This window comes from Vitis riparia, chromosome 10 (genome assembly GCF_004353265.1).
Source record: "Vitis riparia cultivar Riparia Gloire de Montpellier isolate 1030 chromosome 10, EGFV_Vit.rip_1.0, whole genome shotgun sequence".
NCBI classification, from domain to species: domain Eukaryota; kingdom Viridiplantae; phylum Streptophyta; class Magnoliopsida; order Vitales; family Vitaceae; genus Vitis; species Vitis riparia.
The window spans coordinates 8,513,285-8,580,475 of NC_048440.1; the positions used below are offsets into that span (position 1 = coordinate 8,513,285).

The window sequence follows — 67,191 nt, forward strand, 5'->3', positions numbered from 1 at the left end:
GTTAGACAAGATCATTATATTTTATAATAGTTGATATTTCCTCATAATGGTTTTATACCACCAAGAAACATGGGTAAGATTTATTGGTTTACCTTGAGTAACCTTATAATATTTAGGCCTAAAACTAGCTATTGTATTGCTTCTCCATGTCTATGTTATCAATTGAAGCTTGGATTTAGCCTTGATTAATCTCCTCCAAATCTTGTGTAAATAAACATTGTTGACATGTGATATTGAATATTTATCTTTGTGATCATGAAGGTCAATAAGTGTATTCCCTAGGAAGAAAATCTTTTAATATTGTTATTTTGTTGCTTGTTTTTTTATTAATGTTATGTTTATCTTACTAGGTACCAAGTAAGAAACGTAGGAAGAAAAAGACAATGAAGAAACAAAGACCACTTCTTATAAAGATAATTTTGTACTTTTCAATTTATATTACCTTAATTGAATGTTTGCAATTAGGTTTTATTTATATATAGAAAATTGAGAGTAACTCGAAAAAGATTTATGGAATTGTGTTTTTAAGATTCAAATGTATATATAATATTTTTTTTTCCTTGAATAGTAGTTTACTTACATTGTTCTTGGACTTTACTGTTATTATCATACTTAAACAAGTATTGAATTTAATTTGGAAACAAGTTTCAATGGTAACAAGTTAATTTTTCATTAAAAACTAAAAATTATAGTAACATAATATTAATTTTTTCAAAGGCAACCTTGACAAATGGCCTATGCTCAACATTGACATATGCAATAGCAAGTATGACATATGTGATCTAAACATTAACAAATGTAAGACAACCATGATATATGAAGAATGTAACCTTGACATATGTGAGAGTAACATAAAATATATGATGCATAAGCTTAACATTTGTCAGAGCAACCTTGAAATAATATTAAATGACCTTGACATTTATTTCACTCAACCTTGACTAACAAATAAATTAACCTTGACATAAGATCAAGAAACCTTGAAAATGGAGACAACCTTGACATATGTATATATCAAATTAGCTTTAAACTTTTCTTAACATTGACATAGATGACATATATGAACACCAACCTACCTTGCCAGATATGTTTTACCTTGACAATGAAAAATCATTAACAAATGTCTTTTTTCTTAGTGTCAAGAGATTTCTCCGTCAACTATTGAAGATGAGGAAATTAGAGCCATGGAAGGTGGCGAGATGCCTCAAACTTATGAGATTGAGACCATAGAGATAGAGGTGTTCCCTCTATGTACTAAGTATCTTGACGTGCCTTTCCAACCTTCATAGACTAAGCTTACCACTCCCACCAGGGAGACTTAATTTATTGAGACTACATGCACTAAGGATCCACTAATTGATGAGTTCATCATTCCTCATGAGGTCTCTAATATAGAGTATCAACCATGGATGGACACTCAAATCAACTCCCTTGGTACCTAAATGGAGGACTTTGCTCTGATCAGTGATCCAATTCTACACAATAGAGGATAAAATGGTGAACAAACTGTTTTTTTTTTTTTAATGAATCGATACCTTTTTTCTTTTTTTTCTTCTCTAAAAAATCTTTTTTTTTAGTATATACTTAATATTTTCCTAAAATATAAAATTATCTTAATTAGATAAAATAAAACTAAGATCTCTTTTGTTACTATGTTGAAAATCTTTTTTTATATTTGAAACTATTATTAATTTTTTTATTTATAATAAATCTAGATATAATGTCTTGACGTATTGTTGTATAGAGGAGAGCTATGTGGCGTGGCAGTAGGAAATATTCTTTTATTTTTGGCTGGCTCTATAAAGGAAAAGGCCCTGTAATCGACATCCATTGACTCACTTATAGCGCTTTAAATGGCCAATGAAATAAAATTGTGAAAATATTTTTTTTTCAAAATAAAAGATAAATAAAATTTTGTTTCTTGATAAACTTGTAAAAAATTCCCTTCAAAGTAAAAATTCTTTTTTTAATTAAAGTTGTAAATAAAAGTCTCTATGTAGTAAAAGTTAAGAAAAATTCTTTTTTTTTTCATATAAGGTTTTTTTTATAAAAAAAAATAAAAATTAAAGCAAAATTCATTTTATTTCAAAATTGTAAAGACTTTTTTTTTTATATAAAAATAAATAAATAACAAAAGTAAGATTGGAATTTTTTTTTTGAATGAAATAGGAAAATCATTTAAAAAAAAAAAATTGGATAAATTTTTTTAATGTTTTTTTTATTATAAATTCCAAATCTTTGAAAATAAGTAACATATTCGAAATCTCTTTTAATAAAATCAAGGAAATTTTTTTTAAAAAAAAATCTAATAAAATTAAATAAACCTTTTTTTAAATCAAACAAACATTAAAAAAAAAAATCAATAGTTTTTTAATAAAATCAAACAATAAATAAATTTTGGTAAATGAAAAAATGATTGAAACATTTTCGTAAATAATTTTGTAAAAATTCATTTTCCTATTAATAATCTTTTTTTTGTATTAATAAAATTAAATTGAATTTTGATATTTTTATAAATAAAATGAGAAAGTTCTTGTTTTACTATTAAGCTAGTTTTACTGCTCAATGTGAGAGCCTAACTACTCACCTTCATCAATTTAATGTTGTATCCATGACACAAAATGATGAATTGATGGCATATCTTCAATCTATTTTCCCACCTCCTCCTCCCCAATCTTGAGAAGTATTGTTTTTTCCTCTTATTTTGATGTTGCAAAGGGGAAAACATATTCATATTGGCATATCTAGGAGCTAGGAGACTTTTAGTCATTTCAAACATCTCTTTTTGGATCTTTTTGGACATATCTATGCATCCTACTTATTTTGTCTTGATAATTGATTCATCTTACACTTATTTTTAAACACGCTATACGTTGTGATCATGATGTCTTTTGGATATTCTCACTTGATCTTTTGATATATTATATCAAGATCTTGCTTTTGGATATGTTGGATATATGTGTATGTTGGACATATGCTTAACCTACTTATTGGTTGATATCTTGATAATAAATCTTAAAAGGATATCATGTTTTAATTTTAAGTGCCTCATATTTAAATTGTGATAGATGAATTTAAATACCTATTTTTTAATGTATTGGTTTCATTTATCAAAATTTATTGAGCTTTATTTAGTTGATTTAGTTTATGCATTGATTGAAAAAAAGATCTTATTTTCTCCTTCCTAGATAGCCTAATTTTTTCATCATAAAAATTGGGGAAATTGTTAGCTCCTAATTACATTTTGATGATATTAAAACAAGGTTAAGTACGCTAACTCATTTAAATCAAGGAAAATTTTTAGGTTTTATTGTTAAATTTAAAAGAAAGTTCAAGTATGCTTATAAGAGATTCAAATATCATGAACAAATAGATCCTTAAAGACTCAAGTTGTCTAAGAACCTTGTAAAATGAATCTCATGAACGCACTTAGGATAAAATATTTTTATGTACTGCCAACATCTTTTCATTCATCCTTACCTAAGCTTAAAAGTGGCTTGTTTACATTAAAATGGATAAATAAGCAAAATTCTTTCAAAAATATTGTATAAGGGTTTATAAATGAAATGTTAAAGTTACTGGAAGAATAAAAACTAAAAAAAAAAAAGCTTTGATTTTTGTGTAATTGGTCAAAGGTATCTTGAACTAGTCAAATGGTTAGGCTTTTTCGATTGAAGACTGGTCAAGATTGTAAAAAAAAAAATCTTCTAATACCTAGTTTCTGGTTGGTTGAGGTTTGATCAAGCATTAAAAATACCAACAATCACCTATAAAATATTAATTGCACCAATGGTTACCTAATCGGTTAAATTGGAGCTTGATCAATTGAGGCTTTTTGTGCTATTTTGAGTGCCCAAGCTAGTTTTCTATAAATTATAAAGGTCCCTTGCATTTATTGGCAAAAGAACATTCGCATTGAATTTTTTTCCAACTATTTTCCCTTATTCTTAATTTAAATACTTTGAATCCTTTACTTGTAGATCCTCAATGCACCCATTGAAATAATCTTAGTTTATTTCTTTGTATTGGGCTACACTTTTACTAGGATTGAGAGCATTAAATCCTCACATTATTATTCAAGTTTGAGTATTGAGATTTCAAGTTGGTTGAGAAATTGAAAGTTGTATAGTGCCCATTAGAGTCGCAAATCCAAGTGTAAAAGATTAAAACCTTGAGTTAAAGCCTTAGTAGAACTTTGTAGAGAATTCCAAATCTCTATGTTCCCTATCCTAAGCTCAGGTTAGGTGTATGAAAACTCCGTAGACCATCTAGATCCTATGCAACATAAGCAAACATAGAATTTTTAACATTAAAAGATCCAGATTAAATTCTTTAAAAAACTTTAATTTTGATTTGGATGTTCTCAAATCAAATATTTTTAGAAAATAAGCAAATCAAAGTTGTCAAATGTCTCGTAAACCCAAGATCTTCTACCTGATGACTATAACTCGATCTTTGGCACTCAAACAGTGGGATATTTGGGAGGGTGGTTGTAAAAACTCTTTCTAATCTCTGGATGGTGGAAGACAACTAACTAGAAACCTTAACCCCTAATGAGGTATTTATAAGGTCTATGACTTGAGCCTATTCTAAAGGCTTGAATCACTCAATCTAACTTAAAAAAGAGTCCTAATTGATTAATTAACCTAAAAAGGTTATTCAATTAATCAATTAGCCTAATCTAGAGATACTGCTTACTAACACATATGCACCTTTCTATAGTTACCAAAATGTCTTTATTCACATAAGTGAACCTTAAGCTTGTCCAACCCTCATAAACTATGCCATCAAAGTATCTAAGCTCGAACGAGGACCACTCAAACCTATAGGATAGTACTGGCTCCCTTAAAATCCAATTCTAAAGTTGATTTAACATCCCACTACAAAGAATCAACTGCACTCCAGTACATAATGTAAATAATAACAAGACAAAGCTCGAGTTTATGACCTACTACCTACTGCATGCAAACTCCCTATGAACTGGAGTTCATAATCTAATGAGATAGTGTTATCACTTATCAAGATTACCTTTTCAATCCTTGAGTAACAAACCTCACTTATTATGTGATCAATTGGCATACTCTAGCTCTAAGGATCATATGCCAAATTCCACTCAAGAGGACACATTGGCTTAATACCATGAGATATAATAGTGTCTCTATTGAGAATATCTTTTGCCACTAGCCTCCATCAATAGTCACCCAATCCGTAGGGATATATGACAACTTTAAGTTCTCAACCATATGTCAAAACCTCATGTTGATTTTGGCACAGACTCAATACCCTTTCAAGGTTGAGAGTCCATGTAGTATAATACATTGGTAAATCATGACAATTGATAATCTTATGTCATGATTCACCATAGGTCCTATCCAATGTGTAACCATACACACTAATATACTCACCATGGGAAACTCATCCCAATGGCCAAGACAAGTCATCCTTCCAATTAGGAGGTTATACATTACAGTCTTTACTGGATTGTCTAAATCCATGAACCGACTATGAACAACTTGTCACCTTGCAAGGATCCCATGATTTGTATCCTCTGTGCAATCTCCAATTTACCTAAGTCATTTACAATACAAGTGATATAGGTATGTATGCTTAGATGACCAATTAATGCATCTGGAATAGTAAAGTGAACAAGAAACATAAATAAATAAATTTATTGATGAATGTAAAACTATCACATCATGTCATGCTTTCTAGGGTTTTATCTCAACAAACTCCCAGTAGCCCTAAAGCATGTTATGAACACATCTAACACCTAAGTTATCCCTATAACCTTAAAAGACTTTAGTAGAAAAACATATTCGAACCTGGAGTAATCATTCGTTAATGTGATGAAATACTCATATGCTCCACATGCATGGATATTAAAAGGCCCACACATATCAATAAGCACCAACTCCAAACACTTCTTCACTCCATATCCTTTACCAGTAAAGAAACTCTTGGATCAAGAATGGTAAAATTCTAGACTTCACTAGTTTTTGGATCCTGTTTAGATTAATATGACTTAGGTATTATTCTCAAAGTTGTGTTTGATTAGTGCTAAGTTTTTTCCTCTTATATGAAACATTATAGTTCTCATTACTAGGCAAAATAGATAATAGTGATACATGATAAAGATTATCTATCAACGATCTTGAGTATATAAACGAATCATGTAATTTAATAAAAACTCTTTTATTTTAAAAAAACACTAAATAATTCAATTTACATAAACTAGAAACCACAATCAAATCCTTTGAAGACTTAGGAACATAAAGATAGTCTTTATGTTCTAAAACATAATTATTATCTAAAATGAGGGACATGTCTCCAACTGCCTGAACAAAACCCTTGCTTCAAAAGCTAAGTTTTCAGGTACATGTCCCCATAATTCAGGCTTCTCCTTAGATGAAACCCTTCTAAAGAATTACAAACATGATCAATGGCCCCATAATCTATCCACACAAAAATTAGTGGAATCCACAACCAAACATGATTCAATTAAAAGTGAATGATGCATACTTGGTTGTCTCTTCAAGAAAATTAGGCACACTTCTGTTCAATGGCCTTTCTTTCTATAAAGGAAACATTTGCCCTATCTCTTGCTCTTCTTCTTCCCCTTACCCTTAAACTTTCCCTTCTACTTAGTAGTCTTAGAAATTTTCTTCTTTTTTCCGACTAGAAAAAGATGAAGAACCCTTGACCACCATATGAGTGCCCCTTTAGTCCTTAAGAATCCCCCAAACTGTCTATAATTCTCTCATCAATTGAGTTAAGCTCATTATCAACTTATTCATAGAATAGTTGAGCTTAAACTATTTGAAAAAAATCTAACAAGATCTTTAAAACCATGTCAACTTGGGTTTCCTCATCGATCTCAACTCCAAGGATCTTCATCTCATTAAAAAGTTTGATCATACAAATCATATTATTTATAACAGGAGTTCCTTCTGACATCTTAGCATTTGTAATAGTCTTAAGGAACTTGTCTAATTGACCTACCCTTATCACCAAACATCTCATGGAGATTGGTAAAACATCATAAGCTCTTAGCATAGACACGTGATGATGTTGCAACACATTATCTAAAAGCCCAAGTATCATACACTTGGTCTTCTGATCCATCTTCTACCAACTATGATATGTATCAGTCTATTCTTGAGTGAAAGGTTTATTAAGGGGGAATGGAGTTAATTCCTAAGTTACCCACTTTAGCCCCTCTAAAGTGGATACTATGTCCAAATTCCTTTTCCAATCCACATAGTTTGGTTCGATCAATTTATTAGTAGTGAAAATCATATTAATTAAATTATAAGACTAATATCCATAACAAAAAAAAAAAAAAAACTATGCATTAATAAAATAAGCATATGGAGAAAGAATGAATTTAGAAAAAATGTAGAGCTTTCAAGACTCCATATCCATTTACAAGGTATCCTAGTATCATAAGAATCAAGCTTACTTGGGATAGGTCATGACCTTATTACTAGTTGGTGACCTTTTTAAATAGATCTTCTTGCCTTAACCATGAAAGATACCTAAGGTAAGATCAATATACTTTCTCTTTGGCCCATGGACTATGCAAATGGGACCACATTGGGCAATTTGACCACCTCATATCCAATTTTAAGTGTATAACCATTGTCCTTGAACTATCAATGTCACTAAGTAAGGAAATCCATTGTAAAGGTGACTACTCCCACTATAGACATGACTAGTCTTGTCCATAAGGAGAGTCCATGTTCTTGATTCCAGAAGCCAAACCCACCATACGGTGGTGATGAACCCAAATCAGGATAGGCTTGACAATGGAGTACATGGACTTTGCTAATGCTTCCTCCTACTTAATCTATTGAAAAAATAGAGACTTGGAGTAATTTTTGTAACTTTTCTTCAAATAAATTCTTTATCATGAGATTTTCTAAATTTGTTATCTACTTATTAAACTGAGATCCTATGCTAAAACGATTGATATCTTATTCCTTTATGCTTAGACTATCCATATCCACAAAAGTTCTCTTTTTCTCAGAGAGAAAATGTTAAAGGATTGAGTGATTTCTTCCTTCTTTCATTGGAGAGCCCAAAAAACCACGTATTCCGTATCAAGTGGATTGTCCCAAAAGGAATAGCAATACATTTTTAGCAACAACCAATTCAAGAAAATAATAATGGAAAATAACTTCCATGAAAATTTAATTTCTTAAGAAAAATCCAAAATTAATTTTTTCAATATTTTAATATTCTTTAACACATGCTAACAACAAGCATTCATAAAAAGGAATAATAAAATAAAAGTTCCCATGGCCTTAGGTATCTTATTGCATAAATTTGCTAATATTATTTGGATATCATCCAAATTTACCAAAAATTAACCTATAACCAAAAACTAGGGTTAGTAAGCAATTTACATCTAAACCCAACACTATTAAATAAGTCCCCAAGTTGGCATGAACCATTTCCTTACTTTCTACACTCTGCTAGGAGCGCTTGACCGCTCAAAAATTTGAGAACAGCATTGAAAGCAACTTGTATCCTTGAAAGGGGTTGCTTGAGTGCTTGAGCTACTTAACCACTAATCTAGCTGCTCATACACTAATCTAGACGATCAAGTGCTAATTTAAGTGCTCAAGCACTAAGTCCTGTAGTTGTGCATCCAAGGCTTCTTGTGCACTGATTTTTTATCACTTTTTTTTCTAAACAACTTACTTTGGCCAATTCAAACCTCCATATTAAACATGATGACACCTTTGAAATGTTTTCTCCTTCTCTTTGAGTTACAAAACTAATTAAAAACTCAAAATTTTTACATAAATTCCTATACTCCTCAAAAACGAACTATATAGTCAATTTAAGAAAATAAAAAGTGGATTTTACAATCAAGGAAAAAAAAAATCCTATTTTCCTAAACATGGAGCTTACAACTCAATAGAAGAGAAAAAAAACATATAATCACAAGCATAACCATCATGTTAAAAATTAACTATAAACATTCATCCTTAAGGCCATAAAATGAAACAAACAACCTTGCAAAAACAAAGTTAGCATACCCTAGAGTAGATCTAACATGCAAAAACCTATCCTAAGGCTCTAATACTAGTTGTAGGAAATCTCATATCTCTTCGTTCCCTATCCCAAGCTTAGATTAGGTGCATGAAAACATATAGTCTTATGTCATGATTCACCATAGGTTTTATCCAATGTGTAACCATACACACTAGTGCACTCACCATGGGAAACCTATCCCGACTGTTAAGATAAGTTATCCCGACAATTAGGAGGTAATGCACTACAATCTCTACTAGATTGCCCAAATCCATGAACCAATTATGAACAACTTATCATCTTGTAAGGAACCCATGACTTGTATCATCTATGCAACTCCTAATACAACCAAGTCATGTACAATACAAGTGAGATGAGCATGTATGCTCAAATGATCAATTAATGCATATGAGATACTAAAGTGAATTATTGAGTTTAAAATTGTTACATCATGTCATACTTTCCAAGGCTTTATCTCAACAAACCCTCACTCCGAAAAGGGTTAAGAAGAGTGAAAGCAGGTGAGATTGTTGAACCACTATAAAAGCGTTTGCATTTCTCTTTTCTTTACTCTTAATTACTTGCTCTATTAATTGTTTTCTTTATTTTTTTAACCATTCATTTTCAAAAAAAAAATAATAATCACCCAATTCTTAGATCTTTTTACTAATCAATTAGTCTTGTTTCACATAACCAATACAAGGTTCTTCTCTAGCTCAAGAGCTCACTTCTTTTGTCTTTAGGCACATCTTGATTCTCATGTAGATTATTTGAAAGCATATCTTAACACTCATATTGATGAGCTCTATGATCAAGATCAACATATGGATAGTAGCCTTGCTTCTATGGCATCTTGGATATTGTCCCAACCTTGAGCATATGTTGTTTACCTCCAATTGACAACTCTAGCTAGATGTTCTTAGGCTACTTTTGATACATTTATTCTATTATACTATTTTATTTATGCTAATTTGGTTGTATTTTGTTGCTACTCTAGGTATTTATCCATTTATGATGTACTTTGGGTGTGTTTGGATATATCTTGAACCTTATTTTCATGTTATATTCACTTTGCTAGTTTTATGACAAAAAAAAAAAAAAAAAGAATATTTAGGACTATTGATGATGGTAGGATTAGATCGTATACTCTTAACCCTTTGATGGATTGTGACATTTGATTTTATTATTTACCTATTTTTCTCATACACTCTTTTTCACGAGGTAGGGTTGTTTAAGTTTGTACAAATTACATGTTCTATGTTTCAAGAATTTTCAAGACTTCTTATTGTGAAATGAAATTTAGTTCTTAGAATGATTGGTTTAGACTTAAGATTAATTGAGTGATTTCTAGACTTAGTTGAGAGTATTAAGTACATTCATGTAATAATTATTTTGTCAAAAAATTGTTAAAGGGGTGATTGCTATTGATCTAGGCAAAATAACTCAAGTTTGCAATTTTGTTCTATTCATTCTTAGTATTGATTCCACATACTTCATTTGATTTACATTGCCCCTTGAAGACTTGAGTTCATTATAGATTCCATCTTGTGAAACCAAGGTTTGGTTAATCTTGATTTTGATGATAACAAAACAAGGTTTAGAACTAATGACTACATTTTAAGTGTGATTAGGCAAGACGACTTCCAAAGTGGCAATCCAAAGACAAATCAATCCAAGGAGAAGTCATGAAGAAGAAGACCACCTCAAAGAGAAGAGTTTTTCAAGACCAAAGCTTCTTAGGATATCTTTGTAAGGTTGTTGGTGCACTAGGACTTTCATGTATTTCATTCTTTATTTATGCACCAAAATCATCCAAGAGTAATATTATTTTAAATATCTTAAGAATTGGATGATTTCATGTTTTCAACTAAAACCTTGTGTTAAATGATTTTCAAACTTGTATTAAAAGGTTTTAAGTTGAAAATGGTTGAGTGTTGAGCCAAAAAAATGGCTCAACCGGTCGACTGGTTGTGCTCATCCGGTGGAGGACTGGTTGAGGGAGGCCAAAAAGTTTCTCTCTCTCCCAATGGTCTTCTCTTCCAGGTCAAGGTTGAACCTCAACCAGTTGAGGTCCGATCGAGGTTCGATCGAGGTCCAGTTGAGGCCCAACGGTCACTTTTCCTAACGGCTAGTCAACCGGTCAACCCCTAGCTCGATCGGTCGAACCCCCAACGGCTAGTTTGACTTTTTTCTTCTATAAAAAGGCTCCAATCTTCATTGTTTCATAAGTTTAACCTTCCCAAATCTTTCTTGATTATATTTGAGCCTTGGAAGAGTATTTTTTAGTGCACCATTATTCCAAAAATTGCATATCTTTAGTGCACCATTCAATCTTAGTTTCTCTTGTATCATTTGAGCTTAAAGTTCTTGTGCTAGAATTTTTTGAGAGATCATTTTATTTGTAAACCTTTGAAATGAAGTTTCTCAAATGTGAGGTATCACTTGAGGGGTTGTTCAAGAGAGGGATATCTCTTGAGAAGTGTAAAGGGTGCTTGGAGCCAAAAGTCCAAGAGGGTGAATTGGAACCATAATCCAATTGTATTGCTTGAAGGCCTGGTTTGGAAGCCTTGGATTAGTGGAACCTCAAGCTCGAGATTGAAGCTAGAGGAGAGTGGATGTAGGCCAGGTTGTGCCGAACCACTATAAACCCTTGTGTTTGCTTTCTCTCTTCCCTACTCTTTAATTTATATGCAATTGTCTTTATATTGCTTATTATATACTTGCATATAATTGTCTCTTCATTCACATAGTTTATATTTGCGAAAAGAGACCATCACCCTATTCACCCCCCCCCCCCCCCCCCCCCCCCCCTCTAAGGTGATTACCATAGGTTGGATTAGCCTCAAATTCCTAACACATCTCATCCGATCTAGATAAGTATTATTTTGTTGTTTAGAGTATAATGACATGTTAAAAGACATAACTGGTTTTTATTTTATTTAGGCATGAAAAACCAATGAAAAAGGGAAATTTTAGGGTACTTAAGCACCCTTAACTAGCTCTCAAGTACTCAATACTAGATTTCGACAATTTTAAAAGAATTTCAAAATTCTCTAAGTTTCAAATTTTGATTTTAACAACTTGTGCTTTCTAAAATCCATCATCCAATTCAGTAGGGTTTATTGGCTATCAATGTCAATGATTTGTATAAGTTTCAACCTTTTGTAACCAATTTTATGTCATTATATCTACACTAATCTAACACTCTCAAAAGAAAATTCTTTGTTTAAGTTCATTGAAGTCAATTGCATCCTCTCAAGTCATTGAGGAGTACATTATCATGGAGGTGCTACTTCACAAATGTCAAGACTAGTATAGAGGTTCTAGCAATATAAGCCTTAGGGAGAGTTGCATTTGACTAGGTAATTATATGTACTAGATCCTTCAAAATTAGTGGATTAGCTTTAGTGTCAATTGAACTCATAATATTTATATCCATAGAGTTTTTAGAATGATTGAGGAGTAGTTTTCCACATAAATTGCATGTCCATTATGTGATTGGTTGTTTTTTGTTTTTATTAATTGCATATATCTTAATGAAAGAACAAATGGAAATTAATTATATGATTTTGAACTAAAATTAAAGGATTACCTATTCATCCCTCTAGATAGTTCCATGATATAAGATCTCAAACTTTCAAAATATAACAAGAAAAATGTAGCATATCCTATTTAGAAAATTAATGATTTTACTACTCATGTGGCAATGTACATAGGTGTAATTGATTATTTTTTAATCTAACATTTACAAAAAATATAGAAGCTATGAGCTTCAAAGAATAATATTTGATTTTATAATGCCAAACCTAAAAACTAGAGTTTCCCACAAATTTGACAATGATAACAATCCCAAAATGAAACCAAATAAGTAATCAAGATAAAAGAAAAAGGATCAAATATAAAAAACTAGTTATTGATAGATTTAAATTATCCATTATCCTTTAAATTAATTAGTTGAAGCTAGCTAGCTAGAAACTAACAAAAGTTCCTTTTTATCTTGTATCCATTATTCATTATCCTTTTAAAAAATGATTATTTTTTCTCTTTAAATAGAACGAAAAGAAAAAGAAAAGGAAAGAAAATTTTTGGTAGTAAGCAATGTTTAAAATGTCGACAAGATATCATGTGTCAGGCCTTTTTGATAAGATATGTGGTAGGCAGATTTCGAGTTTTTGCATTTTTCCTCATTTTGCTGATTTATCATCTCGCCATGTCAACATTTCTTTTCTTTTTTCTTTTACATTCATTATTTGTTCCTCTCAATTTTCCAGTATAAGAGCAACCCTTCAACTTTCCGATATAACATTGCTTAGAGAGAGCCTAGTCCTAAGGCATGGAATATATATATATATATATATTATAAATTAATTAATTAATTAATTAATTAATTAATTATAGTTATCTTACTATGTTTTTGTATAATAAATAAATATAAGACAAATATAAATTTATAAATAAAATTATATTCTTTTTTAAATAAAAAATATTTATACATATATATCATCATTTCTTTTATATCCTTCAATATATTATAATTTTAATATTAATGTGTTTTCAAATTTTCTATATTATTATAGAATATCACAAAATATATTACACATATATGATTTTTTGTTTTTTAAAAAAACTTGAATATATATTACATGTGTATTATTTTTTAAAAAAGAATTTTATTTTATGATTTATTGAAATTTTTGTCAATATTTCAATGAGTTTTCATCAATTTTCATTTAAGCTATATTTTTTTGTTAAATTTTTTATCAATATTTCTAGCTATTAAAATCTAACTACTGATATATACACGTAAAAACAAACATTCATCCCTTAATAGTACCACACCAAAATAATAAAAAAAAATTTCTAGGTTGAAAAAAATAAAAGATGAAGATCTTTTTATAAATTATTTTTTAAAATTATTGTAATTTTCTCAAAGATCAATGTAGTGCCTACCATATTAAACCTTGGACTATTTTGCCCTATCAATTGCAACCCAACTCCATATTAGGCTTTGTTTTTCTTAATTTCATCTTTCTTTGTTTTTTTATAATTTAATAATTTTCTAAAAAAAATGTTGTCTAGTTAGTCAAAAGATTTGGGTTCTAGGGCTAGGCTGGGGCTAACTTCGGACCTAAATGCTCCACTGCTGAAAACATATATTTATCATTCTTCTATCTTCACAGTTTAAAAATATTCAGAATGTTTATTTAATTTTAAAAAATCAGTATGTTATTGTGCCTATTCTATTTACATAAGTAAATGAAGGAAACTGGTTAATTTAAGCAATTTTTATGTAATTTTGTTAACCAAAACCCAACAGGAAGGGATCAGATTAGCCTAGGCCTTGAATTCAACTCATTGGGTAGGCCTTTGAGCTGAGTCCTAGGTCGAAGGAGGGCTCGATCTAGAAATGGCCCAGAGCTTGGTTCAGCCCTGAATGTATTTTGAACAAGAAAGATAAGGCCCAGCCAGGGTTCATTGCCAGCATCATTTTTAATCCACACAGAAAAGAAAACAAAACCCACCTCAAATTTTACTAATGGCCTTTCTTTTGAAGCTACTATTAAAGAAACACCAAATTCAATACTTGCAATGAGACTTTTGCTTCCTTTTTCTATTTTTTTTTTAAAGAAGGAAAAGAAATGTAAAGTTATAATTTTATATTTCAATATGAACCAATTTTATAAACACCAAAGTAGAATTTAATTTCCATAATATTTTTTTAATTCCTTCTTCACACCCTTAAAAATTATCTAAACATTCTCTCTCTCTCTCTCTCTCTCTCTCTCTCTCGGTTCTTCAAAATAACACTCATCCAACATAAAAGAAGTTCCAACCATCCAAATAGTCTATAGGTTCAGCCTTGCACTAACCATTTGAAAAGTTGTTACATTGGCCCAAGAAAATGAGATCAGAGATCCTTACTCAATCCTGTATTATACTCATGTGAATGTAAAAGCCTAAGCCTTCCAAGTTATCACATGAGCAAGGTTGTAGATGACAACTAAATGATGTGGAATAAGCCTATGTACGTGTTAGGACTGTTAAGCAACAACTCAGTTTGCCTTACTGTAATGCTGTTTCAGTTCCAATGAAAGTTACCAAGTTCTAAGGGCAGCATTTCTAAAAAACATAGCTCCAGCTTGCTATAATCAGTCCATACTTATCAAGTTAGAGGGATTAGATAAGGCTAGATTTGGAGTTCTTGGCCATATGATAATTCAAAAGCAGAGAGTAGCTAGGCCTATAGCAGGAGATTTAATTTCAACCGCGTGAGGACAGCCTAATCCTGAAGGTTGTCTTGCCAATTGGCATGAGATCCTATATCCTAGATTTGGGGATGGTCCCAAATGGGAGGATAAATCCTGGCCCATCTGAGAGAGACAAATCCCGGTTCAGAGTTCAAACTATTAGGATTTGGGTTTACAATGTAAATTATATAGATATAAAGGTAGGAAATCACGGATAAATCAACAGATAAATTGATATGGGAGGACTTGAGACCTCCAATTAACCAAAGCTTATATGCCATGTTGAGCAACGAACTTTTCTAAAAGTCAAAACTGTTAGGATTTGAACTATAATGTATACCATGCTTCAACATATGATTACTACCCTCAAACTATAACAAGCAACTTTTAAAAAATGCAGTCTCATATGGAAACTACACAAATAAAGCGAAAAGGCAAACATGAGAATAAAGAGCATAGAAGTAAAGGCTGATTTGGGAGAGGAATTAGTTAAGCCACCCTACATTAATCATAATCCCCAAATAAGCAAATTGTTTGTTCAGCCAAGAGGAAATAAAGGTTGGAAAGGAAAAATTCTTGCAACTTGCCCAAGTTTCTTCTCATCTTGAGTTTGGATTCTTTTGCCTGCACCATCTTCTAGTCCCATGGGAAGTTCTGCATTTCCGCCAGGCTCTACTTCTCTTTAGGTACAGAGCAAAAGATCTTCTCATTTGAGTGCTAAAGTCTCCAACTATTTATTGATTTCAACAACCTTCTTCTTCAGGTCTTTGATGGAAGAATAAGGCTTTACAAAAATCTCCAACTCAAAAAAAGTTACACCATATGTTGGTAGTGAGTTCACTACCAAACTTGAAACATTGTACTAAGGAACAATTTGGTCATTTATTCTTTTAAGCTAATTACAATTTAGTGCTTTTCACAACTGACATACCATTCAATGGAATCTGACTATTGCATGCAACCATATCCAAAATATGAACACTATAGTTTTGATAGAAATATGTTACCACATGGGTGATAATTCCAAAAATAAACAAATTCTTCACTTGAAGATATAGAAGTCACTCAAATCCTAGTGACTTTTGAATTCGCAGAAGCTTTGAAGTAAAATAAAGAATATGACTAATTAGTTGGAAAGTGAGCGACTTACAGCACAGCTGAGCATAAATTAGATGCAATCTACAAGGTAAAGACAAGGTCAGAAGGAGGAGGCCTGGAACGTTAAAAATTGAAGACAGTCCGGATTTCACCTCAATCTGAAGTCAAAATTGCTCCTGCAAATAAGCCAGGGTTTCAACTCAGTTTATAGTCACTGATTCAAGCATATCTCAAGATAATTTTTCTCATCCCCCATCAATGGTAAATGTCAATAGGTTACTGCCAAGAGCATAAGTAGCAAGTTTTAATTGGGCTGTGACACTTTCCAACATCATATACACATTAATTGATTCAATATGTGATTTATCAAATGCGATGAACTCATGAATTACACCATTCACTTCAATCCAGCTACATGCTGGGGACTTATCCACCCCTTTCCCTTTCATGAGTCTCCTGACATTAGCAGCTGCTTCCCATTTTTGACATCTTGAGTACAAGTTTGCTAAAAGAATATATCTACCACTATGATGAGGTTGTAGCTTGATCAGATGGTTTCCTATATGTTCCCCAAGCTCAAAAGCCTTGTGAATCATACAGCCACTGAACAGTGCTCCCCATACACCAGGGGTTGGCTCCATTGGCATGCTTTCAATAAATTTAATTGCTTCTTCCAAGCGCCCTGCCCGACCTAGAAGATCAACCATGCAACCATAGTGATCTACATTAGGCTCTAAACGATAATCACAGATCATCAGTCTAAATAACTCCAGTCCCTCATCCACAAGGCCTCCATGAGCACAAGCACTAAGAACACCAAGAAAGGTAACTCCATTAGGTTGAACCCGGCTCCTAATCATTTGTGAGAAAAGATTCAAGGAGCTTAAGGCATCTCCACGCATTGCCAACCCATTAATCATAGCAGTCCAAGGATAGACATCTTTGGCAGGCAACTTCTCGAAGACCAATAGTGCTTCATCAACACACCCACATTTCGAATACATATCTACTAATGCTGTCCCAAGTTTCGAATTCAGTCCTAATTTACTCCTATCTACATATTCATGGAGCCACCTACCTTGATCTAATGACCCTAGTTGTGCACAAGCAGTCAGAGCACTTGTCACGGTGGATTGATTAGGCTCGATACCCTCAATAATCATTTCTTGAAAAACTTTCAGTGCTTCCTTATATCTATTACATTGCACATAACCGGCTATCAATGCACCCCAAGAAACCAAATTCCTAGTAGGCATTTCATTGAACACTTTAACAGCATCATCGCAATAGCCACACTTTGAATACATGTCAACCAGGGCACTACCAACATAGACATCCCAAATGACTCTCCCTGATTCAACATAAAACCCATGAACCCACCTACCGAACCAAACATCTCTCAGCATTGCAGCCGCACAGAGAACACTAACAATGGTCACCTCATCAACCTCGACACCACTGGACCTCATCTCCACGAAACACTCCAATGCTTCCACCGCACGACCATTTCTAAGGCATCCATTAATCAAAGCAGTCCAAGAGACCACATCCTTCTTCGCAGTCTCAATAAACAACCTACGGGAGCAGTCCACATAACCACAATGAGCAAAAGCAGAAACCAACGAGTTCTGCACAAAAGCATCAAAATCCAGCCCGAATTTCACGATATGAGCATAAAACTGAAATGGGTTTTCGTTTCTCAACTTAGAGAAGGCCTTGAGGAGTAAGGGAAAGGTGTGCCTGTCCGGAATGACGCCGTGGTTTCGCAATCTTGAATATGCAACGAGAACCATTTGGGGTTGTGAGCTTGCAGAGAAGCCTCTGATGATGGTGTTCCATAGTAAGATATAAGGTGTGGCGAGACGATCAAAGAGGAGCAAAGTATAACCGAGGTCTTTGGTGGCAGAACGAAGAAGGTCGGAAAGGAAGAAGGTGTGGTGAGCGAGGCCAGAAGTGAAGAGGATAGAGGTGGTTTGGTTGAGATGGTCAAAGGTACCACACTTGTGGAAACAGCAAAGAATGGAGTGGCGCAAGGTGGCGAGTTTAGGCATCCGGTAAGTCCGGTTGCTTGAGGAAAGGGCTTTGGTCCTTCTATCCTTGCTCCGCGCCTCTCTTGAACGGTTTATAGCGGTTCGACATGCTAGAGCGTACGGCCTTCAACCCTGAACATATACCTCGTTGTAATTTATTGACAGATATATTCTCCGTTTTCTATTTTTAAAATAAGAAAATAATAATAATTCTTAAATGCAAAATGTTCTATTTTTTTACATAAAATTTAGTATTGTCATGTTTTATTTTAAAAATAAAACATGACAATATATCCAAATGCACATTAAATTATTTATATTCCCAAAAAAATAATAATAAATGATGCAATAATTACTTTTAAGTTTAAGTTAAGAAGGTAATGCCTCGTATATGAGAATTGTATTTTAAATTAATTTTTTGTTTTTAAAACTATAAAACATGATATTTAAAAAAATATATTTTTTTTAGTTATTATGACTCTTTAAAAAGAAAAGACAAGTCTGAGGAAACCCGAGTTTAAGTCTGAGGGTCCAGTTACTTATTAAGAAGGTACAACAATGAACCATAGCACTCCTTTAAACGCTAAAGCTAAGTCTCTACTAATAAAAATGAGGTAACAATGATAATAAATTGATTAATTAATGAATACCAAAGATGAAGTATATTCAGAATGATAGTGAAAGTTTAACCTAGGAATATTCAAACAAACCATACACATTTAATAATCAATAGTCAAAGAAAGTGAAGAACGTACCATATTAGCATATTAAGTGCTTCCATAAAACAAAAGAGTTAATTTACAATCAACAATCTCATAATATACACAATATGCATTTCACCCAAAATCAAGAGTTAAGGATACAACAACGTAGAAATCAAACAAAGCAAGGCAAATGGATAATGAGAATTAAACGCCAATTAATAGTGATAAAAAGATAAGGAAGTGTACCTTAATAGCATATAATAGTGTTGTGTGTCAGTTATGGTGCACTGATGATGACACACTCATAAAGATAATGACGTGTTGATGAAAATTAGTTATTAATGTGCGATAGTGTGAAACTATAGAGTTGCAAGCATCATATTCAAGAAGATGACTGAACAAGCATATAATGTAGAATCCAGCTATAAATGCAAGTCAAAGATGGAGATGGTGAGGCATTCCACAATGATAGAACCAAAGAGCTTCAAGAGCGGTGATCCACTCTAACAGTGATAGTGTTCATGGGCGGAAACAATTAGCACTCATGGCAGTGATGATTTACAGCAACATCAATTTTTGATGTCGAAAATGAAGAGTTCTAATGGTAGTGATGACTTGCAGCACTACTAGTCATCATGGCGGTGATGATCTTTGATGTTGAAAATGGAGAGCTATAATGGTGGTGGTGACTTACAACACTATTGATCATCATGGCGGTGATGATCTTCGATGTCGGAAATGGAAAGCTCTGATGGTGGTGGTGACTTATAGCATTGTTGATCTTCATGGCAGTGATGATCTTCGATGTCAAAAATGGAGAGCTCTAATGGCAATGGTGACTTACAACACTATTGATCTTCATGGTGGTGATGATCTTCGATGTCGGAAATGGAGAACTCTAATGGTTTTGATGAGTTTCATGAAGGTAATGATGAATTCTGATGTCGATGATAAAATTTTGCTCCCAAAAAAAATCCTACTTTTTCCATCTACTCCTCAAAGATAATGAATCCCAAAAAAAAAAAAAAATGAGAATCAATTTGTCTTTAGAATCATCTCAAGACAATTGTAACTTCCCTCCAAAAATCCAAGAAATAGTCCAAATGCATCTCCCGAGAACTCTCTCCAGGTGCATTACCTCATTCACTCCAATTGTGTGACCCTCTTAATCCTCCTAAAGCTCTTAGAGATTTCTAGAACCTTTGTATGAAGATTTTTTGAGGTTGTGATGTACACCCGGAATGCATGTAGGTGACCGTAGCCAATGCCTTATGATGGAATCCTCTTTCATGGTTGACATGTGATGGCACAATGGAGAAGCCTCCATTGCCACCTAATCCTCTTAATTGAAGTCCTTTCCCTTTTCCAAATGTATGGTGGTGGTGATTTCCAAGTTTGACTTTCTTTTTTATCCATGTTCCACAACCAACATGAGAAACCACAATGATCCTTTAGTCAATCACTCATGAAGCAACAATTCCAAGCAAGGAAGACTTAAGTTTGTTGTATAGCCCTCGCCAACCTTCATTTATTATGACCTCACAAAAAAAGTAAATAGATATGTCCATGATCCACTATTATCGAAAAAAATAAAATATATAAATTCCAATGATTAATCCTCATGCCACACAAAATTAGGAGGAAGAAAATAAAAAAACAAATCTCATGCAACTAGAAATTCAAAGACCAAAATCCTATAATCAACAAAAATTAATTTTCATGTTTCAACAAACTAGAGTAACAATCATATGTAACCAAATATCCAAAGCAGAAAATCTCATGTAATCAAATATCCAAATAGCCCTCACACAATCAAAAATAAAATAAAATAAAATAAAATAACTCAATCTCATCTAATCTTAAAACTAAATGTCATAGCTTAATGCACTAAAGGAAACTCAATCAAACAAAATCCTAAAAAATCATAGGTCACTAAGCAATCACAATAAGGATCCTTGAAAAGTCCCCCAAGACATCCCTTGAATAAAATCCAAAGATAGTGGTATAAAGTATCATGGTGGACCAACAAATGAGTCACGATAAAAGTCTAGAAATGGCTCTTGAGTGAACAATGAGATGATATAAGATAAATAAAATCAAATTCGAGAAAACATATGCCAAGAGGACAAAATGGAGGGTCTACATACACATGGCTTAATTTGGGCTATAAGACGTGCTAACTTGCACTAGGAACCACTACATGAAAAAAGGAAACCATTGGTGTTGGAATAATTTCTCTTTCTCTCTCTTATCATCAGGATTACCCTAAATTTCAAAAAAGAAAATGAAAAAGTTGGAGGTTAGGGGGGCATTAGAGGTGCATAAAACAAGACGACCTCCATCTTAGGTAATCAGAGGCACCATCCTCCTAACAACCAATAATCTTACCCGATCTAATAACTTGATATGAAAGAAAGTGTGATCGACAAAAACTGGAAGTACCATGCCTAAGGCAAAAAAAAAAGCCTATAAAATGAATTATAGCAATATGAGAAGTAACTATAAAAGAGAGATCCAACCTATGGAAATGGGATGAGAAATTCTTATTTTTCAATAGAAGTAAAAGCCTTTTTTACCTTTTTCAAAAGGAATTTGAGTTTTTTGTATTTCAAAAAGAAAAAAAATGACATTTAAGAACAAACATTAAATAGAATGAATTTTAAGTCTTTGTACCAAATAAGAAACTCTACTAGTTCATTTCACTATTGCATTATCAAGGAAGAGAAAGTCGACTATTAGGGTGTAGATAGAATAAATAAATAAAAAGTATTTTGCAAGATTTTTTCGAGTAGCCAAAAATATCCTAACAATTAGGAATCTTCTAATATAAGTTTTATTATTATTATTTTAATTTTTATATGGAAATAATTGTGAGGAACTAAAGAAAAAAATTCATATAACTTTGCTTGAAAGACTAACACCAACACTCTATCTTTAGTGGGGGGTGCTTTTAGTTTAAAAGTAAGAATTTAAATCTTATTCGATAAGAAAACAATGTTATAAGTAGTTAAAGAATATTAACAAGAAATTTGTAACTTAATAATTAGAATAAAAAGATTCATTATATATATTATATAATTGATGAATAACTAAATAAGAGATTAACACATAAATTTAGAAAAAGTTAATATTGCATCTTTAAAACATTTCTTAAAATCCTTTAACAATATAACATTTAGTCAATCATCATCAATAGGCAATCCAAAAAGAACATGAATCAATTTTTATAAAATTATATGGTATAATTATATTATCTTTTAGTAAGTTATAGTAGTATTCAACATTCTATATTGTAGAACCATTCTAAGAGTAAAAAATAAATACAAATTCAATTAAAAGATCCTCCAAATTTGATGCAAGATATATAGATGTGCATAGTAAAAATAAAAAAAAAACTAAGTAGGATCACATATTCATTTCATATTTTTTTTAACATCATATAAAACGAAAAAAGATGATCTTGATTTTCAAATCCCACATAATATTAAGAGTAAAGAAAATTTCTTTGATCATTGTCTAGCACAACTTGTCTCTAATACCACTAAGGCTACAACTTGGATAGGTCAATTCCTCATCATTTTTGCCCAAAATTGATAACAAAATTTGCAAAATTGATAACAAAATTTACAAAATTGATCATTTGAGTGGACAATCACTAATGTACCCTTCTCCTTATAAAGACATAAACACCATTTAGGCAATTTAATATTTAATTTTAGATCAAAAGGAGTTTCTTTAATAAACAAGAGATCATTAAGTCTTCAAATAAAAAATAAATCTTCAAGAAATCTTTGAATTCTTCTTCAATTTTTCAAAAAATCTGTGAATTTATCTTCGATTCTTTAAGAAATCTTTAAATCTATCTTAAGTCTTTAAGGAATTTCTTCAAAAACTCTTCAATTTTTCTTCTCTTTGGAAGTGTATTTTTTAATGAAAGGAACTTGTATATTGAGAATTTTATTTTGATATTATCTCTTGATTTTCTAAAGATAATTGTCATATTTAATTATCATAATTAATTATCTATAATTAGTTATGTTGGATAATTATCTCAATTAAAGTATCACTAATTGGAATTATCATAATAAATTAATTATAATATTTATTTGATTTTTTATTGAATTATTTTATTTTATGCGACATGTCAATATATTATTAGGCTATTATTAACATGTGGCAATAAATGAGTGGACATAAAATTTGTCTCTCTACAAGTAAATTATTATTATAATTATAATTATTTTCACATATTATATTAATACATTAATGATGTTTATGTGTGGGTGAAGACTTAACAAATCAAAGGCAAATCCAATTAAAAAATTTTAAAATATTAATAAGTGAGAAAATAAAAGCTATGCTTAAAGGAGAAAAACACCCAAGAGGGGGGTGAATTTTCAAAAACTTTTTCAATACAACAAATTCAAACACAATATAAACAAGAAATAAAAAAATAGAGTTAGAGAATTCAAACTCGAATTTTATAGTGGTTCAGCACTTCCTTACCTACATCCACTCTCTTCAATCTCCTAACCGAGTAAGGGTTTCACTAGCTTAAAGCTTCAACCAAGCTTCCAATCCTTTACACTTGGATTCCGAATTCAATGGGCTCTTACACAATCTCTTCAAGATTCAAACCTCTTGAAGACTTTAACACTCAAGTTTTACAAGAAAGAAACCCTCAACCTAGCTCAAAGATAGCTCAAATACAAAACAAAGCTATGATGACTCACAAGGGTACACTAAAAGTTATACAAGTGATAATTTAATGCACTAAGAAAGAAATGAGAGCTTTTAAGCCAAGAACAGGTAGGTAGACAATTGATTGCAGGTGTTCTCTCTATCATAAATGAAGTGGAGCTCTCAATTTATAGGTTTCCAAGCTCGGGAACCAAAAACAGCAAAAAATAGCCTCAACCAATCGAGTTGGGGGTCGACTGGTTCACTAGCCGTTGGAGCATTTAATGCTTTGGTAGGTTACCGTTGCCTCGATCGGACCTCGACTGAGAAGGGGTGAACCTCAACAGGGAAGAGGAAGCTACTAAATGAGAGAGAGTGTTTTTGGCACTCCTCGACCTGACCTCGACCGGACAAGGGCAACCGATTGATCGGTTCCCTAACCGGTTGAGCCGGTTGGCCAGAGTCTCGACCAGTTCAACCTTTTGGCCCCGAAAAACCTATCATTTTCAATTCCTTTCTTTTCTAACACTTAGGCAAGGTCTTTAGGTAAAATAATATACCAATTTTGAAACATTTTTCCTAAGGTACATTTGATAAAACTCGGGTTTTAATGAAATCAAAATTTTAAAGAATAAACCGACTTTTTCAAATATGCATGAAAATGTATGAAAAACCTAAGTGCACCCATGCATTCATCTTACATTCATTTCCTATGATCAAAAGTCTACCAATAGTCTCAATCTTGTATCATTTTGGTTCTTTGGTGAATTTTCGAATTTATATATGAGATTCTTTATCATTCAAACCAATTAGTCACTTAACCATGGTTTGTTATCATCAAAATCCGATTGGGAGAACCCTTGGGCTAACTATAAGTAATCAAATATTTTTTTAAAAGATTTATAAAAAAATGGAAAAAATGTAGAAATTATTTAGGGAAACTTGTGTTTTGATGGGGCCATTTGGGAAATATATGGTTTTCGAAACCCAACTTTATAAAATATGAGAACCAGATTTTAATATGGAAAGTAATATTGTTTTCACACACTCTGAACCGACTCCATTTTTTATGCCAAGATTGCCCTCCGAGTCTCCATAAAAAAAAAATGTTACAGTGGTGGTGGTGGCAATGGACTGAGTTGCAGCGACAATAACTTTGGCAACAATAGCCTTTGGCTTAGGTTTTTCGGCACTGAAGGGGGCTTCATTTTCGGCTTTTTTCTTCATGCTAGAGTGAGGAGTGAGGAAGACGAAAGTGTCATTGCCGTCGCTATTGCTCCGGTGGAGGAAGTCACAGAACTTCCACCGTTTCGATGATCCCATGGAGTTGTTTTTCCTACTCCTTCCTAGTGGAGACTCTGCCGCCTTGGGTTTCCACACGCAGTACGTCCCTAGCGGCACTCCTTCGAGCTCGTCGGCCTCCGATGACGAGCACGAAGTCGTTCCTCTCTCCTCTATCAAAAGCATATTTTTCAATTGAAATTCTATTTCATATTTGAGAAAAATCCAGAGGTGTCAAGGTCATTGCAGCCGCAGCTCAGTCCATTGTCGCTGCCACCATTGTAACCTTTTTTTTTTTTATCTATAATGGAGACCCAAAGGGCAATCTTGGCACAAAAAATGGAGCCAGCTCAGTGTGCATGAAACCAAGAGAGTTGGGGATAGGCTAGAAAGGAATCAGCAGCCATATCTAGACCAAGATCAGTAGCTATGGTTGATACGGGAAAGCTAACCGCACCACTGTCAATAAGATCTTGTATGGTATGACGTAAAGAAACACAATAATCAGTACGGTGGCATGCCATCTAATGAAATGCACAGAACTCGTGAGCACGAAAACGCTAAGGTAAGGTACTCAAGGGTGGCCTAGGGGCTAATGGTACTAAAAAATCAGTAGCTCTGAGTCACTCAAAAGCTCTATCCAAATGCATTCCCAAATCAGAATAAGTCATCTAATGTCGTGGGATACTAATCTGTGGACGCTGAAACTAAAATGAAGGTCGTATTGTGATAGTATGAGGATGAACAGAAGGATACTGATGAACTGACTGAGGATGATGATGTTGTAAAGGTGCGAAATCACTCTTGGGTATCTGTAGTGATCTCACATAGGGATAATAACAAGGTCGTCGATGCTGAAAGCCCGTAGAACATATGCCTCCATAGCTCTCAGATGATCCAACAACTCTCTTCCCCTTAGTATCTGGGGAAGGAGTAATATTTGACCATAATCCTCTAGATATGCCATCATCTACATCGAACAAAGCCTGAACCAATGATCTGAAATCCTAGAATGGGACTCCTGTCAGATGCCGAGCAAAGCTAGGTTGCAAACTCCTCAAAAACATGCTCATCTGATCTCTCTCGGTAGGTCGCTCAATCATTTCCGTAGCCTTCTCCCTCCAGCGGGAGATAAAAGAAGAAACAAACTCATCCGATCCCTGTCTAAGAAACTCAAGCTCTCTACGTGTAATGCTCGTATCACCACTGAATGAATATTGTCTCAGAAACTCCTATGTTAAGTCCTCCCAAGTTCTCTGACAAGATGACTCTAATGAAGCGTACCATCTCTATGTCATGCTGCTCAATGACAATGGGAACAAAGTGAGCAACTGTGCCTTATCTAGACCAAGAGCCCTCATAATTGTGCTATAAAGTCTGAGATGAATACGAGGACATCCAACGCCTGTATATCTCTCTATATCAGGCATCCTAAAACCGACTGGCAAAGTGGCCACTGGCACATCGTCATGGTCATCCCACGAAATCATCTCATCAGGATCTCTCATCTATCTAATCCTCCACTCGAGTCTGTCCATACGAGAACGAGGATCCTCAATAATGGTAACTAGTGTGACAATAGGTGGAATGACAGCAGTTTGATCATGTGAAATAGTATGCAAAGTCTATGCAGTTGGAATCTGAACAGGTAGAACAAGTGGTGGCACTAAATCAGATGGCGTGTTCTCGAGCACTACATGTCTACTTTGCTGAGTATCCATCCTTTAACGCAAATTGGTCAATGCCCCCTGAATCGAAGCCACAGAAGTGGTAAGCTAACCAATCAAAACTGACTGTGAATCCGTCTATAGCAGCTTAGTGATACGAATCAACCTCTCTCCCACTCAACCCAGGGCATTGAACCAATATTGGGACTACAAATAGACCCTTACAAAAGAACCCAAATAAACGACTCAAACATGACTCATGCAAGACACGGGATGCAACGAACAATGACCAATGCATGATACAATACACCCAATACATGACAGTGTGTGATACACAATCATATGGTGACAATCAAAATTTGGATATACGATACAATCTCTAGAATCACATGAGTGTCTAGTGTGAGATAACCACAAAAATGACTAAAGAATTTCTATCGATAATCTAGAAAATGATCGAGGTGTGAAGAAAATAAATGGGGTGTGAAGAACAACACTATCACGAGATTGATACTCAATCTAGACCAAAATATCCGTGATTCAACCTTCAACTCGAGCTCTATAAGAGAAAAAAAATGATAAGGTGATCAAGGCGAATATCTCGAAAAATGTGTGAATGTGAAAATGTGTCTTTCACCTTTCTGTAATGGAAATATGATCATCGAGTCGAAAATCGAACCAAGAATCAAACAAAGAATGAGGTACTGAGCTTGTGATAGGTGTACAGTGTAAAAAGATGATCATGGACATATCCTAAAGCATCGAGTCAGTGACGACAAAGTGATAGGATGTGTCGAGCCAAGAAAAGAAGACGAAAACACTAAAGAGAAAACATGCTAAACTCATCGAGTAAAAAGCATAAACTAAGGCGACAAGATGAAAGGTGATCCAACCGATACTCAAACTCATACCGATCTCTGAGCACTCTCAACTGGAGACTAAAAAAAGAGAGTACTGGATCCGAACTGTAACTAAAGAGGCTTTGAAGGCCCTCAGATGCACCCACGTGTAGGGAGGGAGTCCTGATTGAAGGATTTACGGCTCAACCTACGAGGTTAAGGTGGCTCTAAATGGATATGGGTGGACTTTAAAAGATCCCTAGTAGAAGCGATCATACCCTTCGACGGTATACAACCCTCCGCACGCCTCCAAAGAGACGGGGCACTTCCATGCAAGGTGGTCATCATCTCCACACATGCACTACCTCGACATCCCAAGGGGTTTCCTATGGTGAAACCTTTTAAACTCTCAACACTCAATGGTCGACTAGAGTGCATAGTGAACAGTGTGGGTGCATTCGAAAACCCAAGGAAGCTAAAACGGAAAGAGGAAACACCCTGGCCGCACAAATATCCATGAAACCTAGCTCCGGGCTATACAGGTCTTCAATAATAGGACTCATCCCGACATCAATGTGTCGATCACCTCCAAAATGCTCCCAAAACATCGGTATAGCCCGTTGCTAGACCCTACTCCTAATCTTTGGCTTGGTTAGAGAACAAGCACACACAAGGCCTCACACTTGCAAAAGTGGGAACCAGAATGAAGGAAATGACTGAAACCAAGAGAGTTAGGGATAAAGGGATAGACGTGCGGCCCACATGGACAAACGACATACGGTCATGCAAAAGGAGGGCAGTCATGCAACACACAATCAAGCAAAGTACAGATATATCACCATGTCCACACATAAGATATGACAATCAAGATGAATAGTGATACAGACGTCATGCTCGAAGACGATCAAGATAATATACAAGCAGGAGAATCAACCTATCATGTCAAATGATATACAACAATGAATCTATACATGCGAGGTGATCAGAACAATCATGGCAAAATCAGAGTCGGTATGCTAAGTAAGGCAAGATAATCAATCAACAACAATCCAGTATGTCAATGTCTCATACAAATATAGCGATTAAGCACATAAAAAATCACGGCATCGAAAGCCTCGACCAAGATAATCGATCATTATAATCAGATATCAATGTCCTAAATGAGTACAATATCCAATCATGCATCCAATGATATCAAAGACTCTCAATGTGTAATCACGAGACCGTTACCCACTGATCGACCTATCAAACACCACATTTGCTTCATCTTAAGTTCAAGCTTGACCCTCTAAACGATCCCCAGCGGAGTCGCCATTTTGTGGACCCCGTATTTCGGCTCATGCATTTTCACTCGACGACGAGCTCGATTTATTTTTGAAAATGATTTTTATTTTATTTTTTTAAAATGACTTGGAGTCGCCACTTATTTTTGTTTTATTTTTAAAAGGGTAAACAAAATAAGAAAGAAAACCCTAAGTGTGACTCCTTATTTGGAAAAGGTGGTCTACAAAAAATCGGATCGAGTTCAGGGGTCAGGTTACCTATCAGGAAGGTATGGTAAAGACCGTAACACTCCTCTAAGTCCCTAAAGTCGAGTCTCTACTAATAAAATGAAGCTAACATGGCAATCAATAAAAAAATCAATGGATACTCAAAACAATCATGCACGTGTGAGAATCAATACATGTATATAGAATGACCAGAGTGAGAATGGGTGCGTACTTAGACGATGAGCCATTATGCGCTATCAAGAAATGGGGTTAGTGCACAATTAAGAAATAATCTCATGCGTGTCATAGAACAGAATAAACCAATCATGTATGATAATCGAATCAATCAAACAATCAATCATGAAATCACATATGTTGGGCCCCCACCAAAGACCAATTTATTCTTGTATGAATCAATTCCATCACTTGGAATTACATAAATTAATTCACAATTATTTTTAAAACGTTTTAGAAATCATGGAAGTTATGAAAATTGCATGTTGAAGAAAATGACAGCAAAATTTTATTAAAAATATGATTTTTGAGACTTGAAAAACTCCAAGAATGAAGAATCTGGAAAATTATGCGAAGAATGAGATTTTGAAAAAAATTATCTTTAAAACCAAGAATGGCGAAATAAGAGAAATGAAATAGAGTAACACGTGGCCTAAAAGTGGCCATGTTAAAGGTGGCCATGCACGTGGACCTGAAGTGCAAATGGTACTCTACTTTGAAGTTGGTGATCTATGGTTGTCTGTTTGCACATTTCTCTCCATTAACAGTCAATGCAGCACCTCTTAATCGGTCCTCTTCCTGAAGCAAGGAAAGATCAGCAGCTAGTTGTGATAATATTCTAGCAACAAAAGCATCCCCAGCGCCTGTGGTGTCCACTGCATCCACTTTTAAACCTTTAACTCTCCCACTGAAGTCCTTTGTGTAATACGAACAACAGCATCATCATATGGATCCTCTCTTTTTGTTCAAAAAAAGATCTCTTCTTCACTCATCTTAATGATATCAGCAGTATTCCATATGCTCAGGATGCTTTTCGATGACTCTAGTTTGTGTCTCGCTGTTTTATATTTCTACAAGTGGTTTTTTACATGATAGATGGTTAAGCCTTCCACTTTCGTGAACTTCAGCACACCCTTAGGAGTAGCTCTTTCACTACCACCAAGTTGGTTGATTGCCTCCACAAAAAGCCCCATGAAGTTCTGGTGTCCAACGTATCCGTGGCTTGGTTGGAGCAGTGTTTACTGATGATGAGGGAGTAACAACATTGTGAATTTCTCCAGATGGAGCAGAAATCCATGGATGAACCTGTGGCTGGTTTGCTAAGAAGTTTGATGATGGTTTAGGCACCTGATAAGCCATCTTTGGTTCTACATCTACAACATTAGTGTCAACAAGGAACTCATTCCAATTCAAATTCAAAGCATCATCATCAGTGATTAGATGGTCTACCCATTCTTTCCAATCATGTCGTTTGCTAAGGTCCTCAGATGCAATGACATCACTTCCACTTCTACTTTCTATTTGACTACTCTGGATAGGAGTGTTTATAGGAAAATCAAGAAAACTGGATAGTGAATCTGTACACCAAGAAGCATTGTTATTTTCTTCAATGTTGTAGACTGAAGCTATCTTGAATGTGAAGAAAGTGCTAATGGCAAAGATGTCCCATTACTTGATGACTGAGAACTAAAAGGAGCACTTCTTAAATGCCTTTCATGGGGTGAAACGGATGAGAAAGGAAGGTATGTGGAGTATCCTGAGGATGATGAAAAAATATGATCAACTGCACCGCTGTTGGAGGGTAAAGGACTAGCATGCATAGCCTAAGGCCCTGTCATGATTTCCCTTCCCACATAAACTTGTTGAGAGTCTGGCAACTTGGGATGTGTCTCTTCAAGAGAGGTAGGAAGAACAGACAACGAAGAAGACAGAGCTCCAGATGCTCCTAAGTTATTAAGTTGTTTTGAACCTGACCCCAAATGGATAGAGCAAAGTGTAGGCGACTCCAAGTGGGTGTCTCCATTGAGATACCCATTTGCATGGTCGTTTCTTGGTTCAGTTAGGCAGGTCCCAACTGGTGAGGGATTTTCATTGAAACCCACATGACCAACACAGTGATCTACAATTTTCTTTCTCAACTTCTGGATTTCTCTCTCAGAATCAAACGGATCTCTGTTTGTAGCATCAAGCTACACCTGCAGATGTGAGGAATAGGACAGTGAGTTCTGTAATTCTAATATTTGATCCTATATCCCCCAGTATCATGTCCTCTCTTTTCTTCAATTGTTATCTCAGCTTTCATATCACTTACCGCTTACTGAAGATGTCAGAGCTAGATTCTGAGACACATGGTGAGTCCGAGCAGTTTGAGTGGTGGAACGGCTTTGGAAGCAACTCAAAGTGCTTAGGGGAGGATGCCTAAACAGCACCATTCTCTCTGGTATACCTAGGGGCAGGCACCATTTTGAACTGCACATCTGATGAGAACCGTATTGATTGAACTGCATCCAAGTTTCCCATTGAGAACTGCAATGAGGATTTCCACTTTCCTTGCATCCCACACCCGACGTGTTTTGTTCTGGTTCCTTGTCGCAAGGATGTTCCCGCTTAGATGCTGAGTTGAAGCAAAAGGTTAATCTAAATGACCTTCCACATAGCTCACTGTCTTTCCATTGTGGGGATCCACCAACAATCCATGTAAGGTGATCTCCAACAACAGTAGTAAGCTCGCGGTCTGGGCTTATGGATGTATGATTCACTAACCAAGGGAAACGAAAGTAGTTCAAAAGCTGAAAGCTCTCCATGTCATACTCTCTTACACCACAATCGTTGTTAGATGTCACAAGATAGATTCCGCCTCTTGGACTGTCATATATCCCAAGAGCATTTGTAATGGCATTGTCATCATATCACAAGACGAAACAATTTACACTGGAACGCGCCTAAGGATCAGGTTGGAGGCAACTCCTTGCTCTTTGCAAGGTTTTGTTTTACTTCCCACAGGAAAAGAATTAGAAGCTGTTGGGGAAGGACAACCGCTTCTATACCCAGATTTCAATGACTTGAATTCATTTTCAAGCGTATCGATTGCGGATTCAGTCATCTCCAGGGACTTTAAAATATCACCTTTCCAAAAACCACGTGTCCCCGTCCAGCTAAGTTGTTGTCACAGTTGTAATGAGGAACTGTGAACCATTGATATCTAGACCAACATTTTCCATTGACAAAAGCCCTAGACTAGTATACTTCAGTTTAAAATTCTCATCAGTAAATTTCTCTCTATAAATCGACTCTCCACCTTTTCCATCACCAAGTGAAAAATCACCACCTCGGCTTGATACTCTGACTATAAGCAAGACAACGGTGTCCCAAGATTTCAATCAACAGTGAGGCGACTCAGAGTGAGAATTTTGGTTTTATCATTATAGAGGACGTCTAATTCAGCCATTTCCTCAATCGCAGTCATTCTTTATGTACTGACACATTGGAACTTGCTAAAAATTCCCAGAAATATTCACATGTGCACTATGTAGCACCTGCCATGAAGGTTGGTGATGATCACGACATGGTCGTTGTAGACCCTCAATTTTGTCCCTCGACACTGGCATTTATCCTTTGGGCATCACCTGCACCCATCATTCTCATATGGCACCGCTAGGGCCCCTTTTGGGCTTAGTCGGTGTCCGAGCCTCGTGTGGGCTTGTCTGTGGTCCATTGTAGTGCGTATATGGTTCATTTTGGAGGGTCATAGTGACCATTTTCCTAGTCGTTCACATCACCCTATAGGAAGGAAGTGGGGTCATCCCGATGTTTTAGCTTAGTTGAAGTTTATAGGGGCATGTTGAGGTTCGGAGCACTCGAGCTTGTTTTGATCATGACTCCCTCATTCAAACTCGGAATTGCACACTATTTTTTTTCATGGATTCCTCACTCTTCCAGGAACATTTTATCAAATTTTCAAGATTTTTTGCAACCGGTTCGACCAGTTGGCATCCGGTTCAGCCGGTTCATCGAGTCAACCGGTGTAGAACACTGATTTTTGGTAATTATTTTGATCATATCTCTCTTTTCCGAACTCGGAATTGCGTACTGCTTTTTTTCATGGATTCCTTACTCTTCCAGGAACATTTTATAAAATTTTCAAGATTTTTTGCAACCAGTTCGACCAGTTGGCATCCGGTTCAGCCGGTTCATCGAGTCAGCTGGTGTAAAACACTGATTTTGGTAATTTTGGGACCCAAATCCTACATGGCTCAGGCCCATAAGCTCCAGATCGGTTTTAGGGAATGTTGTGGGCACATTTTGGGCCCTGGTTTGGGTTTCTTGCAGCCCACCACGAATCCATATGGATTCTTGGTGGTGAAGCAAGCTAAAAACTGAAGGGAGTGAGCTAGCCTCGTAAGTGCAAGAGAAATAATGGGGGGTGTGGTTCCCATACTGATGGAGGGGATTTTGGTGCTGAAGGGGAAGGAACCCAGGAGGCTCAAATGTTGAGAGGGGTATGAGTATAAAAGGTGATAGGATAGGAGAGCAAAAGACCTTTTGGCATTTTTGAGAAAAGGGATATTTCGTTGGTGAGAAAAACAGAGGGTGGGGAGCATCTTCTAAGTTGAAAGCGTGGAGGAAAGCTACAGCATCTCGGTTTCTGGAAGTCATCATCAGCGTACATGGATCATATTTGGCGAAGATTCTGAGGTAAGTATGCTGAACTTTTTTTTTACCTATAGGTCATCTTCATCGTCTTCGTATGTTTTTTCTTCTTTCTCATCCTCTTTTATTTCCTTTGATGTGAAGATTATATTGCTTGGGTGTGGATAATAAAGGCCACACATGTTTGTTGTTGATTGGTTATGAATGGTTGAGAATTACAATTGAGGATGATTGTTTTCTTGATGTGTTAGAATCACGTTTAGGCTCAAGTTTAATTCATTCATCGTTTTCAATTCAGCTTCATAGTTGGCTGACTCTGTCAGTCATGAGGAACACCTGACCTTGCTTTGTTTGGTTCTCACTCATCCGGGCTCGAAATTAAGAACCGTTTCTTTTGTTTGCTTTCCTATTCATTTAGAAACTTTTTGACCAAATATGGGATTTTTTTATCAACTGGATGAACTGGTTGAGAATCGGTTCAACCGGTTCAGCACCATAGTTGGCTAACTCTGTCGGTCATGAGGAACACCTGACCTTACTTTGTTTGGTTCTCACTCATCCGGGCTCGGAATTGAGAACCGTTTCTTTTTTTTGCTTCCTTATTCATTTAGGAACTTTTTGACCAAATCTGAGATTTTTTATCAACCGGCTGAACTGGTTGGGAACCGATTCAACCGGTTCAACACCATAGCTGGCTGACTCTGTCAGTCATGAGGAACACCTGACCTTGCTTTGTTTGGTTCTCACTCATCCGGACTCGGAATTGAGAACCGTTTATTTAGTTTGCTTCCTTATTCATTTAGGAACTTTCTGACCAAATTTGAGATTTTTTATCAACCGGCTGAACTGGTTGGGAACCGATTCAACCGGTTCAGCACCATAGTTGGCTGACTCTGTCAGTCATGAGGAACACCTGACCTTGCTTTGTTTGATTCTCACTCATCCGGGCTCGGAATTGAAAACCGTTTCTTTTGTTTGCTTCCTTATTCATTTAGGAACTTTTTGACTAAATCTGGGATTTTTTATGAACCAGATGAACTGGTTGAAAACCGGTTCAATCGGTCCAGTACCATAGTTGGCTGACTCTATCAGTCATGAGGAACACCTGACCTTGCTTTGTTTGGTTCTCACTCATCCGGGCTCGAAATTGAGAACTGTTTCTTTTGTTTGCTTCCTGATTCATTTAGGAACTTTCTAACCAAATCTGGGATTTTTTTATCAACCGGTTGAACTGGTTGAGAACCGGTTCAGCACCATGGCTGGCTGACTCTATCAGTCATGAGGAGCACCTGATCGGGCTTTGTTTGGTTCTCACTCGTCTGGGCTTGGGATTGAGTGTCGTTGCTTTTGTTTGATTCCTTATTTATTTAGGAGTCTTCTAAAAAAATTTTGGGAACTTTTTCTCAACAAGTTGTACCAATTGAGAACTGGTTCAACCTATTCTGCAAGAGGACTTTGGGCAGCCCTCAATTTTGGAATTTTTCAAGCCCGTATCCATTGGGGCTCAAACCCATTTTCTATGGGGCACTTGTGAGCCATCTTGAAGGTTTAAGTCAGTGTTTGATTTCAATTAGTGTGGGCCCATTTTGAGGTTATGGGCGGTGTGGTCTAGGTAAGTCTAGTTTGATTTGTATGACATTTGGGGGAGTCCATTACCTGATTTCAATCAGCTTTCTTCCTTTTTGGCACAAAATTTGATGCTTGATTTTGAATACATGTTGCGTGGCTGACTCACCCTCTGCTGCAGCACATGGCTAGGGACCACAGGTATGCATCATTGGTTTTAGATTGTTGAATCATATGCATGCATGATGCTTGATTCCTGAATGATTGTTATGTGTTTATCTGTGTTTGGTTGACCTTTTATGCAGCGTTGGGCTGGGGACCACAGGTACGCACCATTGTTTTGGTTGGTTGAATTCATATGCGTGCCAAATACCAATTAGGATTGTGTGATTCATGACATCTATTTAGCCTAGGGTTTCATCTTTGACCCATATGCTCCCACATACCCAATTCATTAGTAGAGACCGAGTTCCGGGCCTAGAGGGGTGCTACATCACATGAGGTACCTTCCCAATGGGTAACCTGATCCCCGGACCCAGAATCTAGTTTTCGCAGACCACTTTTTCCATACTAGGGTCATTAGGGGTTTTTGTTCTTACTTAATTTTCCCCATTTTAAAAATAAAAATAAAAAGTAAGTGGCGACTCCATACGACACCGTTCCTCACCAAGGGCGGGTTTTTCAAAACTGGAAAACTGAACTTTTTCATTCCTTCTTTTCTTTTAAAAGCGAGTCGCGCCGGTTCGGTGGATCGGGTGAGGGTCCACAGTCGTGTTACCATATTCCAGCACAAGAGCAAGTGATTCCATGATCAATTCTGATAGCTGGTCTTCATCATTGAAATCAGTGCACTTGGGTCATCAACTGACTGATGCCCTGCTAACAAAGCTTGCATCCATCCCTGGAGTGTAGTCACTGTTCATCACGTGGAAATATCCATCTCCGCATCTTGCCATGCTCAAAGGAGCTCCAGCTTCAAAGCCTGGTCTAGCCAAAATGACAAGGACGCTTGATGGTGGACCCACTCATATACGCATGGTAGCTAACTCCCAACAAGCCACCGAAGTCAACTCCATTAACTATTGTGTTGCCACGCAATCAGTAGCAAGGACATAAGCCATACTTCAGATAACCAGTATCTCGTGGAGCTAAAAGGACTAAAGAAATTTCCTTCCTACATTGTTGCTCTCAGTCAAACAATCATCCCATCCTCAAAAGAACTAGGCATTCTCTAGTCGATGTCCCTGCTATGTGACCATTATAGACAAAGGAAAGGACTACATCATTGATCCCTTCTGAAGTTGTTATAGTTGCCACTACACCATCGAAATGATGAGGCTCAAACATCCCCTAAAGACGCTCTTGCATTCCCTTCATTTTGGCCGTCATTCCCACAACAAATAGAACTTCTAGGTTTGCAGCACCAGACAGTCAGAAGAAGGAGACGCTTCCACAGTAAGATTACTTAGTCTGAGATACCTTATGTCATATCTAGGATGAAGCGACCTCTTCCATGGGAGGATAGAATACCATTCTTCGACAGTAACAACACCCATTCAGCGAATACTTCTAACCCTCATGTCATTTCCCCACATCTCTTAGCGAAGCTTAGGCTACTCTGTCGGCAACATGTTCTTCCCATCTTCACCAGATGACACTAACTCTGTTTACCCACAATAAATGAGAACTCAATACCACAGCGTTACTAACTCATGAATGCAGATCTTCATACCCCCCAGACTGAGAACACATTTCTCACGACGCCTTACCTTTTCATGCAAAGATAGGAAATCTGGTGTATGCCATGGATGGGTGCCCGGAATAGGGGAAGATAACCAAAAACAGAGCACAAATAATAGGAGCCAAATGAACCCATACAAGCCTCATTTCATATAGCAATCAATGAGCTCATATGAGGGTGGATGAAATCAAATGAGTACCAAATAAAAGGTAGAACATGGTTACAAAAATATCTCATGAGGAAATCAAAACAAGAGCAAACCAATCTACAATAAAACCATTAGCAAAATATGAACATGCTCACTCCCAATCAACAAACATCATCCAAGAATTAGCAGAAACAGAGTAGAAAAGCATGCCAGTAGAAGCTAATGGGGAATCCACAATAAACATACCTCAAAATTATCCTCTCTGGCTAGGTTGGCAAGAAATCAACAAGCCATCTTTCTTCTCTACAACCCTCCAAAGACGACCACCATAAAGGAACTTATTCCTTCGCTCTAATGATCAGCAATCCCACTCAAAGAACACTCTGCCCTCCCCATTTTCACTCCTCATCCTATTTAACTCTTCTCTTTCTCCTCCACAAAAATATTTCTCTAAAACCCATCAAAAAGCACCATTCCTCTCTCTGGTTATCTTGCTCTAACTTGCTGCCCCAAGCTGAAGAATACTTTCCTCTCTTCTAAAACGGAAGCAAAAGCACCACCCCTCTACAGAAGACGCTCCCCCTCTAACAGAAAAAAAAACTCCTCTAAATATTCTCCCACCAGGTGTCTCACTCTAATGGCTCCTCAAAAAGCAATATCTGATTCCATAGCACCAACTAAAAGATGTCATGTGGTCTACTAGGGTTGCAACACTTGGCAAAATAAGTTGCATGAAAATGAGCCCCAAATGGGGGTCTACAAATATGCCCCTCTTCAATAGAGATCACGAGTGTAAGGAATATGAACACTGGAGTGAAAAGAAAGTGTGAATAGTGAGTGGAATGAAGTGAACTCTATTGAAGAACAAAGAAGAGCCCCATAGGGACACTAATGAAATGCAAAGTCACTCAGGCCAACAAACGAACACAAAGGCTCTGATCCTAAAAGAAAATGTGGGTGTCCCAAAATGTCTCTGAAGCCACACTAAGGATCCAGGTTCCCTCTAAGACGTCTCCAAAAGTGACTCGAAGGTTGATGTCAAAGATGAGTAGCAGTCGAACCACCCTGGAGTACGGACAAGAACACGTCCAAATGAGACCGCCCTATGTGGACTACGTGATGAATACGCGATAAGCACAGGGTAACGAAGTGAGGAAAACCAAGGACGAATGCAAAACCATGAAGGTGAGATGTGCAATGCCAGTGAATATGAATATCAAGAGCTGTGACTCTGAATGACAAGACAAATGCTAAACGCTAAACTGAGAAAAATAATGGCTCTGGAAGCCAAACCAAAAAGCTAACTCTAAACACTAAACTAGAAAGCCCATAGGTGAAGACCTACGGTGGTGATATAATAGAAATGCCCATAGATGTCTAACCTATGGTGATGAAAACTAATCAAGGCCCATAGATGAAAATCTATGGTGGTGAATCTGAAATGCCTATAGATGAAAATCTATGGTGATGAAATAACTGAAATGTCCATGGATGTCCTATCCATGGCGGTCAAAACTAATCGAGCCTATAGATGTATGATCTATGGTGGTGATAACTCATAGATGAAAATCTATGGTGGTGATATAACTGAAATGCCCATAGATGAAAATCTATGGTGGTGAATCTGGAATGCCCATAGATGAAAATCTATGGTGGTAAATCTAAAATGCCCATAAATGTCTGATCTATGGTGGTGAAAACTGATCAAGGCCCATAGATGAAAATCTATGGTGGTGAAATAACTGAAATGCCCATGGATGTCCTATCCATGGTGGTGAATCTGAAATGCCCATAGATAAAAATCTATGGTAGTGAAACTGAAAGAAAGGGGATGCCCTAAACAGACTGACGGTAAGGGAACGCCCTAAACAAGATGACAATAGAGGGACGCCCTAAACAAACTGACGGTAGGAGGATGCCCTAAACAAGATGACAGTAGGGGGATGCCCTAGGTGATAACTCGTAAAATCGACAAATGGGTCGGACAACCATGAAATCAGCATGAAATGTGCTAAAATCAAAGAGGGGGGAATGCCCCATTAGAAAAGCACTAAAGGGGGTATGCCTTTGTATGATGACTCACAAAGGTCAAGAAATAGATCGAGCAGTGAGAAAGTCCGCAAAAGATCTGATGAACTCAAGGATGGGGGTATGCCCTAGTGTAGGATAGTAACTAACATAAGACACAGAATGTCACCGTACAAAACACTCTATGATATGTTCAACGATGATGCAATGAAAAAGATATACATAGCCTCAATGAACAAATGCTAAAACAAGACCAAACATCACCGAAACTAATCTGACAAAGCAAAACTAAAATAATGGATCAAAAAATTGTTGACTAAGACTCTAAGTCTAAAATGTAAGCAAATCAAGACACGACATGTCAACTATCAATATGAGTACATCGTCACAAATGTATTAACAATCTAACAGGGTCTACCATCATGGAAGATGTTGAACCTAATGTCCAAAGGCATGTGAAAACTCAACCAGAAAACCTAAGATTGGTCTACATCCTCCTCTGATCAAGAGAAAGGGATAAGGTCATGTAAGACGATGAAATATGTGGGCTCAAAAGATGTAAGGCTCTGATAAGATGGGTGCAAGTATAATGGTGTCCAAATGTAGGATGTATGGGTGTGTAACAAAGGGAAGTGGCCACCCAAGTCAAACCAGGTATGTTGAGAAAATTGAACCCACAGTGTCAATGACTCTATGATCCATCGAAAGTAGCAATCATAAACAGGAGGTGGAGTCTCAATGTCAAAATCGACAAAGTGGCTATGCCTCAGTATGAATGCATCATCTCAGAATGGGTAAGCCCTTAGTGCAAGATAAACTCTGGGAAGTATGTGTCTGGCATAAACTGTCATCTCACAAAATCATCATCGATGAGTAGGCTATGCCCCAATGTAAGCATCTCCAAATCAAACATCAATGAGAGGAGTACAACCAATCATACATCATTTGATCAAAATGGATCTTTGCTCCTCGAAGTCATCATGGTAATGTGAAGAGAGTATCTGACCTTTTCTAAAGAAAAAATATGTCTCAATGTGAAAAAGATCGAGCAAGGTGGTATGCCTCAACAAAAATGTGCTCTGACATGATCATGCCCAGATGTAAGTTGGTATCTCACTAGTAAGAAAAGAAAATCAAATATAAATAAAATTAGTTAGCTTATATGTTTTCAAATTATTTAATCTTAACTTAAAAAAGTTAAAATAAATCAAGTTTGAAGTATGATAAAAAAAAAATTATTAATTTTAATTATAAATTTTTATATATTTTTATACATTTTTTCTTCTACTTTTTCCCTTAATTTATTTATGAAAAACCAATGTCCACTAAGGTAAGACCTAGAGGGGTAAATGGGTGTATTTTAAAAATCTATTAAACAAGGAATTGAGCTTTTAATCTAAATTAAAATTGGGAGATATCAGAGATGGTCGATATATCAAAATACTCAAAAGAATAAATAAGTATGCAAAGTACACAAAAAAATTTTACATGGAAAAACCCCACACTAGTGAGATAAAAAACTATGGGGTCAAAGACCTCTAATCTAAATCCACTATGAAAATAAAAAATCATAAGACCTAAGACTTCTAATCTAAATCCACTATGGAGATAAAAAATTATAGAACCTAAGACTTCTAATCTAAATCCACCATATGATATCAAGTCACACAAATTTACCTAATTGATTTACTTTAAAAACTTACTCAAAACCTACAACTTGATCTATGTCTGCGACGCAATAATCTCCAATTACTTTAGTGAATACACCTCAACCTCATTCAAGGAATACAAGTCTTCAGACAACCCAAAACTCAACACTTTGAATCCTTAATGAGAGATTGGAAATGATGTGGCACATTAGTTTTAATCCCATAAAAAGTGTCCCACCCTTATAACATGGTTTATATTGGCATCCAAACCCTAGGAGATCAATATCTTAAAGTTTCCAAACTTAATTTGTGTGAAATAGCCGAAAATATTATGTCATATTTTGCACGAGTGCTCGAGCCCACTTACCCATTGCTCAAGCGTCTAGGATGCTTGAACGCTAGTTAACTGCGCAGTTACAACTCTTGAGTACTGTTTCCACTACTCGAGCGACCCTACATTTTTCAAAATATGAATATAAGCTTTTTAAATCAATAAAAAATATCAATCCACTTTTAACCCAACAAGTACCTAATTTTTCATAGGTCACACCATTTTAAACTTGCCTATGACTTTCTTGTTGAGCAAACAACAACCTTCAATCTTCAATGGAGAATATGTTACTATTTACAAAATTCCTAAACTAGAAAATAAATGGGAAAAGTGTGTTTCCATACACTTAAGGAAAAAAATTATTTTATAATTATTTTATAAGATTCTTATTTTATAATTATTTTTACATGAGTGCGTGAAAAACTCATTTTTTCCTAAATAAATTGGAACAAAATTACCGACATACAATATGAACTCATTGTCCTAACAATTTCCTATGTCTTTTTCCTTGAATTTTTCATGACCAAACATAACCCATGAGTTTTGAATTAATTGATTTTATAAATTTGATGACAAATATAACTTTTAAGTTATGTTTGGTTCACAATACCAAAGAAAGAAAAAAATAATTTTTAAAAAAAATCATATTTGGTTGTACCATGGAAAATATAAATATAAAATCATATATAATTAAAATTAATTATAAAATTATACATTTTCAAATTATTTATTCTTTTATATACAAAAGTAAGTGAAATGCAATATTTTCAAAACCTAACCGAACATTAAATTGGAAAAGTTATCAATTCATGGGTCACTAGTCAGACCAGTGGTCGAACCGATAACGTCATAAATATATAATTTATATTTTATTAAAATAAAAAATAATCTTAAAATATTTAATATATATAATTAAAATTTAATAATATTTATAATATTATTTATTCATTTTTACATAAATGTATTAATATTTTAAATTTTATTAAACAAAATATATACAATATTTAAATATGAAAAATATTAAAAATGGAAAAAAACCGTAATATATATATATATATATATATATATATATATATATATATATATATATATATCATAAACAGAGTAGTAGAGTGGAGCAATAATCTTATTATGAACCTACCATCCATGATTCAAGCCCCCTATTGCTTATTTTTCCTTTAAATCCCTTTACATTACATTGATCTCACATTGCAAGATAAGAATAAGCATTGAATGTTGGCCGTGAGGGAGGCTTGGCCCATTTTGTCAAAAAAGGAGGTAGTGTTGAACTATTTGGTTCTTGAAGAACTGTCCGACTCACCCGGTTTGTTGATCCAACCACTGGTTCAAGTGGTTCGAGATCGGTCCAATAGGTGAATGGTTCACCTACATTAATCCCACATTTCAAGATAAGAGTGGGCATTGAATGTTGGGCCGTGAAGGAGGCTTGACCCATTTTGTCAAAAAAGGAGGTGGTGTTGAACTATTCGGTTCTTAAAGAACTATCCGATTCACTTGGTTCATCGATCCAACCACTAGTTCAAGTGGTTCAAGATCGATCCAATAGGTGAATGGTTCAAAAGGGTGAATCGGGTCGAAAAGGCCACTAATTAACAATCGAATCAAGTAGTCAAGTTTAATTTTCAAAACATTGGTGAAATGAATTTGAAATCAAATATAAAAAATAATTTATTAACTTTAAATCATTTTTTTTCTTTTTATATTTGGTTGTACTATGAAAAATAAAAAATATTAATATTAGTTAAAAAAAATAGGTATTTTCAAATTATTTACTCTTATATACAAAAGTTAAATAAATAGAATGAGTTTAAAATAATATATAAAAATAATTTATTAACTTTAATTTATTTTTTATTTTATTTCAATTTTTCTTTTCTTCTATTTTTTCTTTTCTTTTACCTTTTATTTCTATTTTCTTTCCTTTACATTTTCTCTCCATTTTTCCAACAATCAAACATATTCTTAAGAAAATGGAAATATTTATATCATATGGGTTGTTTCTGGAGACCATCCTTTTATTATTATTACTATTACGATTATTATTATTATTTCAAATCATTCCATTTGATTACCTTTGACCCTTAAAAATGAAATTAATAAATAATAATCACCTGTGTGCCTCTGTAGTTGAAAATACCATAGCATCAAGACGTGGCGAGATTTCATTTGATAATAGCGGGATTGCAACAGATGAAAAGAACAACGCCGCATGAGATGACCCCAACCCAAATGAGAAGAGTGCGTTGAGCTCTCAAGTCTGGCCTGTAAGAAGCAGAGGAAGAAAGCTCCAACTATTCTTCAATGGGTTCCGATCCCGAAAAGCTCATCATCAAAGCCGATAAGTTGTTAGTGTCTTTCTCTCCATGCATTTCGTAGACTTTCCACTCCGTTTGGTTTCCGAGAAAGCAATGAAAAAGAAAACAACACGAAATTTTGAATCTTACGGTTCTCTGTTTTATTTTATTTGATTTTGGTTTTTAGGGAACTTAAATTAGCTGCTTCTCCAATTCAATATTTTTGAGAAATCTGAAGATTCAATATTTTGATTTCTTTCCTTTTCCTTTATTTCTCTGCTAAATGGAGAATTAGCATATGAAGATTTAATTCTTCTTTGTTTACTTGGAGTTTCTTGTGAGCTTTTGCCTATTTGTACTTATATAATCCGATATGGGGTACTTCAAAATTTTGAAATATCTGAATTTTTAGTTGTAAGAATGATGGCTTATTTTAGGGAACAAGTCTGATGATTTAGATCATTGATAATCACTACCAACGTTATAGATCATATTATTGCGTATGTTAGCAGATATTCAATGTATTAAAAAGATCTGGATTTTGTAATTTTTTAGATAATTAAATTCAACCAAATTATTGATTTCTGTCAATAAGAGAGAGTAGGCAAATAAGATGTAGATCTTTTGATACGCAGTTGATATATAAAATATGTAGTGTAGATGATGAATCATAATGTTGGGTGTTCATGTTAATTGCCTCAAGTTATTGGCAATATTTAATAACTCTGATAAGTTACCACTTATGTGCAATTTGTATAAATTTAAGAAATGTTATGAGTTTGGAAAGTACATGCCTATGCGACCTGTAACTTTGACAGCATTGTGCTCTAAATTTGTGGATTCAGTAAAAACATTTGATGATCATTTGGAATTTAAGAAGTGAAGGAATGATACTCTAAGTTTGGGATGCAATGGACAGGTTGGCCTAACCTAACTTGACAAAATTTCGGTGGGATGGGATAATCCTTTTTAGTACTTGTGTTGGCCTTGGGTTGAGTTCTTTCAACCCAAACTTAATTAGGGTTGAATTCGGGCAAATTGAGACTAAGATGAATCCAATTTAATATTTTTTAACAATACTTATAATTTATATTATTTGATATACTAATATTCATTTTACATATTTTCATTTAATTTTAAAGAAAAATGTCAAATTTTAAATATATAATGTGATATTTCATTTTACTAGAAATAAAACTAAACTTATGTATAATTCTTCTTGTTGTTTTGAACATTGTCTCAATTATTATATAAATTTTGGCATAAGAGAAAAAAGTTGAAAAGAACATTACGGGTCGATTCAATCCAACCCAACCCAATTTTTTTTCATATAACTAAATCAACCTGGTCCTAACCCAAGCTTGGAAAAATAAGGCTGGATTGATTTTGGATTGAAAATCTTGGTTAGAAGTTGGATTAGGTTGGGTTCTAACTAAATGTTCCTTAGTTTGGGTTAGCCCCATATAAGCCACAAACTAGACCTAACCTATTGAGTTGCAACCTATTCTAGGGTTCTTGGATATATAACCTATATACGCTTGTTAATGAGTATAGTTTTCACTTTGAAGCAGTACAAACTTGCATGTTCATGTTCATTAAGTGATATTCTTATCTCCAAATGTATTGTTTGTATTAGCAATTTTTAATTTGGTTTCTAATTTTCATGTTTTAGTAACAATTTTTTTTATGCAATTAAAAAGTTTTATGATATCGATATTTTATGAATATTTTTTAAGATATTACCATTTTGATTGTACTGCATGACCACTAATGCCAAATACCTCTTGATTAACAAGTTCCTATTAGTTACATAAAATGAAATTACATCCACCTTTTGAGAGCCAAAAATCAGATGGAAAAAAATCTTTAGCATTGTTTGCACTTCATGAGTACTGGAATTTTTTTTTAAAAGAAAATGGTTATACTTATATCTTTCTTAGAAATGTTGACCAAATGAAAGATAACAACTAACAAGAGCATCAACTGCCCATAATTATGGAATTTTTTTTTATTTTTTTTTAATTATATGTGATCGTATTGAAATATATCCTAAATTAAGATAGAGCTGAAAGATAAATGCAAAACATGCAATGTTTATTCTTCAAAAGGCAATTGACCATGTTGTAATATGCATGTATCATTTATTTTCTGTTCTTCATGAAGAAGAGGAAACTCCTTATACATCCAAAGAATTACCTAAACTCCTTTTATATCCAAAGATTACATACATTATACATGTCAAATGTGTCACCCCTGTGTTTTCTTTTTTTTTTTTTCCTCTTTCTTTTGATGAAGTATTGATTACTTCTGCTTCCATTCTCTTAGAACAAAACTCAGTCTTACAAGGTGGAGTGCTGATTGGAGGGGTGCCACTCTCCTGTATGAGCAGGCTGGTGGGTGATTTTTCTCTGCTCTAGTAGATTTAATTTTTATATCTTATAATATAGTAGCAAATATTAAGCCATATAATGATTACTGAAACCTGAAAAGAAATTGAAAGAAGACTGGTCATGATGGGCTTCATGTGGATTTTTCTTAAACCTTTGCTTTTTCTGTTGTAGCTGTTGGGTTTAGGCTTGCCAAAGATTATGAGAAAGCAAAAGTAGCATTTGAGAAAGCTTCAAAAGGACAAGAGATGCTTTCTTCGTATCCTCATCTTTGACTGATGCTAATCTCGTTATCTGGATTTATATGTTAGTTTGTTGTCCTTCACTAGCTTACCAGGCAATGGGATGCTGCTAAGCATATGGAGTCTGCTGCAGCTCTAGCAAAGGAACTAAATAACTGGGGTGAAGTTGCTGATTTTTATAGACGGGCATCAGAGTTATACACTGAATGTGGTAGATCACAACCTGCATCAGATGCTCTGGCAAAGGGTGCTCGGTATGCACATGGTTTATATTTTTATTATCGTAACTTATTTCATTCCTTAGTGGTTCTGTAGATTTACTATTTTCTATAGAAGCTTAGTCACATAGCACTCATTGATTCTGAACACCTCTGTGTTCACACGGTGAAACATTAAGAGAGTATTTTTCATTTTGCATGAATCTAGATTTCTCTATTTGATTTCTTTTTCAAATTTTTTTCCTGTATAATTCTGACAGTGTAATGGGGCATCATGCACAGTTCCACTTAGAGAACAGATCAGACACTCTTAATGACCCAAATATGGGATGATTCGTTTGTATGTTCAAAATATATGAAAAGTACAAGGAACCACTCAATTTCCACGGAGCATAATAAACATGCCATGGGAGTTTGACAATATAGCTTCTTGATACCCCCATTTTTTGGTTGCTTTCTTAGTACCCTTCTTTTTCCTTGATCAGCTTTGATTACCTTCCTCATTGTTTAGTTGTCTGGAGAACAATAGAAGTGATTTGTTTATTTGTTTTATTCTTTTAGTGCTCTGGAAGATGCTGCCCCTGATGAAGCTATACAACTCTACACAGATGCTTGCACTATTCTTGAAGAGGATGGCAAAGAACATATGGCATTTGATCTGTATCGTGCTGCTACAAGTGTTTATATAAAGCTGGAGAAGTAAGGAATTTCCTTTTTTCTTACAACTGAGATACTCTGTAGATGTACTTGTTAAGGTCTCAGGTTAACTTTCCGTCTATGTGATTGAGATGAATGTGAATCCTCACGAATTAATATTTATCTGTTTCTTCTGTAAATGAGCTTTATGAAATTTATAATACTAATAAATAGTTTGTGGCCTCATTTAGTTTTTTATATGCAAATCTTATTTGGTGCACTCTGGGAATAGAACCTCACATGTCTATATGTAAAACAGAAACTCCAAACTAGAGTTGACTTCAAGGTCTTGTTGGTTACCAAAAGCTTTTAATATTTAATCCTTTGCACTCTACACTGGGTCAACCAAGTCAAGAGACTATGGTTGTTGCAACTGACACATGAATCGGCCATCAAATGGTTCCTTGGACAGTCCAGTTCTGTTAGCCATGCTTGTTAATGTCACATCTGTGCTAGTGAAATACATCAGCACCACCATCAAATGTTGATTAAATCCTTAGCTTACATGTAGATCTATGTTAATCTGTGAGATTTTTATTTGTATGCCTGGTTGAACCTTTTAATGGTTTGGAAATTTTAAGTGGTTTCATACTTTCATTGCTTGCAGATATGCAGATGCTGCAACCTTTCTACTGAGGTGGGGCCTAGCAGCTGATAAGTGCAAAGCTACCCATAGCCAGTTTAAGGTGTGAAAGTTATCATTTTGGTATTCTATCCTTTATAGCTCTATGCAATCTGTTTAATCATGAGTATCTATTGGAAGTTCAACTTTCATTTTTGTTTTCTCTTGTTGCCAAAGGAGTATATTGCATTATGTAAACTCTTCCTACAATCCTCACAGTAAACATGTCTCACTAGTAAGAAAAGGGGGGAATTCACATTGTTTAATTTCTTCCCCTTAATTTCCTTTTCTAATCTCAATTAAAGTTTAGTGAAATTTTTATAAATAAAAAAACATTGAAGTTCCAAATGCAATAAAATAATCATAAAATTGCATAAAATAATTATAAAAATGGCAAAGTTCCATTGGCAAAAGTTGTCATTGGAAGCCTTGCTAAACCTAGGACATATCCTTTAGATTGGTTGCCCCAAAATTAATGAAATAAAACCTTGAGATGTTGGACACCAATGTTTGATAAGCAAACTTAACAGAAAAGTAAAGAGGAAAATGAAATGAGAGGTTTCTCATATTAAAGAGAATGAAAAAAGCCGTAGGCAATAATGCAAATTTATTCTTCAGGAGCCAAAAGGATCTCCTTCTTGGAAGCCAGGAGTTAATACACCTCCAAAAAAGTCATTTAGAGTGGCTGCTCATCTAAACTATCTACTTTGTTGTTGAAATTTGGCATTCAAAGTTAGGGTTTTAATTTAGGAAAGTATTTTAGGAATAAAAAAGGAGAGATCATTTAGGATGATTCAGTTTCCTAATTTTAGGAGAGAATCAAGCTAGATTGATATTTTCTTATTCAGTCATTTGTGTATATATATGTGTATGGTGTGTACCTAAAGAATCAATAAAGGAATTCAGAAATTCTTCATGGTATCAAAGCCAGTTTTCCGAAACCTTAATCCCTTCTGGCCACCTCTTATTCAGGCCATCATTCATTCCGGCCAAATCTCTCTGGCCATCTCTCAATCTGGTCATCTCTCTCTCTGGCCATCTCTCATTCCGGTCATCAGTCCCTGTTCTCAGAGCCAAGGGAGAAAACGCTTTCCGGTCGGTCGAATCGTCGTCAGAAAACATTCACCGCCGGCGACTTTTCCGACAAACTTTTCCGGCGACGGTTTTTTTCACACCGCAAGGAGCGCCTGGAGGAGATCTCCAACTTTTCCCAAAGCACCGGAGCCATAAAACCATCCACGCACAGCCCACGTGTGTTTTTCCGGCCGGCGACTGCATCTCACGCGCCGGCGCGTGAGCCACTTTCCGACGACGCGCTTCCTACTCCAGGCTCACCTGACGCTGACCAGCCACCCTTCGTACCTGTTTCTGCCATCCGAGCCCTGCACGTGCCTCTTTTGGGGTTCTTTTGCCTCCACGGGCCCTCCGATCAGTTTTTCCGACGTCCTCCGGCTATTTTTTCTCAACTCCAATCCCTGCACGTGCCTTTGGAAGTGTTCTACCTTTCCGGTCCATGACAAAATACGGAATGGCATCATCACAAGTATCTAGCGTCACTTCACCAGAATCAGGGGGCAGATCTGAAATTCCAAAGCTTGGTGGCAGTGATTCCTCTCCTACTCTCATCACAGGACACAAATTAAATGGCCATAACTATTTACAGTGGTCACAATCTGTGTTCCTGTTCATTTGCGGTAAAGGAAAGGATGAGTACCTCACTGGAGAAGCAGCCATGCCAGAAACTACAGAACCGGGTTTCAGGAAGTGGAAGATTGAAAACAGCATGATCATGTCATGGCTTATCAATTCCATGAACAATGACATAGGTGAAAATTTCTTGCTGTTTGGGACTGCAAAGGACATATGGGATGCAGCCAAAGAAACTTACTCAAGTTCTGAAAATACTTCAGAACTTTTTCAGGTTGAATCAGCCCTACATGACTTCCGCCAAGGAGAGCAGACAGTTACTCAGTATTACAACACACTCACAAGGTATTGGCAGCACCTTGACTTATTCGAGACTCACTCATGGAAATGTTCTGATGATGCAGCAACATACAGGAAAATTGTGGAACAAAAGAGACTGTTCAAGTTTTTCCTAGGACTAAACAGGGAATTGGATGATGTTAGAGGCCGAATCATGGGCATTAAACCCCTGCCAAGTCTCAGGGAGGCTTTTTCAGAGGTTAGGCGTGAAGAAAGTAGAAAGAAAGTGATGATGGGATCCAAAGAGCAACCTGCCCCAACATTGGATGCCTCTGCCCTTGCTGCTCAGTCATTTAATAGTAGTGGTGGAGATCGTCAGAAACGGGATAGGCCTTGGTGTGATTATTGTAAGAAATCAGGCCATTATAAGGAGACTTGCTGGAAGCTTCATGGCAAACCGGCTGATTGGAAACCAAAGTCACGATTTGACAGAGATGGCAGAGCACACGTGGCTGCCAACTCTGAGAGCACATCTGTTCCCGAGCCGAGTCCATTCAACAAAGAGCAGACGGAGATGCTACAGAAACTATTAAGCCAAGTTGGCAGTGGCAGTACTACCGGAGTAACCTTCACTGCTAATCGAGGAGGAATGAAGCCGTGGATAGTGGACACTGGTGCTTCTGATCACATGACAGGAGATGCTGCCATTCTTCAAAATTACAAGCCAAGTAATGGTCATTCATCCGTCCATATTGCTGATGGTTCAAAGTCAAAAATTGCCGGGACAGGTTCTATAAAACTTACCAAAGACTTATATCTTGACTCTGTCCTCCATGTTCCAAACTTGGATTGTAATCTTTTGTCCATTAGCAAATTGGCCCGTGATCTCTAATGTGTTACTAAATTTTATCCAAACTCGTGTGTTTTTCAAGACTTGAAATCGGGGAAGAGGATTGGCAGTGCTGAACTGTGTTCCGGGCTCTACCTCCTCTCATGTGGCCAATTCTCAAACCAAGTCTCTCAAGCAAGTTGCGTACAGTCTCAGAGTATGTTAGAGTCTTTCAATTCTATGTCAAATTCTAAGGTCAATAAAGATAGTGAGATTATAATGTTACACTATCGCCTTGGTCATCCTAGCTTTGTTTACCTTGCAAAATTGTTTCCCAAATTATTTATCAATAAATATCCAGCATCTTATCACTGTGAAATTTGTCAGTTTGCAAAACATACTCGAACAGTATATCCTCAAATCCTATACAAACCTTCGACTGTTTTCTCTCTAGTACATAGTGATGTGTGGGGTCCCTCCCGGATAAAAAATATTTCTGGCACTCCATGGTTTGTGACATTCGTTGATGATCATACACGGGTAACATGGGTTTTCCTTATGAAAGAAAAGTCAAAGGTCGGGCACATTTTTCAAACCTTCAATCTTATGGTTCAAAATCAATTCAATTCCAAAATTCAAGTCCTCAAGTCAGATAATGCAAAGGAATACTTTACTAGTAGTCTCAGTACTTATCTTCAAAATCACGGCATTATCCACATAAGTTCTTGCGTTGACACCCCACAACAAAATGGGGTGGCTGAACGCAAAAATAGACATCTCTTGGAGGTTGCCCGGTGCCTTATGTTTTCCTCTAATGTTCCAAACTATTTATGGGGGGAAGCTATTCTCACAGCTACCTATTTGATTAACCGTATGCCATCCAGAGTGCTTACCTTTCAATCCCCACGTCAACTTTTCTTAAAACAATTTCCTCACACCCGTGCAGCCTTTTCTGATTTACCACTCAAAGTATTTGGTTGCACGGCATTCGTTCATGTGTATCCTCAAAATCGTAGCAAATTTGCTCCTCGAGCCAATAAGTGCATTTTCCTAGGGTATTCTCCAACCCAAAAAGGGTACAAATGCTATTCTCCAACCAACAAAAGATTTTACACCACCATGGACGTCTCTTTCTTTGAACATGTCTTCTTCTATCCCAAATCTCATGTTCAGGGGGAGAGCATGAATGAACATCAAGATTGGGAGTCTCTTCTTGAGGGTGTACCTTCTTTTCACTCAGAGTCACCAAATCCTTCCCAATTCGCACCCACTGTGTTGTCCATACCCATGCCGTCATCAGTCCAGCCAGCCCAACACACAAATGTTCCTTCTCCTGTGACCATCCAGTCTCCCATGCCTATTCAACCTATAGCCCCACAACTTGCTAATGAGAACTTACAAGTTTACATCAGGAGGAGGAAAAGACAGGAATTAGAGCACGGATCACAGTCAACATGTGGCCAATATATTGACTCCAATTTAAGTCTTCCTGAAGAGGACATAGGTGAGGATAGGGCTGGAGAGGTGTTAATTCCCAGCATTGATGATTCTACTCTGCCGATTGCATTGAGGAAGGGTGTTAGGAGATGTACAGATCATCCAATTGGGAATTATGTTACATATGAAGGGCTATCACCATCTTACAGAGCATTTGCTACTTCTCTTGATGATACTCAGGTTCCCAACACAATACAAGAGGCATTCAAAATTTCAAAATGGAAGAAGGCAGTACAAGATGAGATTGATGCACTTGAGAAGAATGGGACGTGGACTATCACAGATTTGCCGGTTGGGAAGAGGCCTATGGGGTGCAAGTGGATTTTCACCATAAAATACAAAGCAGATGGATCAGTCGAGAGATTCAAGGCTCGTTTGGTAGCTAGAGGGTTTACACAATCCTATGGGATAGACTATCAGGAGACTTTTGCTCCTGTTGCAAAACTGAACACTATCAGGATTCTTCTCTCATTGGCTGTCAATCAAGATTGGTGCTTGCAACAACTGGACATAAAAAATGCGTTTCTAAATGGTGACCTAGAAGAGGAAGTCTACATGGAAATACCACCTGGTTTCGAAGGAAGTATGGCAAAGAATCAGGTTTGCAAACTCCAAAAATCCTTGTACAGCCTTAAACAATCTCCTCGAGCCTGGTTTGATAGATTCACAAAAGCAGTCTTGAAGCTGGGCTATAAACAAGGTCAGGCTGATCATACTCTATTTGTCAAGAAGTCTCATGCCGGGAAAATGGCCTTATTGATAGTCTATGTTGATGATATTATTCTATCTGGGAATGATATGGAGGAATTACAGAATTTGAAGAAGTATTTGTCAGAAGAGTTTGAAGTTAAAGACCTTGGAAATTTGAAATATTTCCTTGGTATGGAAGTGGCTAGATCAAGGAAGGGAATTGTAGTCTCTCAAAGAAAATACATACTCGATCTTCTTAAGGAGACCGGTATGCTTGGATGCAAACCAATTGATACTCTTATGGATAGTCAGAAGAAACTTGGTATCGAGAAAGAAAGTACACCAGTAGACAGGGGGAGATATCGGCGGCTCGTCGGGCGCTTGATTTATCTCTCACACACTCGGCCAGATATTGGCTTTGCAGTGAGTGCTGTAAGTCAATTCATGCATAGCCCCACTGAGGAACACATGGAAGCAGTCTACAGGATTCTTAGATATTTAAAAATGACACCAGGGAAAGGTCTATTCTTCAGAAAGTCAGAGAACCGTGACACTGAAATATACTCAGATGCGGATTGGGCAGGAAACATCATTGACAGGCGGTCCACTTCTGGATATTGTTCTTTTGTCTGGGGAAATCTTGTTACTTGGAGGAGTAAGAAGCAATCAGTTGTAGCCAGAAGTAGTGCAGAAGCTGAGTACAGAGCTCTTGCACAGGGAATCTGTGAAGGGATTTGGATAAAAAGGGTTCTTAGTGAACTGGGACAAACGAGTTCATCTCCAATTCTGATGATGTGTGATAATCAGGCAGCTATAAGCATAGCAAAAAACCCCGTGCATCATGACAGGACCAAGCACATTGAGATTGACAGGCACTTCATCACAGAGAAGGTGACTAGTGAGACGGTTAAATTGAACTATGTTCCTACCAAGCACCAAACCGCAGACATCCTCACCAAAGCTTTACCTAGGCCTAACTTCGAAGACTTAACTTGCAAGCTGGGATTATATGATATATATTCTCCAGCTTGAGGGGGAGTGTTGAAATTTGGCATTCAAAGTTAGGGTTTTAATTTAGGAAAGTATTTTAGGAATAAAAAAGGAGAGATCATTTAGGATGATTCAGTTTCCTAATTTTAGGAGAGAATCAAGCTAGATTGATATTTTCTTATTCAGTCATTTGTGTATATATATGTGTATGGTGTGTACCTAAAGAATCAATAAAGGAATTCAGAAATTCTTCATAGTTGCAACTTGGGGCTGAAACATAGGAAACTCCACCTAACTTGATAAATCAATAGCTTCGTCAGAACTTTGTTTGAACCACTTGAGAACATTAGGAGTGATTGAAATGAAACCATGCAAGCTGATTCTTTAGGCTCCCCACAATCTGCATGTGTAGTATCTCTCATGGCATACCCCTTTGAGAAGACAAGAACTGCAATGCAATGCAGTCTCTCAGGATACCACATACTCCTGCTTCAATTGGATTCCTAATGCAGCGCCACTTGCAGTAGAACTCCATCATGTTTTAAGATGGAGACAATGAAAGGCTAACAATTCAGAAGCATTATGGGGTTGGGGGTGGGTCTATCCACAATTTGCCAATCTCTTTGAATGCTTGTGGGCTAACACTTTCCCATTGTAGAAATAAATAAGAAAATTGAAGGATTGATTACCTTAGAGAAAATTGCTCTTGCTGCAGTATTCTCTGCTCTGAAGTTTTCTCCATCCTCCCCATACTGGTATTGTTTTTCTTTTCCCTGCCTTGTTGGATACATAATATAGGCATCAAATGCCAACCCCTTACTTTTGTCTATAACTATATTATATATCAACTTTTTGGAGGTAACTATGTTAGGCTCTCCTCCTATCATGACAGGCACAGACACTATATGTGTCTTCTTACATAGATTTCAACTGTTTGGTTGCATAACACAAATCATAATGCCATCTCTGTACATGATTTAAAGTACAATTTTATCAGGAATTGAAGGCTTTCCTATCTGGCCAACTTTCTATTGTAATATTTCTAATAGTGATCAGAATCAATTGGTTTATGTTTATGCAACACTGACAAGGACCCAAGTTGTTTAGTTTGTCTCTGATTACAAACAGCCTTTCAGCAACCTCTTTTGTTGTTTTGCAGCAACAACTGGAATCCAATATGAGTCTTAAAGATTTATTGCTAACTGCATAAATGCGTTTGATGTTAAGATCTCATTTTCCCCTATTAAGGAACAAAGAAGAAAAAGATAATATTTGTTTATTTTTCACTTTGCTTTCTTGTTTTTTATGTTCAGGATTTTGCAGAATGAAAATTTTCCAAACTTATCTTGGTTGTATTCAGGCATATCTTAGTGCTATTGTCGTGTACCTCTATGCCCATGACTTCAAGGAAGCGGAGAAGTGCTACAATGATTGTTCTCAGTAAGTTGAAAATTTTCAAAAGTAAATTGTACGTCATTACATATTGAATTGTTTTTGGCTCTCATAATTAACTACATGCAAACATTTTAAATTAAAACACCCCAACAAGTTTGAACTCTCGCTAAGTTATTTTTCCTTCTGGATCTGAGGGTATTAGCCGTTAGGTAATGCTTCTATATCATTTTCTGAAATGCATGACCCTTGAGATTTGAATTAGTACTCTTCCAGTTTCCAGCAGTTTCTCCAAAGCTCCTCAATGGGGGAATCCTCTTTAGCAATCAGCTCCTTTTCTTCCATGCAATTTTGGCTTCCTGCTATCTTTTCTTAGTGCCCTTGGCAATGACCAGGACAAAATTTAATGAGCAAAAGACTTAGTTCAGAATTTGGGGATATACTCAAATCTTGCTTTACTCTTTTACAAACACAATGAAATGTGTGCTTTTTTAGATTTCTCTTTCGAATTTTCGTTTCTATACCTTTGTATGCTGGTGACCATACAGCTGGTGAATTTCATGGCATATGCTTCTCAGGTATCTCCTTGCATGAGACTTGTGTCAAATTGGCTGACATTTCTTGACATGTGCTCAAATGCTCTCATGGGGTGGCATTCCTGATGGAGTTCAGAAGGGTTAGATCTGAATATGCTAATAAGCTCAGAGCCTCAGTGATAGGAAACTTGAACCTAATTCCAAATTGTCAATTCTGACATTACTGAATTCAATTCTCTAGTTTGGGATTGGGTTTCCATTAGTTTTCAAGGGATCTAAAGGTTTGCTTTGATGTTTATGAGTGCCACATCCATGGTACCTAGGATTGCCCCATTGATTGACTTGGCAACTGTTGACTTTGATTTGGTCAACAACAGGGGGGAAGAATTGTAGCTGTCCTATTCCAAGTTGTGAGCACAAGCATGACTCATGTTTGCACTGGCTTAGTCATAGATTTACAATATGAATGAGGCTTGCAGCTGTAGGTTGCCAAGGCCTGTGATGCTTATTAGAATATTTAAGGATAACAGAAAAGAGAGGGAGTTTTATTAAGAACATATTAGTTTTTATTTTGGGTGATTCCTAATTGTGTTTTTTTCTTTTCACTTGAGATATCTTGGTAGATAATTGTAGCGGTTGAATAAGGAGAAGAATTTGTTGGCAATTTTTTCATTTTCTTTTTAAAGGAAGAAGAGAGAAGAAAAATGGGCTTTTATGAGGATATTTAGGGATAGAAAAAAGAATTATAGAAAAACATAAGCGAGTTACCATTGTGAAGTTGTCAAATTGAAATTTATATCAATATAGTTTTACCAAATTCTAAAATAATGATTTCATGAGTAGTTTAAAATAGAGACAATAATGTAAAATTGAAAAGATAAAGCTTCATTTGGATACTCTTTATTTTTTTGTTTTTAAAATAAAAGCTTCTATATAAAAAAATAGAAACTATTATACAAAAGCCTAGATTATGTTATGTCCTCAAAAAGTACTTTCAAAACTTTTAAAATTTGAAGTAGAAATTTAGTTTTAATATCTCAATTTTTTTAATCAATTTTTAGAAACCATTATATTTTCATTGTAATCCTTATAGAGTTCTTGTATTTTATGTAGAAGTTACTATTGTTTTTTGTTTGTAAAAACAGGAAATAGGAAGTGTATCCAAACAAACACTAAATTATCTCAATCTTTCAGCTAATTTTGAATAATAAAATAGAATCAGTCAAAGATCAATATCCCAAACTCAAATTATCTCAATAGTCAAAGATCAATATTATAAACTCTTTCCAACAATTTCTGTTTTCTCAACTTTATTGCCTAATTTTACTGCACTAAGAACTACTTCAACTTTTATTATCTCATATCCAAGTACCTACACTTGTTAATGATATCCTCTTAAGTTGAGTCCTAGTATCTAAAGTTTGGAGATGTGAAGTATCAGACACCTAGAAATATAACATAATTCAAGGCTATAGGCTCTATAACATGCTAATCTCAGAAAATTTCATTAGTTCTAGGCCACAGCTGAATTTGTTTGCACAATCCAAATTTCAATACGAGGTTATTCTAAGGTTAGACCATTTTATAGACTAGTTGGATTCCTCTCAATTACAAAAACTAGGCTACAAGGTTAGATTAGATATTGTTCACACTTGGGGCAAACACAAGGAAAAGAAAAATCAGAATAAAGGCCCCTAATACCTAACACCTGCTGAACAAAAAACTTGAAGTAAACCAAGTTGGAAACCCTAATAAAGGAAGAAAATTCTTAACAAACTCTACAAAGGAGGAACCTCCTCTCTTAGCTAAACTATGATTCTCTTGATTTCCTAACTGTGCTTCCACATAAAAGAGTACCCCATTTCTTTTGACGAGTCCATAATCCCAGATACTTCCATTCAATATGCATTCACAACTGTCTTTGACCTTAAGACACCCACAAGATAACAATAATTGAGCCCCTCCTACACTATGACTTCCCATTCCTATTAAATCTACCTATTTAAGGCTTGCTAGAAGTACTAATACCTTTGTAGCCAAATCAATACTAAGTGGCTTAGAGAAAGCCTAAAGAATCTCGCCTCATGATCTCTTAATGAGCTTCAAATTATCCTACACTCCTCCCTTATTTCCAAGTATTCTCATAAAAATCTACTTTTTAGCAAATTCTTCTATTTCTACAAATCAATCAACAATTCGATAAGAACCTATACCTCTCTACCCTTATTTCTAAGTATTCTCATAAAAATCTACTCTTTAGCAAATCCTTCGCTCTCTGCAAATCAATCAACACTTTGATAAACACCTATACCTCTCTTCCCTTTTATCCCTTAATATTCTTTTAAAATGGTAACTATCTACTATAGGTAATTGAAAAAGGAAAAAATTTAAAATCAAATACTTGTAATTGAAACAAAATAAGTGCATTTGGCAATGATCCCAAATTTGCTCCACTGTCATTGTACATAAACAATGGTACTATGAATGAAGTTGAAGAGTTTACACATTGCAAGGCTTAAGTACCCATATGGCAAATTATCCATAAAAGCAGATTACTATCAAGCTTAAGGCATCTTATTGGTGGAGTCACTCACTAAGTACTATTAATGTGTTTCTTTTGAATGGATGAACAAATCATTCTTGAATTGTGGAAGCAATGCTAAAGCAGATTACTCTCTCTCTTCTCTCTCTCTCTCTCTCCCTCTCTCCCTCTCTCCCTCTCTCCCTCTCTCTCACTCACTCACTCACACACACACACACACACACATGTTTATATACCTGCAGTTTTATTCCCTAATCACAATGATTTCAGTTGTTAAATAATTTGATATAGGATTTAAAACCTAGATCTCACTTTTTCTCATGATTAAATTCATACACTAAGTCATTTCCTAATCACATTACTTCAGTATTTTAATCATTTGATGTAAGATATAAAACATAGATAAGAGGCAAATGTTAGAGAAAGCAAAAGCTCATTAGTTTTTTTGTATGATACTCGCTGCAAAACAATTCAATTTTCCACTATTCTATAAATCTCTGAAAACTAAACATGAAAAGGTATTAATAAAACCTAGTAATTATTTCCCTTCTGCTGTCAGATTTTATCTAAAAGGGGATACATGGGAATTTAGATACTACTTTATGCTACTTTTTGCAGGATTGATGCTTTTCTGAGTAGTGATCAGGGTCGTTGTGCTAGTAAACTTCTTTCTGCTTATGCTGAGGGTGACATTGAAGAAATCAAACGTGTGGCTCAGTCAAGCACTATTTCAAATCTTGACCATATGGTATGTCCTTTGGTCCATTTGCACCACGTTAACTCTTGGGAAATGCAGAATTTTATGTTTAATACAATGATGATCTGATTTTTAATGTGCCACATTGTGAACACATGGATAGGGTCTCCCTCAATGAACCTAAGCCACAGAAATTGAGTTACCAGATACAAACATGACTGGATCAATAGGTGTAGTACACCTTGTGCAATGGAATTGTTGAATTTGAATCACAACTAATTAAAATGATAATAAGTGATGGATCTGAAACCATGTATTTATTATATTTGGAGTCAGAGAGGAGAAATAACATGAGGAGATATCTTTCATGTGACACATTAATCTGTTGGATGGATTTGAGGTGATCCTCTATTATAAAGCAACTGCCTCCTACTCATCAATCTCATTTGTTGGTCTTTTGTCTCAAATTCTTGACCTTTTCAAAATTTGATCTACGTCTTTACAATTACAATATTTTCTTTTCTTCTTTTGAACATGTTGAATCCATATTCAATAGGTTCCACATCAGTGTTTTGCATGCTAGACCTAACTTTTTTATTCCATTTCCCCTGCTTTGAATTAAAGAGACCACTACTCTTCTATTCAGATTGAAGCCCCCTTGTGCTTCAACTTTATTTGCAGAATCTGGCAGTTTGTCCCACATAACTGATTATTTTGATTTTAGTGGGGGTAGGGCCAGTAGAACAAAATGCAGTTTGACTTTGGAATTCAAATTCTTAATGAGCTCCCAGTCATCTCCTCTGCTTAGTCGCAGTTCTTACCAATGTGAAATTGAATTAACTGATTGTTGGAATTTTCCAAATGTGCAACTCCTTTTTTCTTAAATCAGCTTTGAGGTTTTGGAATCTCTTCTGCCTTCTAATTTTATGGTGACCCACTTGTAATTTCTCCCATTGTTGTCTTCTATGTAATTTCAATTTACTTGACTGCAGATCATCAGGCTTGCAAGGAAACTACCGACAGGGGATGTAAGTGCAATGAAGGCTAATGCAGGCAACGAACAAGAAGAGCCACTCGATGAGGATGACCTCACTTAGTTTCTCCTCTCAATCCTTTTCCCAGATATGTGGATATCAATATGTTTGGCTATTGCTACTTGCTAAAGTTGTTTCATTCTATATACATATATGCCTTGGGTCATTGTTCAGTTTACTCATGAATACAAAGGTGATTGTTTTATAGATAAAACTTCAACAGAAGAACCTCTAAGTTTTGGCTGATGGATACCAGAACAACCTTCTCAGTTGTCATGGGCCATTGGCCAAATAAAAAATAAATAAATAAAAGAAAAAGGAAAACTTCCTCCCAAATGGAAGCTTAATGGGTTTGCTTTTCACTCTGCAGTTTGAGCTGTAGTGGCTCTGTTTTCGGATTACAAGAGAACACAACCTTACCATAATGTGTATTTTTATTGGCTGTCTTATCATCCAAACAAAGCCTTTCCTTCAAACTGCTCATGCCCATTAGGGTTTCAGGGTCTACAGAAGTGGTTTCCAACTTAAGGTTTTCCCACGAGATGGTAAATAAATAGTGCTCTACAACGAAGACACTTAGTTGTGATTTATACCACTGCAAAAAATTAGTGTTTTTGTGGCTATTCTTTCGTCACGGACAATGCGAGGCCATGACCATAGTTCTTATATGTAAGTTTCAAACAAAACAAGAAAAAAGAAAAAAGAAAAAAAGAAGCAAGGCAAGGGTTACCATCGATGTTTTTTGTCATGATTTTGGAAAAACCATGAGTGGATTGGATTGTGGGAAGGATTTTGGTCACAATTTGTGTAGACTGGGACTATATCTTTGTTGAGGGCCATTGGTCAAGGTTTTGGAACTACTATGGGCTATGACAACAATATCTGACTTTGGGTCATGGTTTTTGGACCAGACGTGAATAAAAGTAACATCCATTTATAAATTTATTATCATTTTGACTATTAATTTTTGGTCACCATATGTATAAAAGTATGACTATATGGCTGCTCAGAATGCTTGTGATCACAAGCTTTACAACAATTGTCACTAAAGCTATTACATTCAATTCAGGTTTTGGTCATATATGTCTACAAATCGTGCCCATATTGCTTTTGGGGGGTTTTCAGCCACTTTGTTTATGATCAAAAGGAGTAAATTGAAATATTTCCTATAATTTAGCTTTGAATTTGGCCATACTTTGTTTAAGACCAGTGAGTAATATAGATGTAAATCCTATATTACTTGGTTATAAAAATCGTATATATCAACTTTATTATCGTGCATATAAATTTTTTTTATAATATATCATCATTATCAAGTCAATGAGAAAGAAAGTAAGAAACAAAAGCATGATTGTCACTAGTTTTTCTCCTAAAAAAGTCTCATATTTCCTTAAGAAAGATAGTGCCTCTTAAAGGGCATCTTCCATTTACACAACAACTAAAGCCAAGACCAAAAGAAAGTCAGTGTCCAAATATCACAAGTATTTGAGATAAAGACATGTATGTACTATTGGGATACTCTTAAATCATAAGTGCATGCCTTCTAGCGACCTAAGGATACCATATCTAGTCGTAATGAAAGATGAAAAACAAAAAAGTATATTAGATGTTCAAAAATTTTACTTTTGATTGAATTGTTCCTAAATCAAATTCCACTTGATGAAGAAGGTCTCAACCACCTTGAGATCTTCCACTCAATCACTCTTTCTTTGAGCATTGACACTTGTATAGAGTGGCTACATAATTTTCTTGAAAGAGAAAGATGAGGCTCTTTAGAAAACAATGGTCAAGTGTGTCTAACCCTAAACCCCTAGGAGGGTTTATATAGACTTCCTTGTGGGTGTAAATGACTTGGGCTCGAGTCATTTCATCTAGTTCATGATTGACTTCCATAATTGAGTCAATAATACAATATTGTTTTACACTTCTTCAATTAATAGCTCCACCACTTATAGTGAACATAAACCCAAAGGTAGACTTGTGAGAGTCTCGATCAAACTAAAAGTTTGAATCCATGAACCCAATGGGTATTACGAGGACTCACTCAAGTTGTGGTCATGCAAGTTCTTCCTAAGTTGCACAAGAGGCATCTTCTTCTGTTGACCCGACCTCTCGAGAGTGGTAGGATTCCATGGCCCTCATCCATCAGAGATTGGATTCTTAAGATCTTCAACTTCGAGAGATTATGGGATAACTCAACTACATCATCTCCTGGATCCACACTTAGTGCGCTTCGAGCTCTACCCCTTCACCACCACTTGACACTTAGTTGTTTATGTTAGTTATCTTTATGTACTTTTGTTGATTTGGATTCTTTTAATATTGCATATCTATTTATCCAAAATCATGGTTTTATATGTATATGATGTTCACATTTCTCCTTATTTTTTATGTGTTCCCTCATATTTATAATTCAATTGCTTTGCCATTTTTGTAACAAAAAGAGGGAGATCATTGAATATTTAATTCACTTAAAAGGGGGATATATATATAGGGGGAGATTGGGTGAGCTTAGACATAAAGAAACTCCTTAATTAAAGGGGAGTTAATATTTTTGAATTCTTTATTCATACATTTATTAAGGGAATTTAAATTGAAATATTAGAGGAAATTAAACGAAGACATTGGAGAAAACCAAATCAATTGATGAAAACATTACTTAGATAGTTTAGAGAGACACCTAACATGGATGTTTCCTATAAGATATTGATGTTTGAATTGAATATCTCTCTAAAACTATTATGAGTAATAGAAACTTCTTTTCATGGTTTTCATTGCCTATTTTCTGGTTGGAGATAGACATTTAGGCATTATTGTTGATCTATTGTGTCTTATCAAACTTCCATTATGTTTGGTTGATTTGCATACATATATATTCCTCTTGAACTTTGCTCTGTACCTTGGTGTCATTACAAAAAATCTATTCATTTTTCATGCTTTCATATATATCAAACAAAGTCTCCAACTATCATGTTTTGTTGCTTTGATCATATTTTATCCTACACATTGTTTTACTTTTGGTATAGTTTTTCTGTATGCATGTGGGTTATAGGGTTGGAAGATAAGTACTACAAAGTGAGCCAAAACATTCCTTTAGTTTATTTTTAATTGAGCATTAATATGTATTATGTAAACTACTTTATGAGAGTTTGAGTGGGTTTATGTAACAATGTTTTGTCACAAAATTGCCAAAGGGGGAGATTGCTAGGATAGTAAGTCTTGTATAGTTGTTGGCAATTTTGCTCTTTCTTATGTTTGGCCATAGAAGTCTTTTTTAGATAGTGACTTGCTCTCTATTGAAGATTAAGGGTTATTGTTTGCCCAACCGAGAAGTCACAAGTACGTCTAAAGAGGTTTGACTTGTGGCAAATTAGGCTTTGTTGAGGTATTGAGAGAATCGGTTTTTGTTTTGAACTTAAAATAATTTAAAATTGGATTTTTAAATTGAGTAGGATTGCTCAAGCGGCTTGGAGTGCTCAAGCAAGCCTCACCGCTTAAGCACTCAAGGCGCTCAAGTGGTCCGTGAGTTGGCTCAAGCGATCATGCAATTTTTGTCAAGATTTTCACACAATTTCAATTAAGAAACTTTCCAAAACCGAGACTTTTGGGGTTTTTGCCTATAAATGCCTTCTTATTAACCCTTAAAGGGTTAAGAGATTGTAAAGATTTTTTGAGATTGGTTAGAAATCTCATATTATTCTCTAATGAGGGTTTATTAGAGAGAGCCTAAAGTACTACACCATTCCTTATCTCTCATTCAAGGATTGATTCTTTGAATCTTGGGTTGAAAACTATTGTCCCTTCAGAGTGATTGAAGGATCTACTAGGAAGCAAGAGGAGGTTGTTGCATCAAGGACTTGAATTAAGTTGTAGGTATTGAAAAGTAAGTCCTTAAGGAAAAACAGTTAAGTAAATATGTGTAACTTGATTTCGAATAGTGGATTTAGATTAATGGTCTTAGACTTCGTGGTTTTTTATCTCCACAATTGTGGGGGTTTTCCACGTAAAAATCTTGTGTCTCATTGCATATCTTTATTTTCTTTCTTACATTCTGATTGTTGATATTTTCTTGATTGATTGGTTAGTTTGTTATTGAGATTGTTAAGGTGGTTAAGATTGTTATCCCTAACATCTCTCAAGTTGTCTTTTGGATATTAAAAATTATATTATTTTATCTATAACTAATCATAGAGTTTCAATTAAACATAAAAATCATATTTTTATAAGTAAAGAATTTGTATATAACTTTTTTTGGATATGCTAGATATACCCACTATTTCAAAGGGTAAAATAAAATTTTGGGTATAACATATAAATATTTATTGAAATTTTTTTAATAATCCATTCACCTCTATCCCCCTTAGGTGTTCTTTATTGGACTTTTGGTGGTTTTTTAGACTATAAGATAAACAATAAAGTAAATAATGATATAGAATAGAGAGCACTAGAAAATAGTCCCACAATGCACAAGATTTTATGGATCCAAAAGTATAGAGTTATGTCATTCCCATTACTTCTAGTACACCAATACCTCATCATAATGGGAGGTTTGTATCCCACAAATTTTGATGAAGCAATAAGCAATGTTGGTGCTTAAACTTGGCAAGTTGCTATAAAAGAATAGTTAGAATCCTTGTGTTGTACCATAGTCTGGGATCTTGTATGAGCACCTTAAAGGATAAAACTCGTAGGTGTGAGTTGGTTTACAAGATGAGGAAAATAATAGATGAAAAGTTTGAAAATTGTATAGTTTGAAACCTTGTTTTGACTATAGGAAGGTTTTTTACTAGTAGTCATACTTAAACCCATTGTAGTACTCTTATCCGTTATGATATATCTCATTTATGAGACATGACAATAGGATATCAAGATAAAGTTCTTAAATGATTATCTTGAAGTTAGCATCTATATGATGCAACTAGACAATTTCATAGCAAAGGGTCGCCTTATGTGTATAAGAAGGTGAAGGGAAGTGTATTGGTGCTTTAAGATATTATAGGTAGATGACAATCTACTTATTATGAATGATGTAGAGCTATTTTCATCAATCAAGATCAATTTGTCTACTTAATTTTAGATATCAAGAATAGAAAAAGTGTGTTATGTTAAGCCTCCTACATAAAAGAACATTTGGTTGAATGCATGATATAAGAATCTAAGAAAGGTTTGCTACCCTTTAGCTTTGGAGTTTTCTTTTCTCAAGATAGGTGTCCTTGGACATCTAAGAAGAGAAATCACATCAAGGCAGTACCTTATGCTTTTACAATACATAACCTTATGCATGTGATGTTATGTGTTAGATAATATATTTGCTTTATTGTAGGTATGGTGAGTAGAAATCAATCAAATCTAGATCCAAAACACTAGATAACTACCAAACATATACTTAAGTATTTGATTAGAATAAGGGATTATGGGCTTATGTTCTAAAGTGTTGAGATAGTTCAGAGGGGTGACATAATGATTAAAAATGTACTTTCTATAAGCAACCTAGCAGATCCCTTCACCAAGACATTGACGAAGAGAGTTTTTTATAGTCACAAGGATAACACAGGTGTTGGATGAGTATCTAGTATGCTTTGATAACATTATGCTTTGAGGGCTGGTGCAAGAATGTTAGGATAAAACCTTTAAAAGCATGACATGATAGAACAGATTTGAAATTCATTATTTATTTAATGATATTTCAGTTTTACTTTTATCTATCTTTATTTCATACATTATACTTTACGAGCATTTTGGCCTAGTATTTCTTGCATTGTATATGACTAGGGTGCATTAGGAATTGTATGAAAAATCTAAGTCATGGGTTCCTTGTAAGTAGATGAATTGTTCACCATCGGTTTGTGGACTTAAGCAATCCATTTGAGACTATAGTGCATCATCTCCCAATTGGAGTGATGGTTAGTCTAAGCTATTAAGATGAAGTTATCATGGTGAGTGCATTAGTGTGTTTGGTTACACATTAGATAAGATATATGATGAATCATGACATAAGGTTATTAGGTAGTCATGACTTCACTAAACTACTATATTGTATTGTTTTTCAACCTTAAGAGAATATTGAGTTTGTGTCAAAGTTAATAGTGGTTTTGACCTATAGGTGAGATCCTAAAGCGATCATATATTCCCTATAGATTAGGTTACTATTGATGGAAGTTGATAGCCTCCACCTTCTATGATATCTCTACCATCTTTATGCTTAGACTTAAGGAAGAGTCCTCGGGTCGAAGATTGTTGTGTTTATGAGATCTTCTATGGTTTTTAGAGTTTTCTATATCGATGGGAATTGATCTGAGAATGTCCAGATCATAGGTATGATACTATTCTTTGGATCTATGGTATTTAATTGGTTTTAAATGTCATCTATTTCTACTACCACAAATTTAGAGAAACCTAGGATAGGATTACATGCATCTTAATGGTTCAAGGCCTAGGAACAAAGTAATTTGGGATTCCCAACAAAGGTCATTGTTGATAAAGGCTAATGGTAATAGATGTTTTCAATAGAAATACCATGAAATCTCATTACATTGAGACAATGTGTTCCCTTGGGTAATCCAAAGGACATATGATCTAGAAAAATATGACCATAATATTTCCTTCAATGAAAATTTGACATATGTTCCTTGGAGTTGGAGAATATCAATTGATCACATAATAGGTGGATTTATAACTTAAGGATTGAAGAGGTAATCTTGATAGGTGATAACATTACCCTGTTATAGATACCAATTCATATGAAGTTCTCTCAGCTTTGAAAGGGAAGAAAAATATAAATAAATATTAGGAGATCTTCAAAAGTTTCAAGCAAGTGAAGGTGAATATCCCTTTACTTGATATGGTGAAGTAGGTCATTCTTTATGCCAAGTATCTCAAAGACCTTTACAAAGTGAAGAGAGTAATTTCAGTAAATAAGAAAGCATTCCTTACAAGCAAATTAGTGTTGTCATCGAATGTAATACTCTTATAAAGTATAAAGATTTGAGTTGCCTCATTATCTCCATCATGATTAGAGAATTTTTTTGTGGAAAAATCTCTGCTAGACTTAGAAGCAAGTGTCCATCTCCTACCCTAATTTGTGTTTAAGCAATTAGACTTGAGAGAGTTGAAGAAAACAAGCATTACTCTATCATTAACTTATTGCTCAATGAAAAAACAAAAAGGATTAGTTAAAGATGTACTCATTCAAGTAGATAAGTTTACTATCTAGTGGATTTTGTGCTATTTGACATAGAACCAACCCAAAAGCATGCTTTCGATTCCAATTATCTTAGGAAAGCCATTCCTAGCCACAACCAACACCCTTATAAATTATATGAATGGTAATTTTAGATTCTAATAATCTTTTTTCTCTTTTGTAGAAACCATCTA

General features: G+C 35.3%; 2 protein-coding genes and 1 pseudogene across 2 annotated transcripts; 1 reads left to right on the forward strand and 2 right to left on the reverse strand.

Annotated features, from left to right (window-relative positions):
* Nucleotides 1-16,392: 16,392 nt before the first annotated feature.
* On the reverse strand, nucleotides 16,393-18,445 carry LOC117924068 (pentatricopeptide repeat-containing protein At1g50270). The gene has a single exon (XM_034842620.1). The coding sequence runs from the start codon at nucleotides 18,434-18,436 to the stop codon at nucleotides 16,631-16,633; it is 1,806 nt and encodes a 601-aa protein (XP_034698511.1). The 5' UTR covers nucleotides 18,437-18,445; the 3' UTR covers nucleotides 16,393-16,630.
* Nucleotides 18,446-30,056: 11,611 nt separating this feature from the next.
* LOC117923062 lies at nucleotides 30,057-31,895 on the reverse strand (annotated as a pseudogene).
* Nucleotides 31,896-43,453: 11,558 nt separating this feature from the next.
* LOC117922834 (gamma-soluble NSF attachment protein) lies at nucleotides 43,454-60,042 on the forward strand. The gene is made up of 9 exons (XM_034841018.1): nucleotides 43,454-43,570; nucleotides 45,845-45,912; nucleotides 46,081-46,165; nucleotides 46,244-46,402; nucleotides 46,928-47,065; nucleotides 47,670-47,748; nucleotides 54,977-55,056; nucleotides 58,705-58,834; nucleotides 59,776-60,042. Exons 1-9 carry the CDS (start codon nucleotides 43,527-43,529, stop codon nucleotides 59,878-59,880), a joined length of 888 nt encoding a protein of 295 aa, XP_034696909.1. The 5' UTR covers nucleotides 43,454-43,526; the 3' UTR covers nucleotides 59,881-60,042.
* Nucleotides 60,043-67,191: the final 7,149 nt, after the last annotated feature.

Excerpts from the sequence above, each read along its gene's own strand:
- LOC117922834 (XM_034841018.1), top strand. The coding sequence starts at position 43,527 with ATGGGTTCCGATCCCGAAAAGCTCATCATCAAAGCCGATAAGTT. Across the intron at positions 46,403-46,927 it reads GCTCTGGCAAAGGGTGCTCG|TGCTCTGGAAGATGCTGCCC; the intron begins GTATGCACATGG and ends TTATTCTTTTAG. Across the intron at positions 47,749-54,976 it reads CTACCCATAGCCAGTTTAAG|GCATATCTTAGTGCTATTGT; the intron begins GTGTGAAAGTTA and ends GGTTGTATTCAG.
- LOC117924068 (XM_034842620.1), bottom strand. The coding sequence starts at position 18,436 with ATGCCTAAACTCGCCACCTTGCGCCACTCCATTCTTTGCTGTTTCCAC.